We start from the raw sequence: 72,089 nt of genomic DNA, 5'->3' as shown, positions 1-72,089 counted from the left end.
GTGTTGATGGACGTTGCAATGATATGCTAAAGTTAATGATGCTTTGAAATCAATTTGAATGTTCATTGAAACTACTATGGAATATGGTTGGTTTATTGATTTTGAATGTTGATTCTTGTAATATAAAAAATGAAAGTGATGAGGTAATTAAAGTTGGTATATTGGCGTATCGGATACGTTATTGAAGTTTATATTAACATTGGTTATGTATAGGTTTTTGAAGTTTAAAATGAATTGAACTTTATAATTGTTAGGATATTCAAAGATACTACCTTAGTTATGTATTTTCGTCTGGATTAATTGTTTACTTTAATAAGTAGGAAAACCATGGATAAAACATGGATCTGTGTCGATCGAATGACCAAAGAGTACGAGAGTGGGGTTGCGGAATTCGTTAAGTATGCTGTTCAACACGCTGAAAACCCCAGACGAATGCATTGTCCTTGCTTGCGTTGTTGTTATATTGGTAAGGTTGACGCACATGGATTGAAATCGCATTTGCTGAGGCATGGAATTGATCAAAGTTATCAGTGTTGGATATTTCATGGTGAGAAAATTAACGAGAATGTTGAATCGAGTGGAAAAAGTAATACGACCTATGCTTCATACGACAAAGACACGGAAACATACGATTGTGATCGAGTTGAAGAGATTGTAGAAGCACTGGAAGAAGATCTTCATGATTGTCCTGAAATGTTTGAGAGGATGGTAAGCGATGCAGAGAAACCGTTGTACAAAGGTTGCACTAAATTCTCAAGACTTTCTGCGGTATTAAAGTTGTACAACTTAAAGGCGGGCAATGGATGGTCGGATAAAAGTTTCACAGAGTTGTTGGCCCTTATGAGAGAAATGCTACCGGATGATAATGTTCTTCCTAATCGAACCTATGAGGCAAAAAAAATGTTGTGCTCTATTGGCATGAGCTATGATAAGTGATCGCTCGACTGGGTGAGTCGAGAATGGGATACAAACTGCAAGTGCACAGTTCTATCGCGTAGTTTTAAAAGATATCGATCCCACAGGGACTTATGAATCGATGTACCGTTATCTAAAGTTACTACGTAAATCTAAGGTGAAAATGTTTGATTGTTTGGGGAAAAACTAAGAGCTAAACTAATATCTAGATTAAATATCAATAAAACGGATATCGGTATGTAGTTCGTCAAAACTAGGGAATCAATTCCTTGTCGGTCTCTCTGTTTTAAAATAAATCGTTTCGATTAACTTTATTGGTTAAAGGTTTTATCTCAAACTCTCGCTCTGTTGAAGAAACCATGATCTTATATTAATGTAGCTGTCACTTATAATTAAGTCAAAAATCATATTTTGAAAACAATAAAGTTGCAGAAACTCTTTTTAAGAAAATACTGACCGTTTTAAACACCCTTATCTCAAACTCTCGCTCTGTTGACTTAGGTTATACAATTAAATCTAAATGCTTAACTCTCGTCCTCACATTCAATCTTTAAAAATACTTTTTGGAAAAAGGTCAGAATTTAATTAATTCTAAAACTTGCTCTCGCCCTGAGATAGACTTAATGACTAACTTACACTGTCCAGTTAAAACCTCAAACTCTCGCTCCGTTGGTTTCAACTTCTTTATGTCTTTTACTTTTGTAAAAAAATCTTGTTATTAAACCTGTAAGTTAAGACCATAAAAAGATTGATTCTAATTTTAAGTTTGAATAGACCGACTCAGTCTTGACCCCTTTTTCTGCTTACTTTACATACCGATACCTAGGCGAATTAGCCAGACATGCTAACTAAATAATAATTATTATCATGCATACACAGACTCATTTCAGGCAGGCAATGTAAATAAACAATAGATTAAAACATTAAATATTAAATAACAATTAGAGAACCTGAATGCGTAATACAAAGGTCTTGAACACTCCTCCACAAGCCGGTAGGATTTGTTCTTCGATTCTTCAATTAAACAGTAAATTAAATCAAGGAAATAGAAAAGACTCGAATATAACGTAAGGTTAAATCCGGTATAAAGTTGCACAGTAGTTTCCGGTGTAGAAACTACTACGCGAAAAATATCTAAAAATTAAAAACGGGAAAGGTAAATTTGCAAGGGAAAAAGAAAGTAAAACTTGCAAAATAAACAAATAAAATAAACAATATTAATTCTGCTGGAAAAAGAAAAATAAGCAAAAGCTTGAACAGAAAATCGGCAGAGCTTCGGTGTGTGTAAACGGCAAAGAGAGGAGAGCAAACGAGAGGGATTAGGGTAGCTATTTATAGTAGTGCTACTGACTGCCTTTTTCTTCTTTTCCACGAGTCTTCAGCGTGCTAAATTCACGGCTTGGGAATAGGACACGAAGTCCTCAACGTTACTTCCATTCCTCTGAGAGCGTAACTTGCGCCAAAAAGCTAGTGGACTGGTGTGACGCTCGTCACACCATGTGTGACGTCCGTCACAAGGCTACTTCGCGTGACGCTCGTCACGCGTCCTGTGACGTCCGTCACAGGCACAGCATTGGTGACTTGTGCGCTTTGGGCTGGGCTTTGGCCTTTGGTTCCTTTTCTCTCCTTTTTGTTCCTTTTTACACCTCCTTTTCTTCCCTTTTTCACTTTTGCTTCAAAATGGGTACCTGATATAAATAGAAGAGGAATACTGCATAATATCTGATAAAATGAGATGAACTAGCGTAAATGATAAAATAATTTAATTGAATTAAGTCTTAAAAAGCGATATAATTTCGTGTTATCAAACTCCCCCATACTTAAATCTTTGCTTGTCCTCAAGCAAAATTCAGTATAGAACTTGTTAAAAGTTTTAGCCTGATGAAATTTTAAAGCACACATCAATTCGTACTAGGTCGCCAATGGATTTTTGTTTAGGAGGATTTTTTGAGTTTAATCTTGACATCAACAACTACCGTTACAACTTAGATAACCCTACCTTATGCCAATCAGTTCAAGTACCCTATGATAGCTATCCTGGTTCCTTTAGTCTTATTTTACCCGTTTTCATTCTAGCGAAATCACATTAAGCCCTTTATCTTTTCGCGCACATAGTGGAGTAACCGGTTAGTGATTATGATCCGCATTTAGCTAGAAGTTCTGGTACATAAGTCGGATAACTTCATTATTCAGTCCATTGCAAATTGCGGGGGATCGAACCGTAGTCCGCCCTACCAAGTTCAGTACCAGATTCCTACTGAACCAATTCATAATGGATCTTTCGTATTGTGCTTTTACATGATCTGCAACCTTTAGATTAAATGATCCGGTAAGGATCACCTAATTTGATTAGTGCATTTCTTGATATATTTATGTATCTCAGGTTACTTTGGGGATCATTCACTTATATTCATCGGCTCTCCACGTAGTTTGCTATTAAGATGGTGCTGACTTCTGTATAAACTACTTGGGGTTACCATAGAACTAAAAGTTCAAGGAGTTCGGTATAATAGGTACTTATCCTGATCTAACATATTGAGGTTCTCAGAGCGTTGTTATGGTAATGATTTTGTTTTGATTTCACTCAAATTTTATAAAGTAAGCAACCTTTATACTTATTGGGTGTGTTAAAATTTTTTTGTTATGGCTCAAGAAAGTTGAGGGAAATAGATAATAGAAAATTTTTCACATTCAGGACTTAACTTAAAAAAATATTTTTTTTTTTTTTTTTTTATAGGGAAATAACAATGAAAAGGGAGAGTACATACTTGAAACAAATATGAGAATGGAAAGAATAATTTCCCCCCCATACTTGAACTAAACATTGTCCTCGATGTTTTAAGGGAAAGAAATACAAGATGGAAAGGAAAAAGAAAATAACAACTAAGGCTGCCTTCCACCTCTGGTTCTTGGTCCTGGTGATCTTTGATGTATGTCTAAGCTGTCGAATCTGCTAAACAACTCAGTAAACCGCTGGTCGGTTATGGCATTCCGAGCATCCTGTTGCTGTTGCATTTGACGCATCATCTGCATCATCTCTGTATTCTGTGCCTGCATTCCATCGATAGCATCCATAATGTCATCGTTGGTCGCAGGCCTTCGTCGTCGACGACGTTGGGAGGATGGGCCGGCTGCATTACTGGAAGGGTTTAGCGGGACTGATTGTTGTGTTGGCGGATGATCACCTTGTTCCATTTCTGCAAACTCATCTGTTTGCTGGTTTGTTTGTGAAGGCTCGGTGGTTTCAGGAGCGCTAAGATCGTAGAGGTGGCGGTCCGGGTTTGTGACATCCGTTAGGGTGGTATTGGGTAGCACAACACTTGGGACAGCTTGGTTGTTCACCATAAGATAATAGCCTCCGCCTACTCTGTTTTTAATCAGGCGGCTGGAGCGACAATAGCTGATATCCATAGACAGGGGAGGTAGGGATTCTAAAGTTTGGAGTTTATCCCCTAGGTTCAGGCCAAGTGCTATGGAGGTTATTAATCCACCAATTATGAATGGTTGCCGGCCTCTAGCACATAAGGTGCGGATATGATGAAAGAGAAAAGAGGCGGCGTTTACCTTAGTATCCGATTCGAAAACGCACTGGAGGAAAAAGAGTTCTTTTGAGTTGACCTTACTGTTGTTTGGTCTTCCAAAGAGTGTGTTTTGCAGGATACGGAGAAAATAACGGATGGTGGGGTTATGGATGTGGGAGAGAAGGAGTTCTTCCCAGTTGTAGGTATTTATACCGGAAATTTTCTTAAAAAGGTCGAAAACTAGAACTGTGTTCCAGTTTGAGGTTGGAGGGATTCTGGCATGGAGCAGACCTTCTGTGGGAAAATGTAGCATGGCACTCAATTGGCGTTGGGTTAGAGAGTACTCGGTGTTAAACATACGGAAGGTTGCCGTACCGGTTAGAAATTCACCTTCACCGGCGGGAGTGGTGTAGTCGTAAGAACTTAGGAATTCTAAGGTTAGGGAAGGATAGGTGGGTTGGTTATGGGTGCAAAGGAAGGTTAAATCGGCTTTACGGAGCATCCACTCGATACCTTGGAGTAAGCCCAATTGTTGTAAACAAGTTAAATCGGGGTACCTGGTGGAAGCGACGCCTCGCTGTTGGAAGCGCTCGAATTGCTCCTGCTGATAGTTGTCATCTCCGGATCGGAAGATGATATTTCCGAAATTTTGATTTCCCGCCATTGTGATGAATTTTTGAAGTGATGATTTGGAAAGGAAAAGAAGTGTGTTTGATATGAGAGATTTGTTTTGTGGTGAATGAAGGGAGTTTTGGTAGGTATTTATAGGAGAAGGATTGGAAGGTAGAAAGAAAAAGTGGTTGAAAAGTAATTAAGTGTGGTAAATGAAAAATGAATGGGGAATGTAAAAAGGTAGGGGTGTAACGTTCGTCTCCAACGGCTCCCTAACGTTCACATGTCTGAGAGGCGTTACGCTCGTCACAAGGCTGTGACGCTCGTAACACTTCCTTTTTGGAAAGGCTTAGTAGCGCTTCACAGAATCACTTTGGTAGCGTATTTTAATGTTTCATTTAGCTTATGGTTATTTTTAGTCTGCAATTTTAATGCACTGTGCACGTTACTTGCTTTGTATAATAATAATAGGTAACAACAGTAGAACGTAACAGGCATTTGCATAATAAAATTAACTAAACAGCTTCAATAAAAAGGAGATCATAATGTATTACAGGAAGGGAAAATAATGAAATGAAATAGAAATAATCATGAATTCAAACAACATTAATGAAAAAATCTAGCCTAAAACTAAATAACTTAGAAAGGAAAAATAACTAAATTCCATCTATCTTCGGATCTCTGGCCGGAGGAGTAAAAGAGTTAACATGATGCCGTAACATACGTAACTGACTTGCCGTGCTGCTCATGTGTTCTAGGACTGCAAGTCTCAAGCTGTGGAAATCTTCCCTGAGGGCGTTTTGTTCTGACATCAAAGCTTCAATGACGGTTTTAATATCTGTTCCTGGCATATGATGTCGGAGATCAGGCATGGCTGATTCTTCGGTCAGGACAGGCTGAGGAGGAGGATCAATATCATGGTAGCCGGATGGAGTCTGAGGGTCAGATTCAGCAAGAGAGATATGGTCAACATAGTGCTCATAGTCATCACAAATCTCATAATCCTGGATGGATTCAGTGGATCCATCAGGAGTTGGGGTTTCATTCAGGTTATAGAGCCAGTTCCTTTGGTTATGAACACTAGTCCTAGGATCGGGCATGGTGAATAGGCAGAGAACCTGGTTATCAATAACAAGCTCAAACTCATCAGACCCTATGTTTGCTATAAACATAGTGTTGAAGAGGAAAGGTATACTCATAGTGGTAATGCCACAAAAAGGGTTCAGGTCAAGCATAGGCTGACGTAATCCAATAGCATTACCTATCATAGTTATCAGGCCGCCTATTCTAATGGGTGCTCTCTCATCCTGGATAAGGTGGTCCAAATTAGCTAACATAAAAGTAGCACCGTTTACTGGACGGTTCTGGGAAGCACAAAATATGATGAAGAGTTCATCACGTGAAACTGAAGTACTATTTGGCTTCTTCCCAAATAAAGTGTGGGTCAGGATCTTATGGAAATAGCGAAAAGCCGGGTTATGTATGTTTCCAGAGAGAAACTCATGTTCTTCGGGCTCATCATTTCCAGTCAGCTTACCCCAAAAGTGTTCAAGCTCTCTATATTCAAAAAGTTCTTCCTGGCTTATAGTGAATGTATCAAAGGAGGTAGGAAAACTCAAAAGGTTGGTGAAGTCTCTAATATTAAATTGGTACTCCATATTGAACATTCTGAACTGGATAAAACCTCTGGTAATTCCTTTTCCATGGCTGGGTAGATAGATTAATGAACTAAGGAATTCTAGTGTGAGCCTCCGGTAGGTGGTGAAATGTCTCAGGATAGGGGAGGTCTCCCATCCTATCTGATTCAGCAAAAACAGGACACTCTGTCTCAGTCCAAGGGCAGTCATAGCCCAATCATCAGCATATAAACTAGGTAGCATCTCTCTAGTGGCTAGTTCTTCAAACCTTCGTTTCTGAGCCATTCCTCTGAACTTGATACCCATACGGTCAAAATGTCCCATCTGGTTAGTGTTAACTAGAGAAAAGAAAACATGAGTTTAAGTCAGGATTTGGCCAAATGCCGAAAGAAGAAAAGAATTATTATTATTATATGGATATATATATATTTTTTTTCTTTTTGAATAAATCAATAATGAATACTAAATAGAAATTAAAAGAATAATTAAGAGAAAAATAGAGAAATGATAATAATAATAGAATAATAAAATAACAGATTAATTTGTGGGTTGTCTCCCACTAAGCGCTTTGTTTAAATGTCGCAAGCTCGACAAAGAAATTGTTAAATATTGTCTATGAGTCCTGGGGGCGTTTCGTCTAAGTGTAGAATTTGCGAATCCACGTTGGTTTCCGCATAGTGATAATGTTTCAGACGCTGCCCGTTTACGGTGAACGGTTCTGTAGATTGTCCTTTTATTTCTACCGCTCCACTGGGAAAGATTTTAGTGATGTGAAAAGGTCCTGACCATCTGGATCGTAGTTTTCCCGGGAATAATTTTAGTCTGGAGTTAAATAAGAGTACTGCGTCGCCTTGCTTGAAGATTTTCCTTGATATACGCTTATCATGCCATTGTTTTGTTCTTTCTTTATAGATTTTGGCATTTTCATAGGCGTCTCTTCTGAGTTCCTCTAATTCGTTTATGTCAAGGATTCTCTTTTCACCGGCGGCTTTATAATTCAAATTTAAATTTCTAATAGCCCAATAGGCTTTGTGTTCTAATTCTACCGGGAGGTGACAGGATTTTCCATAAATGAGCTTAAATGGGGTCGTCCCTATGGGAGTTTTATAAGCAGTTCGGTATGCCCATAAAGCTTCTGGTAATTTCAATGACCAATCTTTCCTTGAAGTGGCGACCGTTTTTTCTAGTATTTGCTTGATTTCTCTGTTAGATACTTCCACTTGTCCACTGGTTTGAGGGTGGTAAGGTGTTGCTATCCTATGTCTCACTCCATATTTAAGTAGTAGTTTTTCGAGTACCTTGGATATAAAGTGCGATCCACCATCACTGACTACTATCCTTGGGATGCCAAATCTCGGAAATATTATATTTTTAAAGAGTCTAGTTACTACTCGGGTGTCATTAGTTGGGGAAGCTATAGCTTCGATCCACTTTGATACGTAGTCAACCGCCACGAGTATGTATTTGTTACCGAAAGAGGATGGAAACGGTCCCATGAAGTCTATTCCCCACACGTCAAAAATCTCTACTTCCAAAATACCATTTTGTGGCATCTCGTCACGTCTAGATATGTTTCCCGTGCGTTGACATCTGTCACACTCCTTAATAGCCGCATGTACGTCCTTCCATATAGTTGGCCAATAAAAGCCAGCTTGTAGGATTTTAGAGCAGGTCTTGGATGTACTTGTGTGTCCACCATAAGGCGCGGAGTGACAGTGTTGGATTATATTTTCTACCTCTTCTTCGGGTACACATCGACGGAAAATACCATCGGGACCTCTTTTGAAAAGTAAGGGATCATCCCAGTAATAGTGTTTTATGTCGTGGAAGAATCTTTTCTTCTGCTGGTAAGATAAAGTAGGTGGAACTATTCCGGCAGCTAAATAATTGACTAGATCAGCGTACCATGGTATGACAGATATAGCTAAGGTGGTTTCTATTTGCATGTCGGAGTTGTTCTCTTCCAAAGTAGCTATGAGTTTGTCATACGAGAAATCATCATTAATGGATGTTCTTTCTGGTTCAAGGTTCTCAAGTCTAGAGAGGTGGTCTGCTACTACGTTCTCAGTTCCTTTCTTGTCCTTGATTTCTAAGTCGAATTCTTGTAGTAACAAGATCCACCTTAGGAGTCTAGGTTTAGCATCCTTTTTTGTTAGAAGGTACCTGATAGCAGCGTGATCAGTGTAAACTATTATTTTGGCTCCTACCAAGTAAGAACGAAATTTATCTAGCGCAAATACCACTGCTAGGAGTTCTTTCTCGGTTGTGGCATAATTCATCTGTGCTTCATCCAGGGTTCTGCTAGCGTAATATATAACATGAAGCTTTTTATCCTTTCTTTGTCCTAAAACAGCACCTACAGCATAATCACTGGCATCGCACATTATTTCGAATGGTTCATTCCAGTCTGGTGTCTGCATAATGGGTGCGGAGATCAATGCTTGTTTAAGAGTTCGAAATGCTTTTAAACAGTTATCGTCGAATATGAATTCGGCATCTTTCATCAACAGTCCGGTTAAGGGTTTAGTTATCTTAGAGAAGTCTTTGATGAATCGTCGGTAGAAACCGGCGTGTCCTAAGAAGCTTCGTACTTCTCTCACGGTTCTTGGGGGTTGAAGATTTTCGATTACCTCTATTTTGGCTTTGTCTACTTCAATTCCTCTGTTCGAGATGATGTGTCCTAAAACAATGCCTTCTTGTACCATAAAGTGGCACTTTTCCCAATTAAGTACTAAGTTTACTTTTACACATCGTTCAAGAACTCTTTCCAGGTTTTCAAGGCATTCTTCGAAACTTTGTCCGTATACAGAAAAGTCATCCATGAATACTTCCATGATGTTTTCGAGAAAGTCGGCGAAAATTGCCATCATGCATCTTTGAAAAGTGGCAGGGGCATTACACAGACCAAACGGCATTCGTCTATACGCGAAGGTACCAAAAGGGCATGTGAATGTTGTCTTTTCTTGGTCATCAGGGTGAATTGGTATTTGAAAGAAGCCTGAATAACCGTCTAAATAACAGAAATGTGAATGTTTTGCTAATCGTTCTAACATTTGGTCAATGAATGGTAAAGGGAAATGATCTTTTCGGGTTGCTTTGTTTAGTTTCCTATAATCAATGCACATTCTCCATCCCGATTCGATTCGTTTAGTTATAGTTTCTCCTTTTTCGTTTTCAATAACGGTTATGCCTCCTTTCTTTGGTACAACGTGTACAGGACTAACCCATTTGCTATCAGATATAGGATATATAATACCTGCTTCTAATAACTTGGTTATTTCTTTCTTTACTACCTCACTTAGGATCGGATTTAGTCTTCTCTGGTGTTCCCTAGAGGTTTTACCGTCTTCTTCTAACATGATGCGGTGCATACAAATAGAAGGGCTTATTCCTTTAAGATCGGTTATGTGGTATCCTAGTGCGGTTGGATATTTTCTTAAGATATGTAGGAGTTTTTCTGTTTCGAGTCTTCCTAGATCTGCATTGACTATCACAGGTCGTTCAAGTTCTAAGTCTAGGAATTCATATCTCAGATTTTTGGGAAGTGTTTTCAAATCAGGGGTTGGTTTGTTAAGACACTGCGTAGGATCTGGTGTTACTGCTAAGCATTGTTTAGATTTGTCTTCTAAAAGATAGTCTGATGATTTGTCTTCTCCTGACTCTGCTTCTTTTATGCATTCATCGATGATATCCATGAAGTAACATGTATCTTCTATTGCAGGTGCTTTCAAGAATTGGGAAAGAATGAATTCAATTTTCTCTTCACCTACTTCGAAGGTGAGTCTTCCTCGTTTTACGTCTATGATTGCACCGGCAGTTGCTAAGAATGGTCTTCCTAGTATAATAGGTGTAGTATCATCTTCTCTAATGTCCATAATTGTGAAGTCAGTGGGAATGTAAAACTGACCTATGCGTACGGGAACGTTTTCAAGGATTCCTACAGGATATTTGATGGAACGATCCGCTAGTTGTACAGACATCTTGGTCGGTCTTAATTCTCCCATTTCCAGTCTCTTACATATGGATAAAGGCATAACGCTAATTCCGGCTCCTAAATCGCATAAGGCTTTGTCGATGACAAATTTTCCTATGTGACAGGGTATAGAGAAGCTACCTGGATCCTTGAGTTTAGGAGGCATGTTTTGGATTATAGCGCTACATTCGGCAGGGAGTGTAACAGTTTCGCTATCCTCAAGTTTCCTCTTATTAGAAAGAATTTCTTTTAAGAATTTAGCATATGAGGGCATCTGCGTAATAGCTTCGGTAAACGGAATTGTAACGTTTAATTGTTTAAGGAGATCAACAAATTTTCTAAATTGACCTACATCTTTGGTTTTAACAAGCCTTTGAGGGTAAGGTATAGGTGGTTTGTAAGGTGGTGGAGGTACATAAGGTTCCTTCTTTTCTAGGGTTTCCTTATTACTCTCTTCCTTTTCCTTAGGTTCACTTTCCTCAGTGGATTTCTCAGGGTTTTGGTTTTCTATCCTTGGATCAGACGGTCCTTCTACTTCCGTTCCACTTCTTAATATAATTGCATGAGCTTGGCTTCTCGGATTAGGTTGGGGCTGTCCAGGGAATGTACCAGTTGGTGCAGCAGTAGGTGCTTGTTGTTGAGCTACTTGAGATATTTGTGTTTCTAACATTTTGTTATGGGTAGCCAAGGCATCTACTTTGCTTGCGAGTTGTTTAAGTTGTTCGCCAGTGTGTATGTTCTGGTTTAAGAAATCTTTATTGGTTTGTTGTTGGGAAGCTATAAAGTTTTCCATCATGATTTCCAAGTTGGATTTTCTAGGGGTATTGTTGTTAGGATTTGGTTTCTGATATCCCGGAGGTATAGATGGGGTTTGATTCGGAGACTGTCCGGGTGCGTATAAAGCATTATTACTCTTATATGAAAAGTTTGGATGGTTCTTCCAATTTGGGTTATAGGTATTCGAATAGGGGCTTCCTTGAGCATAGTTTACCTGCTCTGTTTGGATTCCAGTCAAGAGTTGACATTCCGCAGGAGTGTGGCCTTGGATTCCACAGACCTCGCAATTCTGAGTTATAGCAACCACGGCGGTTGGTGGTGATACGTTTAAACTTTCAATTTTCTGGACCAAAGCATCCACTTTTGCATTAACGTGATCAAGGTTACTTATCTCGTACATGCCAGTTTTCGGTTGAGGTTTTTCCACTGTTGTTCGTTCGGTTCCCCACTGATAGTGGTTTTGGGCCATGCTCTCGATAAGCTGGTAAGCGTCAGCATAAGGTTTGTTCATTAGTGCACCACCTGCAGCGGCGTCTATTGTTAACCTTGTATTGTATAAGAGACCATTATAAAATGTGTGAATTACTAACCAGTCTTCCAAACCATGGTGTGGGCAAAGTCTCATCATGTCTTTGTATCTTTCCCATGCTTCGAAAAGAGACTCGTTGTCTTTCTGTTTAAATCCGTTTATCTGGGCCCTTAACATAGCTGTTTTGCTTGGCGGAAAATATCGGGCAAGAAAAACTTTCTTCAACTCGTTCCATGTGGTGACTGAGTTGGAAGGGAGAGATTGAAGCCATCTTCTAGCGCTATCTCTTAATGAGAAAGGAAAAAGACGAAGTCGAATTGCCTCTGAAGTGACACCATTAGCTTTAACAGTATCAGCATATTGAACAAATACGGATAAATGAAGGTTTGGATCCTCGGTAAGATTTCCAGAGAATTGGTTCTGTTGCACAGCCTGCAACAGCGAAGGTTTAAGTTCAAAGTTGTTTGCTTCGATTGCGGGCGGAGCAATACTTGAATGCGGTTCATCTTGCGATGGAGCGGCGTAATCTCTAAGAGCACGAGCTGGTTCTGCCATCTCGGTTAAAGAAGGAAAAATGTTTTTGATATCAGGAAGGTTTATAGGAGGGAGATTGTTTTCAGCACGATATTCCCGAATTCGTCGTAAGACTCGGAGATATAGTTCGATATCGTTGATTCGTAAATAGAGCGGTTCGCCTTGAGAGCGAGTGCGTGGCATACAAATCAACGAAAGAAAGAATAGAAGGAAAAAGAAACCTTAGTCTCTACAGCGTAACGGAAGAGTTACGATATCGATTGAATAAAAATCCCCGGCAACGGCGCCAAAAACTTGATCGCTCGACTGGGTGAGTCGAGAATGGGATACAAACTGCAAGTGCACAGTTCTATCGCGTAGTTTTAAAAGATATCGATCCCACAGGGACTTATGAATCGATGTACCGTTATCTAAAGTTACTACGTAAATCTAAGGTGAAAATGTTTGATTGTTTGGGGAAAAACTAAGAGCTAAACTAATATCTAGATTAAATATCAATAAAACGGATATCGGTATGTAGTTCGTCAAAACTAGGGAATCAATTCCTTGTCGGTCTCTCTGTTTTAAAATAAATCGTTTCGATTAACTTTATTGGTTAAAGGTTTTATCTCAAACTCTCGCTCTGTTGAAGAAACCATGATCTTATATTAATGTAGCTGTCACTTATAATTAAGTCAAAAATCATATTTTGAAAACAATAAAGTTGCAGAAACTCTTTTTAAGAAAATACTGACCGTTTTAAACACCCTTATCTCAAACTCTCGCTCTGTTGACTTAGGTTATACAATTAAATCTAAATGCTTAACTCTCGTCCTCACATTCAATCTTTAAAAATACTTTTTGGAAAAAGGTCAGAATTTAATTAATTCTAAAACTTGCTCTCGCCCTGAGATAGACTTAATGACTAACTTACACTGTCCAGTTAAAACCTCAAACTCCCGCTCCGTTGGTTTCAACTTCTTTATGTCTTTTACTTTTGTAAAAAATCTTGTTATTAAACCTGTAAGTTAAGACCATAAAAAGATTGATTCTAATTTTAAGTTTGAATAGACCGACTCAGTCTTGACCCCTTTTTCTGCTTACTTTACATACCGATACCTAGGCGAATTAGCCAGACATGCTAACTAAATAATAATTATTATCATGCATACACAGACTCATTTCAGGCAGGCAATGTAAATAAACAATAGATTAAAACATTAAATATTAAATAACAATTAGAGAACCTGAATGCGTAATACAAAGGTCTTGAACACTCCTCCACAAGCCGGTAGGATTTGTTCTTCGATTCTTCAATTAAACAGTAAATTAAATCAAGGAAATAGAAAAGACTCGAATATAACGTAAGGTTAAATCCGGTATAAAGTTGCACAGTAGTTTCCGGTGTAGAAACTACTACGCGAAAAATATCTAAAAATTAAAAACGGGAAAGGTAAATTTGCAAGGGAAAAAGAAAGTAAAACTTGCAAAATAAACAAATAAAATAAACAATATTAATTCTGCTGGAAAAAGAAAAATAAGCAAAAGCTTGAACAGAAAATCGGCAGAGCTTCGGTGTGTGTAAACGGCAAAGAGAGGAGAGCAAACGAGAGGGATTAGGGTAGCTATTTATAGTAGTGCTACTGACTGCCTTTTTCTTCTTTTCCACGAGTCTTCAGCGTGCTAAATTCACGGCTTGGGAATAGGACACGAAGTCCTCAACGTTACTTCCATTCCTCTGAGAGCGTAACTTGCGCCAAAAAGCTAGTGGACTGGTGTGACGCTCGTCACACCATGTGTGACGTCCGTCACAAGGCTACTTCGCGTGACGCTCGTCACGCGTCCTGTGACGTCCGTCACAGGCACAGCATTGGTGACTTGTGCGCTTTGGGCTGGGCTTTGGCCTTTGGTTCCTTTTCTCTCCTTTTTGTTCCTTTTTACACCTCCTTTTCTTCCCTTTTTCACTTTTGCTTCAAAATGGGTACCTGATATAAATAGAAGAGGAATACTGCATAATATCTGATAAAATGAGATGAACTAGCGTAAATGATAAAATAATTTAATTGAATTAAGTCTTAAAAAGCGATATAATTTCGTGTTATCAATAAGATACATGCTTGTCCTAACGATTGCATTTTGTTTCGTAACGAATATGCAATGTTAACTGAGTGCCCTAAATGCGGTTTGTCTCGATATAAGAAAAGATTATCTCCCGCAAAAGTCTTATGGTATTTTCCGATAATTCCGAGATTTAGGCGCATGTTTCGTAGTGAAACCGATGCAAGACATCTTACTTGGCATGCAGATGAAAGAATTATTGATGGAAAGTATCGGCATCCGGCTGATTCACCACAGTGGTCGAAGATTGATAATGATTATCCTGAGTTTGGATCAGAAGCAAGAAACCTTCGATTGGCATTATCTACTGATGGAATGAACCCACATGGTCTTCAAAGTATCTCACATACCACATGGCCTGTGATTCTTATGATTTATAACCTACCTCCGTGGCTATGTATGAAGCGTAAGTACATGATGTTATCTATGTTAATCTCTGGGCCTAAACAACCAGGGAATGACATAGACGTATACTTGACACCTCTGATCGAAGATTTAAAGATTTTGTGGGAGAACGGTGTGGAGGTTTATGATGGATATAGGAAAGAAAGTTTCAATTTGAGGGCGATGTTGTTTGGCACAATTAATGATTTTCCAGCATACGGGAATCTATCTGGGTATAGCATTAAAGGTCAACGTGCGTGTCCTGTTTGTGAAGACGGAACCGATACGATTCGATTGGAACTTTGCCAGAAGAATGTGTTTCTCGGTCATCGTAGATTCTTACATTCTAAACATCACTACCGTGGGTGGAGAAAAGCATTCAATGGAGACACCGAACATCGTAGAGCTCCACCCGCATTGTTAGGTGAACAAGTTTTTGAAAAGGTGAAAGATGTGCGTACTGAGTTTGGCAAGCCTTTTGCATATAAGATTGTGAAAGGTGGGTGGAAGAAAAGGTCGATATTTTTTGAATTGCCATATTGGAAGTCTTTGTACGTGAGACATTTTCTCGATGTTATGCATATTGAAAAAAACGTATTTGAAAGTGTTATCGGTACATTACTCAATATAAAAGGCAAGTCTAAGGATGGCCTTAAAGCAAGGGAGGACATGTTAAAAATGGGAATGAGAACTGAATTAGCACCCATGAAAAAAGGAAGACGAACATATCTACCACCTGCTGCTTTTACTTTATCTAGAAAGGAGAAAAAAAAATTGTGTAAGTCTCTGAGTGAAGTTAAGGTTCCAGAAGGATACTCATCTGATATCAGAAGACTTGTTTCTATGAAAGACCTCAAGTTGAAGAATTTGAAGACACATGATTGCCATGTTATAATGGAACATTTTCTACCGATAGGTATACGTTCTATTTTGCCAGAAAAAGTAAGAAGTGCCATAACTAAATTGTGTTTTTTCTTTAGGTCAATTTGTAGTAAGGTGATCGATCCCGAGATCTTACCAACACTACAAAAAGAGATTGTAATTACCTTGTGTGAGCTTGAAATGTATTTTCCTCCGTCTTTTTTTGACATAATGGTTCATTTAGTTGTTCATCTTGTGAAAGAGACACAGTTGTGTGGACCAGCTTATATGAGATGGATGTACCCTGCTGAACGGTATATGAAAATATTAAAAGGGTACGTGAAATCCCGAAGTCGACCAGAGGGTTGTATTGTTGAACGATACATTGTTGAAGAAGCTGTTGAGTTTTGTACTGAATATTTGTCTAACGTTCAATCGGTTGGACTCCCCAGAGCTCAGATTTTCGACAAAATGGAAGGTAAAAAATTAATTGGGAATAAAATTGTGACAATATCAAGGGATGAACGGGATCAAGTTCATTTGTATGTTTTGCACAATAATAATGAGGTTGAGCCATATGTTGAAATGCACAAGGATGTACTCCGAAGGTTAAATCCGAACAGAAATGAAAATTGGATAGTTATAGAGCACAATCAAAGTTTCATACAATGGTTGAAGGATCATATTTATTTGAAGCGCTCTTCAGATCCTTCTTCGGTAACAGAAAGGTTGAGATGTTTGGCATATGGTCCAAGTTTGCATGTGTTTTCTCATAGCGCATATTCAATTAATGGATACACATTTTATACCAAAGAACAAGATGATAAGAGTACTATGCAAAATAGTGGTGTCACCGTGCTAGCTGAAGCAATGCATATATCAAGTATGAAGGACTTAAACCCCAAATATGCAAATTTGTCATATTTTGGAGTCATTGAGCACATTTGGGTGTTTGATTACGAGAAGTTTCAGATTCCCATCTTTGGTTGCAAGTGGGTGAATAGTAGTGGCATACGAATGGATAAGTCCGGATTTTTGCAAGTTGATCTTACTAGGGTGGGGTACAAAGATGAACCTTTTATTCTAGCATCTCAAGCTAAACAAGTGTTCTATGTGAATGACCCGAAGAGTACAAAATGGTCTATAGTGCTTTTCTCTAACAAAGTGACTGATGATAGCGGTGTCGATCAATGTGATATTGATGTTGAGAATGAGTCATGCATTAGACGGAATGAGTTGAATAGAAATGATGAAGTTGAGGATCTTATACCGGATGAGTCATATATAAGAAACGATCATAATGAGGGAATTTGGATCAATTCATCCGTACGCATTGCTAAGAAACAAGTGATTAATATTCCAACAAAGAAAAGAAAGAGATGTTAGTGACTTAGGTAAATTATCCATGGTTTCTTTATTTATTTTTTTCAATTGTTTTGATTATAAGTTATATGTGATAATGCATGATTTCATTATATTTTTGTTTTCAATTGCTTTGATTATAAGTTATATCTGATAATGCATGATTTCTTTATTTTTTTGTTTTCAATTGCTTTGATTATAAGTTATATTTGATATTTGATGGTTTCCTTGGTTTATTACAGGTTAGACATGGCTGATGACCAACATGAGGAAGTTAGTAAAAAAGTATCCGCGGAAGAAGAAATTCGAAGAGGCATCACAGTAATGAGAAGGGTGGTCCAAGGAAGATCTCGAGGCATCATACTAGATGTCTATTGGAACAACCAGGAACAGCTTATAGAACCTAATGGGCATACCTTAACTAGTTTTATCGGTGCACTAGTAAGGAATGAAATTCCCATTACATGTGATGATTGGAGAAAAAAAAGAGCTGAATGAGTCCAAAGAAAAAATTTGGAGTGAGATAAAGGTACAATCATTTGGCCCTTAATTATACGGTATCAATTATGTTTTTTCAATTACCGATACTAACTATCAATCTGTATGTTTTTCTTAGCGATGTTTTAACATCGAAGAAGAAAGAAGAGGTTTTTGTATGAAATTGGCCGGAAAGCTTCTAAGAGGGTTTCGGACATTTTTATCATCCAAGTTCCTTAAGGATGCGGATGGTAATTTTGTGGATGCGGAGCTTCCTAAAAAATATGAAAGTTTGATATCGGCTGAAGAATGGGAAGCTTTCAAATCCAAAAGACAAGACCCGGTTTTTCAAAGAATAAGTGCTACAAATCGGGAAAGAGCATCAAGTCCCGCATATCCGTACCGAAAAGGACGTGTCGGATATGGACGCTTAGAACAATCCATGGTAAGTATTTATAAATTGCGATAACAAATTTGTTCATCATATATTAGTTTTATCTGATCAAATTGTATGACTTAATGTGTAGCTGCAGAAGGAGGAAAGTTCAGAAACATCTCTTCTTGCACATCTTTTGTGGAAGGAAGCCCGTGTGGGCAAATCTGGAGTTCCTCAAGAAGAAGTTTTACACGTATACCAGAAATGTGTATGTATAACATTTTTTCATTAATTGAATAACATTTTTATACACAAATATTTCACAAGTATACGGTATTCATCTGATTTTTCAGGAGGAGCTATCTCAGTCTTTATCTCCCGATGATACTAAGGGCATACTTAGTCGGGCATTAGATGTCCCTGAGTATTCTGGTCGGGTGAGGGGTAAGGGATTTGGAGTCACTCCGACCTCCCTGAGTATTAAAAAAGGAAAGGCTCCTAGTAATCGGGAGCTTCATGCAAGATTGGAAGCCATGCAAGCTGAGCTTGATGCATTGAGGAGAGAAACAGAGGCTAGCGCCTCAACAGTATACAGAGATGCTTCGGACAAAAACAGTATCAACTGTACCTTTCAGCCGAACATTCCAGAGGTAATTACATATAATTGTCTTAAATTGAACTATTTGCTTAAATTATGTATTTGACATATATACACATTAACGATTTCTTGTTATTATTGGTTTTAGGGCATTTCCCATTGTCAGCTGTATTTGTCGTCACCATATGTCGCACCTCGAAAAAATGGGGATACGACTTCAAAGCGAAGCGCGATCGCACGCTCGCAATGATGGACTGAACAGAGTCGCCACCGAACTTTATTTATTCCTAAGAAGGAAAGGGGAAATATCGATAAAACCCAAGACAAAAGAAAGGATAAGATATGGTCATCGCAACCAATATCCGGGTTCGGGAGTCGATTACGCAAGGGGAAGGTATTAGCACCCCTCACGTCCGTTGTACTCAACGGGAACCATTAGGTCAGTTGTGTGCGTTAACGTTTGTTTGAAATGTTAGGCTTTTCAATTTATTAGATGGGAAAGAAAGAATAGAAGAGAGGAGAATGTTTTTGGATTTTTTAACGAAGGACTAAACCTAAGTTTTTTATTAGTGGGCCTGACAAGATTTACAAATCCTGCTCCTACGTATCTCAAAAGAGAAATCAAGGCTTACGTAGTTCTGGGTAGAAAAATGTTTGTTTGTTGGTCGATTTTAGCGAAAGCTATATTGTACTAATCGACAAAAACATCGTTTTTCCCAAAACAGATGAGGAGTGGACGCATACCACACATCGAACGGATTTATAAATCTACATTCGGAAAAGCGTCATTATCTCTACTCAACAATCGTGGCCGAAACATTGTTTTGTATCACTTAAAACAATATATCTTTCATTTATGAAAAAGGTTTTTGATTAATCGCACGGCGGCGAGAAAAGGGTTTGATTGGTTGGATGTATTTTGAGTGATGGCGAGAACTTGGATGAGCGAGATATACATCTCGAATCCTAGCCTCAGGAGTGCATGATATACATCATGTTCCATTTCCATCTTTATTGAAAAAAAGTTAAGATAGGAATTAAGTATTTTGGAATTTGATTGAGAAAGGGTTTGAAGAAACCGCATTGACAATTTTAGATGATGGCGAGAGTTGAGATTGGCGAGGCATACGTCTCGAATCTTAACCTCAGGAGTGCATGGTATACACCATGTTCCATTTCCACCTTTATTGAAAGAGTCTTAAATAAGATTTAAGTATCTTAGATTTGATTGAGAAAAAGGTTTGACGAAACCACATTGACGATTTTAGATGATGGCGAGAGTTAAGATTGGCGAGGCATACGTCTCGAATCTTAACCTCAGGAGTGCATGGTATACACCATGTTCCATTTCCACCTTATTGAAAGAGTCTTAAATAAGATTTAAGTATCTTAGATTTGATTGAAAAAGGGTTTGACGAAACCACATTGACAATTTTAGACGATGGCGAGAGTTAAGATTGGCGAGGCATACGTCTCGAATCTTAACCTCAGGAGTGCATGGTATACACCATGTTCCATTTCCACCTTTAAAAAAGTGTTTAAGTAAGAATTAGTTATTTTGAGTTTTTTGTTGTGAAAATGACTTGACCTTAGATCAAGTGTCGATGGACGTTTAAGAAAGATTTGGCTGAGTGTTTGAAGAAACAAAGTGGATAAATTTGGATGATGGCGAGAGTTAAGATTGGCGAGGCATACGTCTCGAATCCTAACCTCAGGAGTGCGCGGTATACACCACGTTCCATTTCCATCTTTATTGAAAAGGTCTTGAATATGAATTAATATTTTTGAGTTTTTATTATGAAAATGGCTTGACGTTGAATCAAGCATTTGATGAAAGTTTGAAAAAGATGGGATGGAATGGGATGGAGAAATGAGTTGATTTGTTTATTGAGAAAATGCTCGACGTTGGATCGAGTCTTTATTTTTTGTATTTTTGAAATTTGTTGATTTTATTCTTGTGTTAGTAGCTAATTAAACAACCAAACAAATAAAGAAATAAAAAGTACAAAAATATTACACATTGGGGGAGTGGGATACATTTGTCAAATGGGGATTACACAATCATGAAATAAATAAAATCGGGCCCAAACAAATAATGCATGAGTGTAGGTGCAAGAGAACCGGCTCATTGTAAGAAAGCCCAAGAGTAAGCTATGTGAGGTTGATGGCGATGCTTAAAAAGCAATCGACTTACAAGGGTGTGAAAAAGGGCTCGATATTAAATCGAGAAAAGTATGATTTTTCTTAATGGTTTTGCATGCATGATGGATTTAATAAAAAAACATAGACATAAAAAAAACTATTTAAAGAAACAAAATGCTAAAAGATAATAAAATACTAAAAAATGAAATGCTAAAAAAGAAATGAAATACTAAAAATGCTATCTACGAGTATTGAACCAACCCCTCTTGAGACTACAGCACTACCCTCTCTCCACTAGGCTATTTAATAACTAACCGTTATCTTAACACTAAACTTAAATATATAAATTAAGGTAAATTAAAAAAGGATTAAAATAAAAATTAAAATAAAAAAGAAGACTATTGGTCTACTGGTAGTTAAACCCAGCCGCATGGCTGTTGGGTTTTAGATGCTGATTGATTGGGAATAGTAAAAAGAAAAATCATTACTATATACCCAAAGTTAATGACCACTTGGAACACTAAAGAGTCACTTAAATCTTCTTAACAGGATTCTTAAAATACTCTTAAAGTAAATAAAAAAAAGAATGAATCGGTGACGCGACAAATCAAAAGGATAACTCTTCCTCACGAAGACATAACTCTTCCTCTCTCAATCTCTCATTCGCCGTTCCCAATCTTCTCCCTCTCAATCGCTCCTCTCCACCTGCGTTTCACTCTCTCTCCGCTTCAAACTCTCTCAATACCTCACCTCTCATCGCGTCCCAGCAAGGTCTCTCAACCTCGTTTCCAATCGCCCATGTCTTTCTCAATCGTGTAAGAAATCAAATGGCTGAAACAAAAAAACTCACCTTCGGCGGTGACTACAGCAATGGTGGAGCTTTCAGTTTGTCTTTGATTTGGTGATTTGGGTTTTTCTGTGATGTTTGGTCCGCCTCCCTCTCAAAAATTTCGTTTTGAAATTTAGGGTTTTTTGCTAAGCTTCTGCCGTTAGCTCTCAAAAATTTTTCGTCCCCCTTCTACTGATCTCTACTTTTCTATTTATTCTTGCACATTAGGGTTTCGAAAGATGCTCAAAGGTCCAATGGAGAAAGTTCCAGGATGGCTTTTGAATGCTCAGAATTGGAGTTTAGCCTGTTTGATGATAGATTCGGAAAGGTAATCTGAGCTCTTGCTTTTTCAATCGCTTTTTGTCCCAATTCCAATTTGGGAACTTTTGAAAATTAGCTATTTTTACTAATTAATTGGTGTTTTTTACTGCAGTGAAGATGATACTTGGTTTCGGTTTTCTCACAGCCTTGTTGGAATTGTTTTCGTTGCTTAGCTTCTGAAGAGAATAAAGCAGGATGCAATTCTCATGGCAGCAGCTTGCACTGGATTTTGATCTCCATTCGGGTTATGCACCATCATTTGCTGTTGCTGCTGCTGTAATTTGTGTATTCTGACACCGTTGCGCCGAAGGGTACCGAATATGTCACAACATTTGCCATTGCATTCTGAAGCTCAACCTCGTCGGTTTCATCTGCATCAATGCTCAATACAATGCTTTCTGCATACAAAGTTGAAATGTGGTGCTTTGTTCTTGAATCCATCTACCTTCAGCACATCACCAACTCTATAACGGTATAGTCCGGCATAAGTAGTGACAACAAGTTCATGCTCTTGACCAAGTTTGACATCAACAGGTTCAACAAGCTCTTTCTGTTTTTTCTCTTTGAATAGGTAACTCGTCTGTTGCTTGAGTTTTCAATCCTCTTGATCTCAATCTTACCCCTTCCCATCTTCTTGTTGTGAAACTGGTGTTTGGTTTTTTCTTGCAGGCTATGGTTGATTTGTTGATCCGTCATGAAACTTTTGCAGGTTTGAGATTTTGGCCAGGTGACATGGTGGTTTTGGTGCAGAGCAGCTCATCACTTTGGTAGAATTTATTTTGAAATTCAACCCAATGAAGACGCAGGGCATGAAGAAAAGCACTCAGAGTCTCCATCATAAGTAGTATAAAAGCAGTTGCAAAGGCAAAAACAACTAGCCCCACTAACCGAATGATAAGATTGTCATACCCCCAAGCTAGTAGTAGGACTTTCTCATAAAAAAACAGTTGAAAGTTCTGAGTGAGCCAAGCTTAATGCCCAAAGTCGGAGATTTGATGCCGTATTTGAAACAGAACCCAGAACAAACTCAATGGAATGAATCAATTGGTGAACAATAACCTTACTGAAATTAAATTCCTCACGATGTTGCCTGGCAGAATCCGGCTCTGCCTCAAGATCCACCTCAGAGGTATTAAGAACACCGTAATTGCGTCCTTGAAGTCTCTCATTATGAAGTTTCTTTAATATAAAAGGCTTTGGAAAGAGCATCCATGGAACTGCAATTAGAGCCAAAACCAATAACAAAACTTGCAGTGGCCTTTGACTCCTGAACAATTCATTCTCACCAAGATTGTCAAGAGGGCTTAAAAACATGTAAATCATTATATGATAAAGGTCTGCCTGAGAGCCAGAACACCACTTGACAACAATGAGAAGGGAAAGATACCCAAATAGACTGTTGAGGAAAATCATCTGCGGCACAAACCGATACCTTATATCCAGCGAACTGCCAAAGAAACGAGCATTGAAATAACTTAACATAATTCCTAAGTTCATATGCAACACCAAATAGAATGGACATCTTCATCTTGAGAGAGTTCAAAAAGGGCAATTCTGAACGACTTCCACGCCAGCGGGGATCCACACAAATGGGTATGGTTCTCTGTATTTTACTAAGCCAGTAGTATGTGCATCCCATATAGCATCTCCATAAAGCTTCCCATTCGCTGATTGCTGAGTTTGCTTTCATGTGCTATAAGAACCAATGCTCCAAGCAGCAGGCATATTCCATGGCCCCAGTCCCCAAACATCACCGCAAAAAGAAATGGGAAAATAATATTTGTGTAAACAGCGGGGTTTGCTTCTTGATATCTTGCAACACCATATGCATCTACAATTTCTTGATAAGGATTGGTGAAACTGTTGGTCCTAAAATATGTAGGTGGCGATTCCAGTGCATCCATTGAATGAAAGATTACACCCACTTGAGAATTACTGTCAAAAGTTGCCCGTTGGAGTGCCTCTTGAATCTGTGTTCTCGCAAATATTGGGCACCAGACCTCTGCAACAAGACATTTTTTTTGACATCAAAATTTAACATGTTCAGTGTATCATACACAGCCTTCAAAACCATTCAAAAAAATTTTAATTTGCTTCTTCTGCTTGTTGATCCTCCATTGTCAAATTATCCCATGTAATCAATATTTTCTTGCTGATTCACTGTGTTATCACCTGTGTGTTCTTTGGCAGAATAGAAGTACTCTTCACACCCATCATTGAAGGCAGGTGTAGGAAAAGAAAGATTCGTCTTCACCGAGGAAGGATGGCTTTGGTCTACATCAACAAACCGCACCTTTTTATCCCTTTCCAAAGAATTAGGCGGATGATAGTTTTGGTTCAGACATGATGTTGGTGTCATTGAATTCTTTTGTTTTTGTTGGATAATTGTTTTGGGTTAATGAACTTTGGGTTAATTGGTTAATTGTTATGATTGAATGGATTTCGGATATGAAATGGTTTAAATTGGTTCCAAATGGATAATGAAAATGGATATGGGTTTTGGATATGGAATTAAAAAAAAATAGAGTTGGGTTATTGGATATTTGATTATAAAATGGATATGGATTTTTTTAGGAATAATCCAAGACTTGTCTAAATATCAATTTAAATAATAATAACAAATCAGCAAAAACCAATTTAAAAATCAAATTAATCTATAATTCATTAAAATTACTTTGATATCAACTCTAACATTCATTTGGAAATTAAAATCAATTAGAGTTTGAATCATTAGTAGAATAAATAATTAAGATTAAATTGAAATTTGGGAATTAAACTTAATTTGAAATTAAAATCAAAAATTGAAAAAATTACAAAAGTCAAATGATTAAAATCCATTTTATAGTCAAAAGCACCATGATCAAAAAGGCATAGACAATGATCAATGTGTAACAAAAATATGGAGTTGGGAATGAATGTATGCAAATGAATTTCAAGCCAAGTGCCAAATAAAAATGAAAAAATGAGAAAAAAAAAAAATTCAGGGTCAAAATCGGGGTATGACAGTTGCCCCTATTTAAGTATCTTCAACTAGAGAATATGAAGCAGGACACTCTTCATATGATCATAGTGGGAGATGATTAAATACTAAGAAAACCCGGATTTTGATCCTGAATCCCCATGACATGATGTGATATGATATGATATGCCATGATATGCATGGATATGCATGGATGCATGATTTTTTTGTAATTTTATCTGCTAGGGATATGATGGACCCTTGACAGGAGATGCTATTAGGCCGACCAAAACTGTGGGGAATGCTGATGATCCACAGGGAGACAGACAAATGGTAAGAAACAACTTGCTGGGAAAACAGTCCTGCTGGAGACTCAGACACACACTGGGGAGTATTCAAAGTGAGATTTGATAAACGGCACTTAGAATACAACCGAACAAAGAAAAAGATGCTATGACAGGTTCATATAAGACCTGACAACGCTGGGGAATAATCAAGGAGAAAACTCTTCAGAACAGGTTCATGTATGACCTGACACCGGAATAAGGGTTCAACAACAGGTTCATACATGACCTGAATGGTATTGAACAAACAGAGAAAAAACTTCAGTATAGGTTCAAGTATGACCGGACCCCGGAATAGAAGGTTCAATGACAGGTTCGTACATGACCTGAATAGGATTGAACAAAGAATCTTCAGAGTAGGTTCAAGCATGACCGGACCCCGGAATAAAAAGGTTCAATGACAGGTTCGTATAAGACCCGAATAGGATTGAACAAAGAATCTTCAGAGTAGGTTCAAGCATGACCGGACCCCGGAATAAAAAGGTTCAATGACAGGTTCGTATAAGACCTGAATAGGATTGAACAAAGAATCTTCAGAATAGGTTCAAGCATGACCGGACCCCGGAATAAAAAGGTTCAATGACAGGTTCGTATAAGACCTGAATAGGATTGAACAAAGAATCTTCAGAGTAGGTTCAAGCATGACCGGACCCCGGAATAAAAAGGTTCAATGACAGGTTCGTATAAGACCTGAATAGGATTGAACAAAGAATCTTCAGAGTAGGTTCAAGCATGACCGGACCCCGGAATAAAAAGGTTCAATGACAGGTTCGTATAAGACCTGAATAGGATTGAACAAAGAATCTTCAGAGTAGGTTCAAGCATGACCGGACCCCGGAATAAAAAGGTTCAATGACAGGTTCGTATAAGACCTGAATAGGATTGAACAAAGAATCTTCAGAGTAGGTTCAAGCATGACCGGACCCCGGAATAAAAAGGTTCAATGACAGGTTCGTATAAGACCTGAATAGGATTGAACAAAGAATCTTCAGAGTAGGTTCAAGCATGACCGGACCCCGGAATAAAAAGGTTCAATGACAGGTTCGTATAAGACCCGAATAGGATTGAACAAAGAATCTTCAGAGTAGGTTCAAGCATGACCGGACCCCGGAATAAAAAGGTTCAATGACAGGTTCGTATAAGACCTGAATAGGATTGAACAAAGAATCTTCAGAGTAGGTTCAAGCATGACCGGACCCCGGAATAAAAAGGTTCAATGACAGGTTCGTATAAGACCTGAATAGGATTGAACAAAGAATCTTCAGAGTAGGTTCAAGCATGACCGGACCCCGGAATAAAAACAATTGGACTCTGACCGTAAGCAATGGACTACAACCAGCTTTTAACGGATTTTGCCAACAACAATTGGACTTTGAAATGAGTTCTAGTAGCAACTGAGCTTGGAATAAGCCTAGCAACAACTGATCTTTAGGAGACACCAATGAGTCTTGAAACAATTCCAGGGAATGACACAGGGGTTCTGGAACTTCGTCAGAATAAAAGTGACATGTCTGAGAATTCATCAGAGAGTAAAAGAAACAAATTCTGGAAATGCATCGGAATTACAAGTGATATTCCGGAAATACAACAGAATACAGACACATCCGGTAATACATCAAGGAAATTCTGGAAATACATCAGAATATAGACACATCAGAGAACACCTCAGATAGATGGTGAAACATCTGGAAATACATCAGACAAGTTGTGGAAATTCATCAATAAACCAAGGAGTAATCCGGAAATTCATCGGATAATCCAAAAAGAAAATGAACCTAAATGGAAAATTTTCTAATAGGTGCCGACTGGGTTGGATTTGAAAATGACTACAAAAACCGGATGATGGTTTAAGGGCACCAAAGACAAACTGGAATTAGAGGTCAAAGGATATAGGATCAACAACAAGACCTGGGTCAATGCAAAATGAGCACGAAGTACATTTCGGCTATGCATGATTTGAATTCTTTTATGCATGATATATGAATGATCATGCTATGAGAATGCTGACACCTGAGTGGACTGGGAGTTGGTAAAGGCTTTTTATGGAAGCTCATGATTCCTCAACACCGAGAACTCAACCAAATATTTTATGATAGATATTGTCAAAGGAGGATTCTATCCAGTTTGATGGCCACAGCTTAGCCAATGGATCCTTTTGGAGGATTAATGAATCGTGCTAGTATAATTTTCGGGCACTCGTCTTAAACTCAATAGTTGTTGACGTATGGCAGAATTTGTTTGAGCAGTTTGAAAGCACGAAGAAAGAGGTTCTGCCCCTCTGTGGCTCACCTTGCCCCAGTTTATTGGGTCTTTGGAAATGTTCACCTTGAAAGTGAGTTTGGAAACAAATTGCCATGAGACTACCTCGAGATGGCTTGCCCCAAGTGTTTGAAACTTGCAGTGGTCCGAACTTGACTAACCAAATGTTGGAATGGTAGACTCTTGATTGATTGTCCTTTGGATAGTTGGACTTACCGAGCTCTGAGGTGGCTTGCCCCAGCCTAAGTCTTAAAGCAAAATACTCTTGGCTAACTGAACCTTGGAGTGATTGGACTTACTGAACTCTGAGGTGGCTTGCCCCAGTCTGATTCTTGAAACAGATTACTCTTGGCTAGATGACCCTTAGGGTGACTAGCTCGAATTAACTGATGCTCAAAGTGATTTTCCCCTGACTAAACTTCTTTCACTCCATCAAGTTCCTCAACTGTATTTGGCATTTCTTTGATGCTAAGTGTTGACTTGCAAATAAGATTGTTCATTCAAAAATGGTAATTTTAATGCAGTGTTTATGCAAAAATTTGAAATCAAAGTTTATTGATATGAACGGGTGAAATACAGTGAACGGGTCAATGATAAGAATACAATGGTGATCAAGTCATTCACAGTATGCAAGTTGGTGCTATCAAATGATTCACAAAAATCGTTTGGAGTCAAGTTAACACAAACTTGTTATAGTATGCTTTCAAGATAAACCCTGCCTCAATTAGGTCTTTGAAGGGTTGTAACGTGGTCTGGTTCACGGTTTTTTGAAACAAAAGGATATAAGGCTCAAAATTTATTTTTACCCACCCCTTCTTCTTGATGATCTCCAGTTCCTACGTTCAGTTAATTCCATACACGCATTCGACTTCCAAGAGGGTTCGAAGGTGTGATGAGGATTCAAGACGAATTTTTCTTGAAAAGGCAGTCACCTTATTTTTTTGTTTTGTTGAGGGTTTTGGTGACCTCTTTTTGTTTTTCTTTGTCCCTTATTTTTTTGTTTTGTTGAGGGTTTTGGTGACCTCTTTTTGTTTTTCTTTGTCCCTTATTTTGCCTGGACCGCTTCTTTGAAGCTTTCGGTCCATCGGGATGCCCTGACTTTTGCCTAAGTCATTTTTGTGGTGTTTGACTTAGCGGACCTTTATTTTTTATTTTTCAAAGGTATTGACTGCCACATTATTGGTGGATAAGGATCAACCAACACTAATTTTAGCTTTTCTTAACTTCTTCAACACTTCAACATGTGTGCGAAGGATAACACGTGGTTGAACCTAATTGGAGGGTGTTCATATGGACGATTTTTGAAAGATCGAATACATGATCAAAATATCTGAACACAACTACCCTGCCCCAGGTTAAGATTAAGGGTTTTAGATCCAAAATAAACACCAACTTCTAGGCTCAAAGTGGTTGACTAGGGATTAACTCCTTATAACTTCAGTGTTTGGGGATTTGAAACAATGCCTTACATCATCGGCAAGGTTTTACTTAAAAGCATACCACAACAATTTCAGGTGTTTCGTTTTCATCATCCTCCCTCCAATCTTTGTTAGCACAACGGTTTGATAAACAAAAGTGAATGAGAGGAGTATTTTTGTTTTTAACATAAATGAGAAACGAGTGAATACGAATGGATCAATTCAAAATATGCATAAACATTTCATTAATCTTACCAATTCAAAGAAAACAACAATGCTTAAAAGCAATTAACAATCAACATGCAAGGAAACTACAAAAGAAATGCTGAAATAGCCAAATGATTGCCGGCTCTAGGGAATTGACTTCTTCAAACTTGAAGGTTTGGATCAACAAGCTTTTTGACATGATGATCTTCAAATTCTTTTCTTTCAATCTCATCGTTGAACGCAACCTTCTTGGATCCACTACTCACTTCTCCTTTACTTTCATTGGTATGGGTCGTGACATTGGAAATCCAAGGCGGTATCTCAATGCTCTTACCAGGAAATAATGATAGCTCCTTAGCCACATCCCTGACATCTTCCTTGTGGAACAAAATCTTGAGGGGTGTCAAGGGTCCTTTCCCTTTCTCATTACCTGGCTCAGAAATCAAGGCATATGTACCTGAGCCTTCCTCCTTGAGTGTTGGTGACCTTATGTCAATCAATCCTTGCAGTTTGAGCTTAAAACTCTTACATTCCTCGATGGAGTGCCCCATTGTTCCAGTATGGTATCCGCACTTGATCTTCGGGTGATCTTCTTCAAAGACTAAACTCTTCTTGTTAATCAGTCCTCGTACCAAGGCTTTTAGCGCACAGCAAGAATCTAGGTCATGTCCCAATGCCCCTTTATGGAATTCACATGTTGCATTTGGATTGTACCATGGCAGGTATGGAGACACAGGCGTGAGAGCTCGAGGTGTCACCAAAGCATTTTGGATCAGTTGCGGGTAGAGCTTGCTATATGGCACCGGAATCGAGTCATTGTGATCCTTGTTCCTCTTGTTCTGATTCTGATTTTTGTTCTGAACCTGACTTTGGTGACTTTGAGGAGAAATAGCCAGAGGATGTTGCTGATGACGCCTTGAGGGAGGTCCACATACTGGTAAATGAGGAGTTGCCACATAGAATTTCCCTTGACCTGGGGTAACACCAGATGGATGTGGCGTAGTAGCTCTCTTTGTTGCAGCAGCGTATATTGGGTGACCCTCTCTTCCCAACAAGACTTGCACCGTTTCCAAGACTCATCTCATTTGGCTCTTCAAAAGATTGAGTTCCCCCTTCAGTGCTTCTTGGCCTTTCCTTAGCTCGTCCATCATCTCCTGGGACATGGTTCTTTGTTCTAAACGCGTGTTGAGAATCACTTTGCTTCACGGACAAAAGATGGATGAGTTTTTTTTTGTTTTTTTTTGGTAATTTGTCTGGAGAATGACATGCATTATGATGCGATGCAAATGCAATGAATGAATGCAATGCAAGCCATGCATATTTGTGTTTTTTCTTTAATACACGGGTTCAAAAGTCCGAGGTACTGATAAATCTGATTGTTTTCCAAGAATAGGTTCTCACCGGGTAAGATCTAAGGTTTTGTTACAAAGGATCCCCAGAGTCATTGATTCACAAGACTGTTTGACGCTTACGGGAAATACTTCCCGGTCGTCAACTCCATCAAGGGAATCTATTCTGGGTGAGGTTTTCGTACCGACTCTTACGAAGTATTCACCTCGGGAGTCCGTACTACGCAACCATCGACTGGGTTCTAGACAGGATACTCAGAGTCATGGATTCAAAAGACTGTTTGACGCTTACGGAAAATACTTTCCGGTCATCAACTCCATCTGGAGAATCTATTCTGAGCGAGGTTCTCGTATCGATCCTTACGAGGTATCCACCTCGGGAATCCATACTACGCAACCATCATTTCTAGTTGGCCAAAGGTTTAATGTTCTAAAAGGTCCTTAGAGTCATGGGCCCCTTTGAAACATCGGCGCTTACGAGGTATACACCTCGGGCGACAATATTTGCAAAAGGATCTACTCTAAGTGAGGTTCTCGTACCGACCCTTACGAAGTATTCACCTCGGGAGTCCGTACTACTCAACCATCGTCCTATCTTAGGTGTTTTTTCACTCTAGACTCGGGTGTAGAGTCTTTCCCACATGGTTTGCAATCAAGATCCAAGTACCAACAATCACAATAGAACCAATATTCAACATATATAACAATAAAGATAGTAAAAACAATAAAGAAAAGCCACACAATTAAACAAACAAAGGCACACAGACGTCCTAACTAGGCTTGACTCGCTTAGGATTTGTCTTCCCCAGCAGAGTCGCCATCTGTCGCACCTCGAAAAAATGGGGATACGACTTCAAAGCGAAGCGCGATCGCACGCTCGCAATGATGGACTGAACAGAGTCGCCACCGAACTTTATTTATTCCTAAGAAGGAAAGGGGAAATATCGATAAAACCCAAGACAAAAGAAAGGATAAGATATGGTCATCGCAACCAATATCCGGGTTCGGGAGTCGATTACGCAAGGGGAAGGTATTAGCACCCCTCACGTCCGTTGTACTCAACGGGAACCATTAGGTCAGTTGTGTGCGTTAACGTTTGTTTGAAATGTTAGGCTTTTCAATTTATTAGATGGGAAAGAAAGAATAGAAGAGAGGAGAATGTTTTTGGATTTTTTAACGAAGGACTAAACCTAAGTTTTTTATTAGTGGGCCTGACAAGATTTACAAATCATGCTCCTACGTATCTCAAAAGAGAAATCAAGGCTTACGTAGTTCTGGGTAGAAAAATGTTTGTTTGTTGGTCGATTTTAGCGAAAGCTATATTGTACTAATCGACAAAAACATCGTTTTTCCCAAAACAGATGAGGAGTGGACGCATACCACACATCGAACGGATTTATAAATCTACATTCGGAAAAGCGTCATTATCTCTACTCAACAATCGTGGCCGAAACATTGTTTTGTATCACTTAAAACAATATATCTTTCATTTATGAAAAAGGTTTTTGATTAATCGCACGGCGGCGAGAAAAGGGTTTGATTGGTTGGATGTATTTTGAGTGATGGCGAGAACTTGGATGAGCGAGATATACATCTCGAATCCTAGCCTCAGGAGTGCATGATATACATCATGTTCCATTTCCATCTTTATTGAAAAAAAGTTAAGATAGGAATTAAGTATTTTGGAATTTGATTGAGAAAGGGTTTGAAGAAACCGCATTGACAATTTTAGATGATGGCGAGAGTTGAGATTGGCGAGGCATACGTCTCGAATCTTAACCTCAGGAGTGCATGGTATACACCATGTTCCATTTCCACCTTTATTGAAAGAGTCTTAAATAAGATTTAAGTATCTTAGATTTGATTGAGAAAAAGGTTTGACGAAACCACATTGACGATTTTAGATGATGGCGAGAGTTAAGATTGGCGAGGCATACGTCTCGAATCTTAACCTCAGGAGTGCATGGTATACACCATGTTCCATTTCCACCTTATTGAAAGAGTCTTAAATAAGATTTAAGTATCTTAGATTTGATTGAAAAAGGGTTTGACGAAACCACATTGACAATTTTAGACGATGGCGAGAGTTAAGATTGGCGAGGCATACGTCTCGAATCTTAACCTCAGGAGTGCATGGTATACACCATGTTCCATTTCCACCTTTAAAAAAGTGTTTAAGTAAGAATTAGTTATTTTGAGTTTTTTGTTGTGAAAATGACTTGACCTTAGATCAAGTGTCGATGGACGTTTAAGAAAGATTTGGCTGAGTGTTTGAAGAAACAAAGTGGATAAATTTGGATGATGGCGAGAGTTAAGATTGGCGAGGCATACGTCTCGAATCCTAACCTCAGGAGTGCGCGGTATACACCACGTTCCATTTCCATCTTTATTGAAAAGGTCTTGAATATGAATTAATATTTTTGAGTTTTTATTATGAAAATGGCTTGACGTTGAATCAAGCATTTGATGAAAGTTTGAAAAAGATGGGATGGAATGGGATGGAGAAATGAGTTGATTTGTTTATTGAGAAAATGCTCGACGTTGGATCGAGTCTTTATTTTTTGTATTTTTGAAATTTGTTGATTTTATTCTTGTGTTAGTAGCTAATTAAACAACCAAACAAATAAAGAAATAAAAAGTACAAAAATATTACACATTGGGGGAGTGGGATACATTTGTCAAATGGGGATTACACAATCATGAAATAAATAAAATCGGGCCCAAACAAATAATGCATGAGTGTAGGTGCAAGAGAACCGGCTCATTGTAAGAAAGCCCAAGAGTAAGCTATGTGAGGTTGATGGCGATGCTTAAAAAGCAATCGACTTACAAGGGTGTGAAAAAGGGCTCGATATTAAATCGAGAAAAGTATGATTTTTCTTAATGGTTTTGCATGCATGATGGATTTAATAAAAAAACATAGACATAAAAAAACTATTTAAAGAAACAAAATGCTAAAAGATAATAAAATACTAAAAAATGAAATGCTAAAAAAGAAATGAAATACTAAAAATGCTATCTACGAGTATTGAACCAACCCCTCTTGAGACTACAGCACTACCCTCTCTCCACTAGGCTATTTAATAACTAACCGTTATCTTAACACTAAACTTAAATATATAAATTAAGGTAAATTAAAAAAGGATTAAAATAAAAATTAAAATAAAAAAGAAGACTATTGGTCTACTGGTAGTTAAACCCAGCCGCATGGCTGTTGGGTTTTAGATGCTGATTGATTGGGAATAGTAAAAAGAAAAATCATTACTATATACCCAAAGTTAATGACCACTTGGAACACTAAAGAGTCACTTAAATCTTCTTAACAGGATTCTTAAAATACTCTTAAAGTAAATAAAAAAAAGAATGAATCGGTGACGCGACAAATCAAAAGGATAACTCTTCCTCACGAAGACATAACTCTTCCTCTCTCAATCTCTCATTCGCCGTTCCCAATCTTCTCCCTCTCAATCGCTCCTCTCCACCTGCGTTTCACTCTCTCTCCGCTTCAAACTCTCTCAATACCTCACCTCTCATCGCGTCCCAGCAAGGTCTCTCAACCTCGTTTCCAATCGCCCATGTCTTTCTCAATCGTGTAAGAAATCAAATGGCTGAAACAAAAAAACTCACCTTCGGCGGTGACTACAGCAATGGTGGAGCTTTCAGGTTTGTCTTTGATTTGGTGATTTGGGTTTTTCTGTGATGTTTGGTCCGCCTCCCTCTCAAAAATTTCGTTTTGAAATTTAGGGTTTTTTGCTAAGCTTCTGCCGTTAGCTCTCAAAAAATTTTCGTCCCCCTTCTACTGATCTCTACTTTTCTATTTATTCTTGCACATTAGGGTTTCGAAAGATGCTCAAAGGTCCAATGGAGAAAGTTCCAGGATGGCTTTTGAATGCTCAGAATTGGAGTTTAGCCTGTTTGATGATAGATTCGGAAAGGTAATCTGAGCTCTTGCTTTTTCAATCGCTTTTTGTCCCAATTCCAATTTGGGAACTTTTGAAAATTAGCTATTTTTACTAATTAATTGGTGTTTTTTACTGCAGTGAAGATGATACTTGGTTTCGGTTTTCTCACAGCCTTGTTGGAATTGTTTTCGTTGCTTAGCTTCTGAAGAGAATAAAGCAGGATGCAATTCTCATGGCAGCAGCTTGCACTGGATTTTGATCTCCATTCGGGTTATGCACCATCATTTGCTGTTGCTGCTGCTGTAATTTGTGTATTCTGACACCGTTGCGCCGAAGGGTACCGAATATGTCACAACATTTGCCATTGCATTCTGAAGCTCAACCTCGTCGGTTTCATCTGCATCAATGCTCAATACAATGCTTTCTGCATACAAAGTTGAAATGTGGTGCTTTGTTCTTGAATCCATCTACCTTCAGCACATCACCAACTCTATAACGGTATAGTCCGGCATAAGTAGTGACAACAAGTTCATGCTCTTGACCAAGTTTGACATCAACAGGTTCAACAAGCTCTTTCTGTTTTTTCTCTTTGAATAGGTAACTCGTCTGTTGCTTGAGTTTTCAATCCTCTTGATCTCAATCTTACCCCTTCCCATCTTCTTGTTGTGAAACTGGTGTTTGGTTTTTTCTTGCAGGCTATGGTTGATTTGTTGATCCGTCATGAAACTTTTGCAGGTTTGAGATTTTGGCCAGGTGACATGGTGGTTTTGGTGCAGAGCAGCTCATCACTTTGGTAGAATTTATTTTGAAATTCAACCCAATGAAGACGCAGGGCATGAAGAAAAGCACTCAGAGTCTCCATCATAAGTAGTATAAAAGCAGTTGCAAAGGCAAAAACAACTAGCCCCACTAACCGAATGATAAGATTGTCATACCCCCAAGCTAGTAGTAGGACTTTCTCATAAAAAAACAGTTGAAAGTTCTGAGTGAGCCAAGCTTAATGCCCAAAGTCGGAGATTTGATGCCGTATTTGAAACAGAACCCAGAACAAACTCAATGGAATGAATCAATTGGTGAACAATAACCTTACTGAAATTAAATTCCTCACGATGTTGCCTGGCAGAATCCGGCTCTGCCTCAAGATCCACCTCAGAGGTATTAAGAACACCGTAATTGCGTCCTTGAAGTCTCTCATTATGAAGTTTCTTTAATATAAAAGGCTTTGGAAAGAGCATCCATGGAACTGCAATTAGAGCCAAAACCAATAACAAAACTTGCAGTGGCCTTTGACTCCTGAACAATTCATTCTCACCAAGATTGTCAAGAGGGCTTAAAAACATGTAAATCATTATATGATAAAGGTCTGCCTGAGAGCCAGAACACCACTTGACAACAATGAGAAGGGAAAGATACCCAAATAGACTGTTGAGGAAAATCATCTGCGGCACAAACCGATACCTTATATCCAGCGAACTGCCAAAGAAACGAGCATTGAAATAACTTAACATAATTCCTAAGTTCATATGCAACACCAAATAGAATGGACATCTTCATCTTGAGAGAGTTCAAAAAGGGCAATTCTGAACGACTTCCACGCCAGCGGGGATCCACACCAAATGGGTATGGTTCTCTGTATTTTACTAAGCCAGTAGTATGTGCATCCCATATAGCATCTCCATAAAGCTTCCCATTCGCTGATTGCTGAGTTTGCTTTCATGTGCTATAAGAACCAATGCTCCAAGCAGCAGGCATATTCCATGGCCCCAGTCCCCAAACATCACCGCAAAAAGAAATGGGAAAATAATATTTGTGTAAACAGCGGGGTTTGCTTCTTGATATCTTGCAACACCATATGCATCTACAATTTCTTGATAAGGATTGGTGAAACTGTTGGTCCTAAAATATGTAGGTGGCGATTCCAGTGCATCCATTGAATGAAAGATTACACCCACTTGAGAATTACTGTCAAAAGTTGCCCGTTGGAGTGCCTCTTGAATCTGTGTTCTCGCAAATATTGGGCACCATCCCTCTGCAACAAGACATTTTTTTTGACATCAAAATTTAACATGTTCAGTGTATCATACACAGCCTTCAAAACCATTCAAAAAAATTTTAATTTGCTTCTTCTGCTTGTTGATCCTCCATTGTCAAATTATCCCATGTAATCAATATTTTCTTGCTGATTCACTGTGTTATCACCTGTGTGTTCTTTGGCAGAATAGAAGTACTCTTCACACCCATCATTGAAGGCAGGTGTAGGAAAAGAAAGATTCGTCTTCACCGAGGAAGGATGGCTTTGGTCTACATCAACAAACCGCACCTTTTTATCCCTTTCCAAAGAATTAGGCGGATGATAGTTTTGGTTCAGACATGATGTTGGTGTCATTGAATTCTTTTGTTTTTGTTGGATAATTGTTTTGGGTTAATGAACTTTGGGTTAATTGGTTAATTGTTATGATTGAATGGATTTCGGATATGAAATGGTTTAAATTGGTTCCAAATGGATAATGAAAATGGATATGGGTTTTGGATATGGAATTAAAAAAAATAGAGTTGGGTTATTGGATATTTGATTATAAAATGGATATGGATTTTTTTAGGAATAATCCAAGACTTGTCTAAATATCAATTTAAATAATAATAACAAATCAGCAAAAACCAATTTAAAAATCAAATTAATCTATAATTCATTAAAATTACTTTGATATCAACTCTAACATTCATTTGGAAATTAAAATCAATTAGAGTTTGAATCATTAGTAGAATAAATAATTAAGATTAAATTGAAATTTGGGAATTAAACTTAATTTGAAATTAAAATCAAAAATTGAAAAAATTACAAAAGTCAAATGATTAAAATCCATTTTATAGTCAAAAGCACCATGATCAAAAAGGCATAGACAATGATCAATGTGTAACAAAAATATGGAGTTGGGAATGAATGTATGCAAATGAATTTCAAGCCAAGTGCCAAATAAAAATGAAAAAATGAGAAAAAAAAAAATTCAGGGTCAAAATCGGGGTATGACACCATACTATCGGATGGTTGGCAAGGGAAAAGTGCATAACGTTAGCGGAGTATTACTCCACACTAGAGAGCTCCCTGCTGGATGTTTGAAGGTATCAGTTGATATTGCAGTTGAGCCGAATGCAGCATTACCATATCCTAGCGATGATTCGGATGCAACAACGGTGCACGAAGCAGTAGGTTCGTTTGTTGCATGGCCGACAAACCTCATATGCGTAGGATATGAGGTATGCTTAAAACTTATGTTAACTTTAATGTGTATATTCAAAGTTTAAAATTTATGCTTAAAATTTTACTTACATATTTTCCTTGGTTATGTTAAATAGACTCCCACAAAATCCAAATCAAAAGATAATGCGATTCCACGGCATACCGAGTCCACGGTTTCAAGAAAAGAGGTAATATACAATTATATGACATATATTCATGGAAGTTGTTACATTCTTAATTTGATCTAACTATTTATATGACATGTAGCTTCAAGAAAATGAGGTTAGCAATGCCTCCGCACAATAAAAAAAGGAGGTTAGCAACGCCTCCGCACGGGTAAAAAGTTCTGGTGCTAAGAAGACCGTAGCTAGGAAAAAAACTACCACCAAGTATAGGTCGTGCCTCAGGACATTTCTAGAGATGACCGATATACCGACCGGAGGTGTTCGGACCCTACATATGGAGGTAGGGATTTTCGGCTTTGATTACAACCAAATGATTGGTAATGAAGACTTCATGCAAGTTTTTAGTCATGAAGAAATCGGCGTCAACGTTGTCAATACATATATTAGGTAAATCCGGTCTACTTTGTTTTATTAATTAAACAACTTATGTTAATGATGTTTACTTTATGTTAATCCGGTTTACTTTATGTTTCAAAAGAGGTGTTAATGATGTTTTTATATTAGGTTTTTGTATGACAAATTGATGCGCCCCAATGGTTTGGACGTGTCATTCGGATTCTTAGCACCCGCGACCGTCAACTTAGTTTTAATCTTAAATAGACCGGATACCGTGACGGAGTACGTTCTTCGGATCCTCATGGACAATAAAGATGCGGAGAAGTTGTTTTTTATACCGTTTAATACCGGGTTAGCATTTCATTCTAAATTCATCTATTATAATTATTTTCCAAGTTACCATCTAACATTTGCCTAATCATTACAGTGGACATTGGTTGTTGCTCGCAATCAATTCTATCCGAGAAATTGTGTATTATCTTGACTTGTTAGGAAATGATTGGACAACATACCCGGATATGAAGGTCCTAATTGACACGTAAGTGAGAATGTTCAAAATTTTTCTTAGTTTATGTGAATTGTTCTAATTGTTTCATTTTTATTTTATTAGCGTCCTACAAGCTTTTCGGGCCCAACGAGTTATCCAAACCTCAAGGAGGGGCGCCAACTCCATTACATGGATTAAAGTGGCGGTATATTTTTAATTACCACATTTTTTATTATATTAGTGATGACACTTGATAAAACTTAGGATTTATAATCCATATTTTTTTTTCATATGTAGTGTCCTCAACAACGTAATCAAATAGATTGCGGGTATTTCATGTTGAGGTTTATGCGAGATACTCTTGCTTTGGGCCAATTAAAGATTCCCACCGATGTATGTATTTCTAACTTATGAGTTATTTTTATATTTACACATATCTCATATAATTAAATAGTTGGAATTAATTCAAAATATGTTATATTATTATGTAGTACTTTGAGGAATTCAAGTGTGCATTTTATACAAAGGATCAAGTGGACGAAATCAAAGAGGAGTGGTGTCAATTCATGTTAGAGCTCAATGTTTGTTCATAAATTTGTGTAATTAATGTGTACATTTGTAGTATATGTAATGACTTGTAAATGTGTACATAAATTTGTATATATTTTGATACATTTAAGGCAAAATTGGTTTGAATTGGTATATATATATATATTTGTTAGCCAAAAATTGGTAGAAAAAAGGCCAAAATGGCATATATAAAATGTGATAATTGTCTGTCAAAATCTGGTTGAAAACAGGTAGAAATTCTGGTTTATAAACCTGGAAAAAATGTGGTTTAAAACAAAAGCTTCAAAAAATTTCGTATACCTTAGACAGCGCTTTTGTAAAAAGCGCTGTCTAAGGGGGGGATTAGAAAGCGCTTTAGGCAAAAGCGCTGTCTAAGGGGGGGGCTTAGACAGCGCTTTTTGAAAAGCGCTGTCTAAGGTATACCTAAAAAATTAAAATAGGAGGGTCTTAGAAAGCGCTTTTGGCCAAAGCGCTGTCTAAGGGGTGGGGCTTAGACAGCGCTTTTCAAAAGTGCTGTCTAAGGTATACCTAAAAAATTTAAAATAAGAGGGTCTTATAAAGCGCTTTTGGCCAAAGCGCTGTCTAAGGGGGGGGCTTAGACAGCGCTTTTAAGATTTAAAAAAGCGTTGTCTAAACCTTTAGCAGCGGAGGTTTAGACAGCGCTTTAAAGCGCTGTCTAAGGCTAAAAAAAGCGTTGTCTAAGGTCTTGTTTGTTGTAGTGATCATTGTTCAAAGCAGAAAGTTAAAGAAGAAAAACTTTGTTTTTCTCTCTTACAAAAAGCTCTCAATATCAATGTGTGAATGATAATAATCTCTTGTCTCAATGCCCTAGAATAATGTATTTGTTTCTAACAAAAAAGGTTGACATTTCCCTAATTGGTCATTGTCATCTAAAGCAGAAAAGCAATTCCCAGGCAGACATCAAAATGGCAATAAACTTTTCCTGCAAAACAGCACTTTTGACCCTCAGTCAGCTTACTGGATTCGCAGCCTTCGCGGCGCGAAGGCAGTTCGCCGCGCGAACTGTTGCTTCTCCAGCTTCCTTGTTTGGCAAGCTTCCTCCAAGATGTGGTGTTGCAATCCAAGGCCTTTCTTATCCCAAAATTCTACAAAACTAACAAAAAGGTGAAATAACTATTCAAAACAAAATAAATTAAACCTAATTGCATTTATACAAAATAGTGAGAATAAAAGTGTGTAATTACATCAAAACTTGGTAAAAGGGACCAATAAAATGATATAAAAAGTAGTACTAATTGGTCCCTAACAACTCTCCCCAACTTAGCATTTTGTTTGTCCCTAAACAAAAGTTTCCACCCTTACAACCAAAGCAATGACACAAAAGATTTAAACAAGAATTTATCAAGGACATTCAAATGGTTCAAAAGTGTTTGGCATTTTCTCAATTCACCTATCTCAACTCTAGACAAAACATGAATAAGGGAAATGGTAGAGTGCAAAAATCATTCCAAGGAATTCGAAGCCATATATGTCAAAATTGAATCAAACTTACACACACATCAAAATATTGATGAATAACAATGAAGGGTTACTTTCACTCATCCAAGCAATTAAATCAACAACAACTCAAATCATGCGGTTATCACAACAAGTACCAAATCATGTGAAAAATGAGAATCAAGAGGTCTTTCAAAGGTTGTAATGTGGCTTAGGTTACAAGAAAGGATATGATTAAGAGAATTCAACCAAATTGCCTATCCTAAGGGAGCATTCCCAAATATTCAACTCTACACACTTTCCCTTTCTTTGATCCCTATCTTTTTCTTGCTCTTTTTTCTTTCCACATCCACACAACCATGAGCAAAATTTATTTTTTATTTTTATTTTTATCTAATGATCAATCAAATGAATCCTAAAATAAGCTCAAAGGGGTTTAACTAAGGATTATTCCTCACACGGTTAGTTGATTCAAACTTTTTTGGTCAAGTGGTTTTTCTCACAAAAAATGCCTCTATCATTTTCAAAATTTTCACACAAAAATGAATTGATGCATGATTTATCATGATAAGAATGAGTTAAAACAATGCTCGGTTTCCCGCTTTTTAGTGTACAATGGAAAGTCTCCTCACAAATGGTTAAGTCCTATTTTGATTCAAAACTGACATATACTTCAATGAAATTATGACTTGAAATTTGCATACACCATCAAACTACTCATGTTAAGTCTAGAAAGCGATAAAGTGTACCTTGAAATGCCGACACTAATTCTTATCATCACCACTCGAAGTGTCCTATACTTCTTTCTTTGCGATCATTTCTCGGTTGCTTAAAGCTTGACTTAAGAATAAGAACAATTAAACAAAAATGTTGGTAAACCAAAATTTGATTAAAACACACTTAAATCTCAACTAGCATTCATGCAATTGTCAAAATACTAACAAAAATAAAGTGCCAAAATAAAGTTATGGTGAACTAGAGCCACCCAAAAGTACGTCACAAATTCCCAAAAACAAAAACAGAAATAGTACAAAGAAACTCAGAAATACAACAACTCTCAAATCTCCACATTCTCAATCCTCCTCCTCTTCATCACCACCTACATTTCCAAGAACATCCTCCATCTCCTCATTTGGGTAAGCACTGCCTCCTACACCCCCCATAAAATTTGGCCTGCCCTCAGGCCAATTTGCATAAGCTGCATAGTCCGCTTGCGAAGGAAAAGTACGTGCCTCTGGTGCCAGAAACGTGTTCTGGAACTGCTGCTGCATGGCATCGAAAAGAAATGATTGAGACCTCCTGGAGGCCTCAAAGCTCTCGCAACAGTAGTTGGCAAACGCCATCTGATCAAAGCCTAGGGTAGTGTGAGGTTGAGGTTGAGGTTGAGGTCGAGGTCTGGCTCGGGCTCTGGATGAAGAAGTCCCAGGTGCATCAGTCTTATCATTTGGGTTTTGCAGAAACCTGTTCAGATATGAGTCATTGATCACACTGGTGATCGAGAAGTGTATTTCCTCAGGGATGGGAACATTTGCCTTACGGCACAGTCCCATGATAAGTCCTGGATAAGCGAGTATACCAGCTTTGCCACCGAAATTGGTTCCGCTTAAAACTATCTTTCTCAGTTCGCCTGCAATGAGGGCTGCGACATCCACAGACTTCCCGACCATGATGCAGTACAATAGACACCCTACGTCCATAGGAATTGTGGTGGTGTGGCTTCTTGGTCGGATATTAGTCAACAGTAGCACCAGAAAAGCCCTAGCTCCCAAATTAAAATTTTCTCTTTTCCACAATTTCGGATGTCCTTGATCATTTAGTTCGTAAGATTTTCCGCTGAGACATAGGGTAGCATTGACCGCTTCCAGATTCCACCTGTTAGCTGCCTCCATGGTACTGTACTCACAACACTCACCCTCTCCGAGAGTTAAGGGATTACCCAGATAAGAATTAATGTCATCCCTTCCAAAGGAAACGATCTTGCCCCTTACCCTGGATCGGTAAATGAAAGTCGTACCCTCCTCGCGATGCATAGCATTTGCATAAAATTCTCGAACAATATCGTAGTTGATTGCTGCTTCTAGTTCGCATAACTTCATCCACTTTCGTTGTTCAAAAGCCGCAACCACGCTATGATACACCCCGGTTGGAGCTAGCCAGATAAACCTCTCAGGCAAAATGGTTCTCTTGATGAGGCTCTCGAATCGTGCCTCGTGTTCATCACTAATGAACTTCCTGAATGAACGTGCTTGAGGAGGTGTCGTGGTTTTAGTTCTTTTGGACATCTGCAATCAACACCATAACAACCACAGAACAAATATGAACAGGATTAGCAAACAGTCAACACAAAAACATGGTGCTGGAATTCACAGTTCGCGGCGCGAAGGCCAGTTCGCGGCGCGAACTCTGCGAATCCAGGAAATTTCCCAGAGCTTCCTAGGGTTCCTCAAGTGGGAAGCAATTCACTCCCAATCAATCAAAATTCTCAACTCTACCCTAATCCTACTCTAAATCAAACATGCATAGTGATTTCAAAAGGTAATCTACAGAAAAATTTGATTTCTAACCAACCCTAAATGAAAAACCCCAAAAAGGATTGGAAAAGAGAAATTGAAGAGTACATACCTTTTGAATCACTAAATCTTGCTAACAATTGATGATTTGAACAATGGGAATTGAAGAATTTTAAGATTTGGTGGGATTTTGAGAGTGGGGTGAAAGCGCGGCAAAGTTGGTTTGAAATGAGAAATGTTTGAAATGAGAAAAGAAATGACCTAAACAGAATTTAAGTGACTCTGTCACGCAGTGTTCGCGGCGCGAACAGGGGGTCGCGGCGCGAACTGCACAAAATAGAACCCACTCAAAAATTTTCATTCAGTTCGCGGCGGGAACAGGGGGTCGCGGCGCGAACAGCAAAAAACAGAACTTTACAATTCTAAAACTTTAACAGAGATAAAAAATCACACAACTGAGAAAAATAAAATTCAAACTTACAACGTTGGGTTGCCTCCCAACAAGCGCTTTATTTAACGTCGTTAAGAGCTCGACGGTACCTCGATTAGCCTGGTCCAGATAAGGAAATGACACACACATCACGGTTTATGTCACCGCTACGATAGACTTTCAGTATTTGACCATTGACAGTCCAGCTCTCTTGTGACTTTGGATCCTCTATCACAATGGCTCCATAATTCCGTACTTCCTTGACAACAAATGGTCATGACCACTTCGACTTCAACTTACCAGGAAATAACTTCAACCTTGAGTTAAAAAGCAATACCATTTGTCCAACATGAAACTCCTTATGGCGGACCTTTCCATCATGGTATGCCTTTACCTTTTCCTTGTACAGCTTATTAGAATGGTATGCATCGTTCCTTAGTTCCTCCAATTCATGGAGTTGACCTTTCCTTCTTTCTCCAGCTAGAGTGGAGTCGAAATTCAAGAACTTAAGAGCCCATAATGCTCTATGCTCCATTTCCACTGGAAGATGACAAGTCTTCCCATACACCATTTGAAACGGAGTCAGCCCAATAGGTGCTTTGTAGGCAGTGCGATACGCCCACAAAGCTTCATCCAGTTTTAAGGACCAATCTTTTCTTGAATTCGAGACTGTTTTCTCAAGGATCCGTTTGACTTCCCGGTTTGAAACCTCAGTTTGACCGTTCGCTTGTGGGTGGTAGGGAGTGGTTACCTTGTGCTTTACACCATAATGTTGCAGAACTTTTTCTAAGGGTGTATTGCAAAAGTGTGAGCCTCCATCACTTACCAACACTCTAGGCACACCAAAACGTGAAAATATGTTCTTCTTTAAAAATTTAATCACAGTTTTGGCATCGGCCTTAGGTGAGGCAATTGCTTCCACCCACTTCGAAACATAATCAACAGCTACTAGTATGTACTCATTTGAGAAAGAAGAGGGGAATGGGCCAACGAAGTCAATACCCCAACAATCAAAAACTTCCACTTCTAGCATGTTGGTTAGAGGCATTTCATCCCGTTTTCCTATTCCTCCACTCCGTTGGCAAGTATCACAACTCTTCGCATGTTCGTGCGCATCTTTGAATAAAGAAGGCCAATAAAAACCCGATTGGAGTACTTTAGTGGTTGTTCTCAAACCACTATAGTGACCTCCATACGGAGAGTTGTGACAGTGCCAAAGAATGACTCTTGACTCCTCAATTGTTACACACCTTCTCAAAATATTGTCTGCTCCTACTTTAAACAGATAAGGATCATCCCAAACATAATATTTTGCATCTGCCAAGAATTTCCTTCTTTGATTGCAAGTGAGGTCTTCCGGTGTTAAACCAGTTGCTTTGTAGTTAGCAAAATCAACAAACCAAGGCCTCACTTGAATCGCATAAAGTTTTTCATCTGGAAATTCTTCTCTCACCTCCTCTTCTTTGTTTGTAATGTCTACATTGACCAACCGAGACAAATGATCCGCCACCAAGTTTTCAGAACCTTTTTTATCCCGAATTTCTAGATCAAACTCTTGTAATAAAAGGATCCAACGAATAAGCCTTTGTTTTGAATCCGGCTTGGTAAGCAGATATTTTATCGTTGAGTGGTCAGTGTAGATTACAACTTTTGAACCAATCAAATAAGCTCTAAATTTTTCCAATGCATATACTATGGCTAGTAATTCCTTTTCAGTTGTTGCGTAATTAACTTGTGCTTCATTAAGCACCTTACTAGCATAGTGTATGGCATGGAAAACTTTATCGCTTCTTTGTCCTAACACCGCACCAACTGCATAATCGCTAGCATCACACATGAGTTCAAAATCAAGGTTCCAGTTTGGTGTTACGATTATTGGTGCGGTGACCAACTTTTCTTTCAAATCTAAGAAAGCTTTAAGACATGACTTATCAAAAAGAAAAGGCGTACCTTTGTTGAGCAAATTGCTCAATGGCTTTGCGATCTTTGAAAAATCTTGTATGAATCTCCGGTAGAAACCGGCATGTCCTAGAAAGATTCTTATCCCTTTAATGTTAGTTGGAGGTGGCAGTTTCTCAATAACCTCCACCTTAGCCTTGTCCACCTCTAGCCCTTCAGAAGAAATCTTGTGACCAAGTACTATACCCTCAGTGACCATGAAATTGCATTTTTCCCAGTTGAGCACTAGGTTGGTCTCCACGCATCTCCCCAAAACTACATCAAGGTGTTTTAAACACAATTCAAAAGATGATCCATAAACAGAAAAATCATCCATGAACACCTCAATGCATTCTTCTATCAAGTCCGAAAATATAGCTTGCATACACCGTTGAAATGTGGCCGGTGCGTTACATAACCCAAAAGGCATTCTTCGGTAAGCAAAGATGCCAAAAGGACACGTAAATGCTGTCTTCTCATGATCTGCCGGATTTACTGAAATTTGGTTATACCCTGAATATCCGTCCAAGAAACAGTAGAAGTTTTTGCCGGCGAGCCTCTCCAACATTTGGTCCATGAAGGGTAGTGGGAAATGATCTTTCCTTGTGGCTTGGTTCAACCTTCTATAGTCGATACACATCCTCCACCCGGTCACTGTTCTTGTCGGAATCAACTCATTTTTATCATTTTTTATCACCGTCATTCCGCCTTTCTTGGGGACCACTTGTACCGGACTCACCCATGCACTATCAGATATAGGATAAATCATTCCGGCTTCCAATAGTTTGACAACTTCTTTTCGGACCACCTCTTTCATTGATGGATTCAGACGCCCCTGAGGTTGCGCAACTGGTTTGAAATTTTCCTCCATCATGATTTTATGCATGCAATAGGCCGGACTAATACCCTTCAAGTCGGATAACACCCACCCTATTGCACCTTTGTTCTTTTTCAATACTTGAATCAACTTGTCTTCCTCTTGCGTGGACAATGTGTTGCTTATAATCACTGGTTTAGTACACTCATCTCCAAGAAACACATATTTCAAGTGTGACGGAAGCATTTTCAACTCTAACTTTTGCTCTTCCGTTTTCTTCTTTGCATCCAAGTCTTCCGTTAATTCTTCCTGATAGGCCAGCTCACCACAAGATTCTAGCTCGTGCAACATTGCTTCGATCTCTCGTTCCTCATTGTCGGTTAACACGTTGTATGCTCCGATAAGGGATCTTTCTAGAGGATTAGAAATATGAATTTGGTTCGCGACCTCCACTACTTCCTCTTCAATTGCATCGATTCGGAAAGAATCATGCTTGTCGGTTGGATGCTTCATTGCTTCGAAAAGATTAAAAGTCACCTCTTCATCTTGCACTCTCACCTTCATTAGCCCATCATCTATGTCGATCATCATCCGAGCTGTCTTCATAAAAGGTCTTCCAAGAATTAGGGGTACATCACGGTCCTCATCCATCTCTACTATTACAAAATCCACCGGAAACAAAAATTTGTCCACTTTCACAAGCATGTCTTGGGCGATTCCGTATGGTGAGGTGGTAGACTTGTCGGCTAGTTGTAGAGTCATTCTCGTCGATTTAATCTCAACATTCCCCAATCTTTTGACAATGGAGAGGGGGATTAAATTTATACTAGAGCCCAAGTCAATCAACCCATTTCCAACGTATGTGCTTCCAATGGTTACTGGTAGAACAACTCGGCCCGGATCGGACTCCTTCCTTGGGAGAGTCTTTTGGATGATGGCGCTACACCGTGCATCAAGCAATATGGTCTCATCTTCCACGTGTCGCCTTTTCTTGGTAAGAATGTCCTTCATGAATTTAGCATACCGTGGCATTTTTTCTAATGCATCAGCAAATGGAATGTTGATTTGGAGTTGCTTGAAGATGTCTATGAACCGTGCATAATGCCTAGCATTGTCCTTCCTTGATGGAGCATGTGGATAGGGTAGATGTTGAGTTGGAATGACACTCACCCCTTTCTCAGATTTCTTCTTCTTCTTTGATTCAGCATCTTTTTTCCCTTCCAGATCAATCTGCTGCTCAGTTGGCAAAACCTGCTGTTTTCGCGGCGCGAACTGAGCATTTCCAGTAGCATTTTCCCTTTCACCAACTATGTCTTTTTCTTCCAGGATCCCATCAGTGATGTTCTCTTCTACAATCTCTTCACCTTTTTCACTTACCAACTCTTTACCACTCCTTGTGACAATTGCTTTGCAATGCTCCTTTGGATTCGGTTGAGTGTTAGCAGAGAAAGAAGGCCCTGCGTTTTGTTCCGACAGTTGCTTCGCGAGTTGGCCTACTTGATTTTCCAGATTTTTAATTGCTGCTTCGTTACTCTTCTGATTTGCCATGGAAGCTTGCATGAATTGTTGAAGAGTGTCTTCTAGCTTGGAATTTCCTCCTTGCGACTGCTGTCCTTGAGAGTTTGGATGTTGGTAAGGACTTTGCTGCTGAAAATTCTGATTGTTGAACCTTGACGGTTGATAGCCTTGATTGTTTCTTGGTTGGTAGCCTTGATTATTAGGTTGTTGTCTTTGATAGCCCTGATTTTGATTGTTCATATAACTCACTTCTTCTTGGGGTGGAGGACAAAAACCAGTAGGGTGATCCCCTTGACATAATTCGCAACATGCTACTTGATGCTGAACTTGAAACCCTTGAATCTATTTTATTTGCTGTGGAAGCTTGGCCATTTGTTAAGTGAGAAGCTCCACTTGTTGAGAGAGTAGCTTGTTTTGAGCAAGGATGGCATCATTGGTATTTAACTCAAGAACTCCCGGCTTACGTTGTGAAGGGCTACGATCATGTTGACCTTGATGATCATTGAGGGTCATCCGTTCAATAATGACTTTAGCTTCTTCCGCAGTTTTTGACATAAGCGAGCCACCCGCGGTGGCGTCCAGAAGTGTCTTGTGAGTTGATTGGAGCCCATTTAAAAAAATATGGATTTGAGTGAGCTCATCAAAACCATGTCCCTTACATTTTCTCAACATTGATTTGAATCTTTCCCAAGCTTCATTTAGAGACTCGTTGCCCCCTTGAGTGAATACCGCAATAGCCGTTTTGGCTTCCATGAATCGGGATTGAGGGAAGTATCTTTCTAAGAACTTTTCTTCTAACAAATTCCAATCCGTCATTACTCTTGCCGCTTGATCAAGGTACCACTCTTTTGCCTTCCCCACTAAGGAGTGTGGAAACATCCTTTTGAATAGTGCTTCTTCACCCGTTTCATCAATTCCCATAGAACCCGCAATCTCATAAAATTTGATGAGATGGGTATACGGATCTTCATGATCCATTCCGGTGAATGGATTTGCGTAGAGAAGTTGGAGGATTCCGGTCTTCATCTCCGTATTTCTTCCTCCACGGGCAAATTGAGCATTTCTTCTTGGACTATTAGCGGATATTTCGGTACGATTGTCATCCGCCATATTTCCGTCACAAGCCTCTACAACCACTTCTTCGATTGGAACAAGTGCGGAAGTAGATGCTTCTTCTCTCCGGTTCCTCTCTTCGGCTAGTTTCCTTCTTCTTCGTGTTTTGCTATTGAGCTTCCGAAGTGTTCTTTCAATTTCAGGATCGAATTGAAGTTGCTCCTCGGTTGCTTTTCCTCGCATGCACTAGAATCTACAAAACTAACAAACCAAGTGAAACAAAAGAGGGATAATAATAATAATTGTAACACAACTTAAAACAAAGAATTATTGCAATGCTTGTAATATCGACACCAATCCCCGGCAACGGCGCCAATTTGTTGAAAAGTATATCTTCGGCAAATATTTTTATATCGTATCCACAGAGATTGGTTGATATTACCGCCGTTCTATAATCCGATTTGTTATAAGTTTAGAAAGTAACAAGGTTGTTTTGGTTGGAAAGTTATCTTGTGAGTAAATGTCACTAAAAACAGTAAAATGGTTTTAATCTGATGTAAAAGCTTGGCAAGATTGGAGTTCACTATTTCAAATGCTTATGATTCCTTATGATAAATAAATCGATTCAAGATTATTGATGATGTTCAAGTATCCTCTCAAAGTCATTTATGTCTAAATGATATTGTGATAATCACTATATTGATCCTTAGACGATCTCTCCACCTAACTATCAATATAGCAATCTTTAATGCTTAATACCAAAGAAGAGTAATGAATAAATCTATCTCTACAACTTATTCACTACTTGAAAATTTGTTTTATGTCAAGACTCAAATAATCTCTCTCGACAACTACTCAAATCTGGTTTTCAACTTAGGGCAAAAACAGTATTCAATACATCAACAATCTTTATCATATATATAAATCAAATGGAATACATAAACATATGAGAATAGCTACTACCTCCAATCTTGACAAAAGGGAGTTTAGCTCCTCATCATCATTGTTCAAAGCAGAAAGTTAAAGAAGAAAAACTCTGTTTTTCTCTCTTACAAAAAGCTCTCAATATCAATGTGTGAATGATAATAATCTCTTGTCTCAATGCCCTAGAATAATGTATTTGTTTCTAACAAAAAAGGTTGACATTTCCCTAATTGGTCATTGTCATCTAAAGCAGAAAAGCAATTCCCAGGCAGACATCAAAATGGCAATAAACTTTTCCTGCAAAACAGCACTTTTGACCCTCAGTCAGCTTGCTGGATTCGCAGCCTTCGCGGCGCGAAGGCAGTTCGCGGCGCGAACTGTTGCTTCTCCAGCTTCCTTGTTTGGCAAGCTTCCTCCAAGATGTGGTGTTGCAATCCAAGGCCTTTCTTATCCCAAAATTCTACAAAACTAACAAAAAGGTGAAATAACTATTCAAAACAAAATAAATTAAACCTAATTGCATTTATACAAAATAGTGAGAATAAAAGTGTGTAATTACATCAAAACTTGGTAAAAGGGACCAATAAAATGATATAAAAAGTAGTACTAATTGGTCCCTAACACAGAGACAGTAGGGTGTCTAGGAATGGTCTGAGTGTAGCCGAATTGTCGCATGATACGCTCGGGCAGATGAGGAGTAGTGAGACGCGATCTGCAGGCCAATCATCCAGAGTATAGAATTATCTCGTCAAATGGTTGTGTCTCATGATGATCAACATAGTTGTTGAAGTGCATGTCCTCAGTAACCAAATGATCAAGATAAACTTTGTAAGGCTCGGTCGTCTGGCTCCCTCTGAGCGGAATAAAAGCAGTGGCACACGGCATATCCTCAATGTAATAAGGTACAATCAACCAGCCAGAGATGCGCGGGAAGTGCTGGAGGATCCAAGCCTGTAATGAAAAGTTTGGAATACACGAATCATCAGTAATGGCTTTGCAAAGATGAAATGAAAATGACAAAGAAACATTCAAAGATCAATAATTATTATCATCAGTAGTGTGACGTTACCTAAGACATGTTTCGTCTTCCACATACAACCATCTCTCTTCTTCGAATACAGGTAGACCAAACAAGTTTCCCCTAATTGTACTCATGAATCCGCTCGAAATCCACGAAGTAACGTAGGTAGACGATGTATGTATATGTGGCACTCTTGTCCATAAAAATCGTAGTGTCAACCAAATAAAGCAGGTATGCTCTCAATGCATACGGTATGTGGATCACCACTTGCTCATCATCACCATCAACATGTTGTGCACTCAGGATCGCATCCTCATATACCTTCTTCAGGTATACAAATTTAGCATGGGCACCATTGGTCTTACCCAACTCCTTCATTGCCTCCCATGGATCAGCCCTCAGATACTATACCATCATCTTGAGTGTCTCATATTTGGTCATCCTCCCATGATCTAGGAATCTCCCCCTGATCGGAAGATGTCGCAAACATGAGACATCGTTAAGTGTGATAGACATCTCACCATACGGGAGAGAAACGATGAGGTCTCCGAGTGCCATCTCTTCACGGATGCATTAAGCATCCCGTGGTTGACCGTAGTATAACGGTCATGCATAAGTCCTTCAGGCCAGATAAGGACAAAAATGGTTGAAACAATTCCTCATTCGACTGAGGCAATGCAACAATCTTCCTTCCGTGGTTAAGAAACTTATGTGGATCACGCTCCTGAAATTTGTCAGAAATAATCAATGTCAGAAATTTGTCCATTAAAATTAACGTAAAAAAATAATGAATTCAACTAAGGCTACCTCTTCGATTCAGATATGTCTGCCAGTATGGTCTGGATACAGAGGCAGTAATGACAAATCAATTGGGACAGAGGCTCAGCACAGGCAGCAACCTCACTCTCCGGAAGTGGCACTAGATTAGCTGCATCAACAGTAGGAGGTGAAATTGAATCAGCAACATCTACAGTATGAGGTGGCATTGGATCAGCAGCATCTACAATAGGACGTGGCACTGATGAAACCTGACGCCTACGGGAAGATGGAGTGGCATGAGAAAAAGCACGAGCCCTAGAAGTAGATGGCTCTGCATGACTAGAGGGACTAGGAGCCTCCGGAACCTGCTGAGTCTTCTCTCGCCTCATGGGTGCATGTTGAACAACCCTTTTGTGCCTCAATTTATCCTTTCTATCAGCCATTATACATGTAAGTTAAAGTGAGACCGATCATTAGTGCAGGCAACCAACACAAGCAAGAAAATCAAACCAAAAAAATAATACAAAAATTCCGGAGATGCATATCTAATAAAACGCTGAAAAATTCCGGAGATGCATATCCGATAAAACGTTAAAAAATTCCGGAGATGCATCTCTGAAATTTCCTTTAAACCTTAATTATTAAGTTTTGAGTTGATATAGAGAAAATTTTGATGAAGAGTTTGTTGCAATTTAATCTTCAAAACAATTCCAAAAATACATCTTCAAAATTTTTTATACATTAAAAAATTGCCTAAGTTTTGAACAAACTTTGTATAATAATGCCTCTCTTTTGATTTTGTAGTGTTTTCTATTAGAATTGTTTTTAGGCTATGTATGGAGTATGTACCATTTCAATTGTCTTATGATATTTGTATTTCTTGCTGGTTTGCTATTAATACTGGGTTTTGCTATAAAAAATATTACAGAAATCAATTATAAACCATATCGAGGCAAAGCCGCCAATTGAAAAACTGCCACAGGGCATTTTCTATTGCAAATATACTACTGTACAACATATAAACAGGATATTTAAAAAAATATTCAAACCCCTGTACCACTCAATTATATTCTGAAATAACTCCTAATCTAAAACGTATTACAACATTTTAACCAAATCCAAATCCCTCGCTTGCTTCGTGAATCGCTAGCAGTAATCTCTCTTCCAAATGTTGTTTAGATGGATACTCTGGCAAATCCAATTGATTGAAACTGCGCCAAGAAAATTCCGTGTTTAATTAATTTCAAATCAAACAGCAATAAACAATAACGGTGGTGGCAATGATGGTGAATGATGAAGTGATAACATAGTATATCAGCTATAATCATCCAAACAGAAAGCAAATATGTATATATAGTGAATAAATTGAAAAGGATAAAAAGATATACCAAGTATGAGCAGAAGGCAAGTGATCAGGACTTCCATATGCTTTATGTATCTGAAACTTCTGGGAGCCTGAAATTCCTTGAAGTGCACTAAAACCTTCCAAAGGCACCTGAAACATCAATGTTGAAAATCAGAACCCCAAATTGCACGGCTCTAATAAGTGTCAATGACATTCATTTTAAATCAAGTAGGATATAGAACACTAGGTTCTGTTTAGTTTGGACAATTTTCTCTTGACTAAAATGCCTCGCAAATAAATTAATAGCTCAAAAAATGGGCTAGTTGAAAGTAGCTGCCGCATAAGGGAATCAATCCTGTGTTTTTAGCAGTATACCTTGGATGTGCCGGTCACAAATTGCAAAAGCCGAGCCTTGTCTTCTTTGCTTAAATCTTGGACAACCTCCCAAAACCATTGAATAACTGGCGATGCGGCACTATATCCAGAATATTCTGTATTTGCTCTCAAGTCATCCACTGAAACAAAATGCACAACTGTTAAACCTTCTGTTTCATGGGATTTAAATACTTGACAGCGGGAAGAAGAGCAAATAAACATAAATGACATCAAAAAAAGGAATGGACAGCTACGAAAGTCTTACAATCAATATCAGGAAGCCCACTGATCAATAACTCCAGCTCTTTGTCATTGAATATGGATATCAACTCTCTGGGAATTAATTCACTGAACCCTTCCAAGAAAGCATTTATTTGAGGTCGAATAGCAGTTGTCAACCGATGCTCAGCAACCAAATCAACATACTGATGCTTGTTCTCTTCAGTAACTTTGATATTCCGTCCACCAGGAATCAACTCATAATCAGTCACCTAACAATGTTTTTTCAAGATTAGAATAAAAATGCACTGTCCAATAAAAAATATCAAATAAGTTTAAGGGCATAGCCAATACTTCTGTCCGTTCATATAAGATTAATTTTTCCTCATCTGCATCAATGCTAAAAGTAAGATCCAGAATATCGCTAATATCATTCTGCAATTGTACCAGAAACAAGATATTATCATCGCATTAACCAGTTAACAAAATGTGGGGACAATATAAAATGAGGGGGGCTATAGAAATACACTTGCCTCAAGCATCCATTTCAAATTTTTGAAATAGTCAGGATCAATGGCTTCAATATCATGGTATGTAACTTTGACCCCAAGTATGTGCTTGTAGAACGAGCGCGTAAAATGGACATCCAAAAGTTGACCGTCAAATAGTGCTTTACTAACCTGAATAATGTAGAAAGGGGTGAGAAAAAATCATATATTACCAACAGCAAGCATTAAGAGCAGTTGAAAACAGACTCACCACTCTACCAACAAACTTGAAATAAGATAAATGTTCTGTTTGATAAACAGAGTTAGGATTTGGTTGAAATGTTGACTCATTGCCGACTGTAGTAAAAAGCAGTGCTCCCTTGTCAAAAATAACTCTGGATAACAATTGATACCACTCCCTTGTAAGTCCTCCTGCATCAATACCTTCCTCCCCTTGAAAGTGAACAGTCAACCTTCCCTTCAATTCTTGAGTTGGTCTCATGCGAAGCTGATTATAAGAATCTTCTAGAACATATGCCCTTCTTACGGATATTCTTAAGGGGCTATGGTGATGGTCGTGCTGATGCTTAATTTTTGATCGGAAGTGGGCCCGTTTGTTATCAAAATCAATAAATCTTGGAACCTTCAGCATGAGGGAGAAAGATTTCTCAAGCAAACCAGGATTTTGTCTTATAAAAGCATTTAGAAGCTTTCTATGCTTCTCTGAGAACCTAACAAAAGCCATATTTTTCTCATCTACTTTCACACCAAGTCCGGATACTTTCTGCTGAGATGTGGATGTACTGGCATTCTCAACGTCAGAAATAACAGGAATACTTGAGTCATGACTAACACCTGGCTGTGTGGGGTGCAATTTCTCACAAACCACAAAGAAAGATTCTATGTATGGCAAGATATTTTGAGAGCCAGCTGGAAGTGGAGGCATGGCACCAGTTGGTTGAGAAGCAGATGATGTAGATGGGGTGAAGAGCTCAGATGTAGATTCGGAGTAGGACTCTATCTTGCTTATGCAACAGCTCAGTTCATGCCACAATGGTTCTAATGCTGAATTGATTTGCCAAACCTCTGAAAGAGCAGCAGGAGTAACTCTATCACCGTGATCCTCAGTTAGTGATGCGACAAGGGAACTCAAGGCTTGCAAAACTCTCAAAATTGCAGCTCCATCAGTAGATGTAGTACTAAGAAGAGCTTTCATAGCTTCACCAAAGACATGTAACTCGGCCATTGCAGAAGATGTCAAATTTTTAACTGCTTCAGCCAGCTCAGTGACAAAAAGCTGACAATGAGTTGGAGCAATGGCCACCAATTTCTTCACTACCTCCCCAACAAGAGTATAAGCATTATCTGACAAACTGGGAGGAATACACAAAAAATCAGGTCAACTCCAGCATCACTAAAGGATTAACATAGTCAATACGTCACTACTCACTACAACAATAATAGCCAGAACAATCTGGTCTGGTGATGAATGATACCATTTGTGGAGAAACAAAAGTAAGTAAATGTCAAGTAAATGTGGATCGATAACAAAACTAGTATAACAGATTGTAAATTATTTAGGAGCTCCTAAATGATTATTTTTTAGCATCCCTACCCTCGCCCAGAACCAGGAACTCCTAGTCAGGGTAAATAAATAAACGAAAACTGGGCATATTGGCAAAAATAGAGACAAATGATCAGCACAAATTTACAAACAAAGGCCTGTAAGCATACCCTTCATGTGCAAGCAGTGAACACAGGAGCCGGAGCTCAGATTGTGGCAAATTACTCAATACTCTCTGAGACTCAGATTCCACATTATTATCAACGGGTGTGGGTTTGGATGAATCATTAACTGTAGTAGATGCATCAGCCTTAGAAGTCAAAATGTCAGAACCTGTATTTGTTTCTGCCTCGACAGCAGAAACTTGAGGACCCGGCGGTGACTGTGAAGTCGAAATCAATGGTTTATCAGATGGAGTGGACTTGCTTCCAGCACTATCAACTATTACATCCAGTAAATTTAGCAGCTGAAAAAACAAGCACATGTACAAGGTATATCATGTCAGCATTCAGTAAGCACATAAAATTGAAATAGCATATAGGCGCGAATAAAACCAACCAAATCATCACCTGCTCAAGATGGGCTATGCTCCTCAAATAAAGTGGTTGGTTTAAAAGACCCAAAAGCACTGCAATGGAAATGTACCCTTCATTACTTTCACCTATATTGACTTCGTCTTCAACAACCATCACAGCTTTGCCACGTGCATCACTAGCATTATTTTGTTCTCTAATCTCAGGATGCGGAAGCCTAGACTGAAGCAAATTATTTGCCACATATAAATGATTACGAGCAAGATAAGTGAGGGTTTCCAGTACTCGCCGAGACAGCAGTGGGGGTACCCCTGTGTAACCAAGCAAGATAAAAGAAATTCATTAACTAAATTATCATTTAATTAGGAAACAAAGCACTCCAGACAATAAGACTAGTCAATTTAGACATAAAAAAAACACCAGAATACGGAAAGCTGCTTTGGAGATTGATTATTTGAGAAAATTCAAGACTGCAAGCACCAACTAAGAAATTACGTTTATATAATTAAGTATTCTTACCATCAAAAGACTGAGGACGTGAATACATTACATTGCTCTGACAGCCATATAATCTATACAGTGGCTCAACAGTACCAAAAGAACTGACAGGCTTTCTCACATCAAGCATTAGCAAGTCCATCAGAATTTTCACCAAAGATACTCTTGTTTCACTATGAGCACAAAGATTTAAAAGAAGCCTCTGCAGTTGGCCTTTATAGAGTGGCTGCAAAAATGTAAAATGCATTATAGATGATTTAGGAATCATTTAGAAGGGCTTTTTCGTATTACAAATTACTACCTGCACCATGCGAAATAACCGAACCATGCCATGCAAGGCTTCCGTGTCAACTAGTGGAGCTCCATCAGCTTCAACAACCTTAGCTCCACTAGACCGGCGTGAAGAATTTGGTCCCCCTACTGCATCTAAGCCAGAACCAGTGCCATCACCGCGTCTTGAAGTCTCACCTCTACGACTTCTTGGATACATACCAAAGAGGGTACGACTGTAACGGTGTGCATACCTCTCACGCAACATATTTGCCTCAGCAACAAGGGCAGGTGTAAGATTGGCAAGGATATTATCAGATGAAGTTAACAGAACCTGAAGAAAATAAGAAAAGACAAAATATCAGATACAATCATACTTTTAGAAAAATAGCAGTCAGTTGATTAACTCACCTCTTCTCGTAAATCTGAAGGAAACGTTGCAATTATTGAAACTGTATCCATTTCTACAGGTTGACCTTCCAACTCCTGAGACTGATTTGACCTCTGTGCTTGCTGTTGAGCCAGAACTTCTGCTCGAATATCTGCAGGGAGGGCAGCAAGGAACTCTGGGTCAATATCACCAGAATTCTGAGACTCGACATTTGGTGGCTGAGCCACTTGACCTTGCTGAGCTGAGAGGACTTCAGCACGCAGTTCCTCAGGAAGAGCATCTAGAAAAGCAGGATCAATTGCTCCTGATCCAGCATCACTATTCACTTGCTGCTCTGCTGCTGGACTTGCTTGATCTGCATCACGGCTTGAATTCTCAGATACTTCGGCAACACTGTGAAGAGGTGTATCTCTTCCAACAACAGGGGGAAAATGACCCAGAGGCATATTTGCTCTTCTTGTGCGTGCAGCCTGTGAATCACCAGCTATTCTGTCTGCAGAAACCGGCCTTTCCCCTCCATCATCATGGCCATCAGCACTTCCAATCTCAACATCTAGGCTCCGGAGGCTTTCCCCAAAAGTTGCTCCACTACCACTACTCTCTTGGCTCACAGCTTCAACATCCCTCCCAGCACCATCATTATGCTCGAATTGTATCTCAACAGCCAGTGAGCGAGTGTTTGATACATTTGTTTGCTCTCTTGTCCCTGCAGGTCTGATATCAGCTTCATTACTGTTATCAATTATTGAAGGAGTCGTTGTACTAACTCCTTGAATAGCATTACTTTCAACAGGGATGTCTGGCCTTGCACCACCTGAATCTTGTGCCTGACTGGTTTCAACATTACCATGAGAACCCGCTTCTGCTACATCTTGATTAGGCGAACTTTCAGGGGTTTGTTGCCTTAATTGAGAGACAAGCAACTCCTCAAGTCCTTGTGGTACAACACTAGTGTTTGATCCACCACTCTGCTGGTTATTATCAGTCCACAAGTTCAAACGATTTCCATGGCGTCCACTTCTCAGTGATCGAAATATATTATCCAAACCTGATGGATTGTTCTCGAGAAAACTATCTGGAAAATTTTGTTAAGATGCCAAAAACAAGTCATTAAAACTACACATCCAACAAATAACAATTAGTAGATTCAGGAAAAAAAAAACTCATTAGTGGAATAATATATCAGTTGCAATAAATTCAAGAAGGAACTAGCCTGATTGTCCCATAGAGGGGGGGAATGAGGAAGAAGGATCAACCAAGAGTGGATGACGGGAAGGTATAGCAGTATCACCAGTTCTTCCCAAAAGACTATATATAGATGTTGTCCGCCCTGGACGTCTGGATCCAAAAACTTCAACCGGCATTACATGAAAAGCTTCATTTGGAAAAGTATTATCTCTGCCAAGAACCTCAATGTGGTCAAGAACATTAATTCCATTAATGCCCTCCTCAAGTCGGAGTATAACACCATCCTCATCTTCCTCATCTTCCTCGTCATCTTCATCCATCACTTCATCATCAAAATCATCATCATCAATCTCATGGTCATCTTGATCTGTGTCAGGATGTGGCAAGTGATGGACTTCATGCTCCAAGTCATTATGCTCCTCATCATCCTCCTCGTCTTCATCTACATCTTCGCCTTCATCTCCAGACATATCATCATCCTCATCGTCATCCTCATCAAGATTTTCTTGGCCATGAGGCTGGATTTCCAATTGCAGACCCACACTTTCCATTCCATTTTCAACATCTCTTGCATCCTCAGAATTTTCATGCATGTAATCATCCTCATTGGCAGGAGGAAAGTTCCCATTAAGATCTTGATCATGTTCCATATCATCTGTAACAGCTTCAGACCCACCATATGTCTGACCTGTGTAAGGCCCCACTTGGTCAGCTTGACGAGAACCGTGATTGGCTTGAGAAGACATATCTATGGACTGAGACATATCACTAATATTATCTATTCTTCCGGGTTGTTGTAGATCAGAAGGTTTTGCTTTCCCTCCATTGGAATCAGCAGAATGGACATGCTCCTTGCTAACCAACTCAAGAGCTTTAATAATACCAGTTGCAACTTTAGATGAATCAGTATGATCCAGGTCCAAAATTTGGAGGGTACGAGTAAATGATTTAACCAAGCCAGCATCAATAAATGTGGCAGAGGCCTCAGCTGAGATGCATGCGCCAGTAGGTGTGCGAGCAGCCAAAACATCATTAATCAGATCAATAAAAACCAGAATTTCATTGCCCGGAGGCTTAACACCATGACTTGAATCAACATATTCATTGACGATAGAACTAATCTCGCTAAAAATCCTTTTCCTTGCCTCTGTGGAACGGACACAAGCAGCCACCATAAACTGGTTAGCCCTGGTTGCTAGTTTCTGCCTCCAATCGCCATCAACTTTCTTGTCCCTTTTGGAGTTTCGAGAATGTGGAAGAAAATTATGAAGAATATGGTAGAACATTCCACCCATGCTTAAACCAACAGGACTCTTCTGATAAGTGACCCTACTGCTGCTCAATTCAGCATCTCGTCGAAGTAGAACGTGAACTGATGATGAATACATCAATAATATCTCTGTCAAAAGCTTCAAAATAAAGACAGTCTTTGCAAGTGATGCAGAAGCCTCTTGACTATTGGTTTCGTTACTGTCAGACATGGTTGCAACTGCTTTTCCTTTTCCTTTATTCATAGAAACATCAATGTCCATGTCACTTGATGTTGTGGTGCCAGGAAGTACGTTTGAGGCATTGTCATCCTTCAAGGGAGGAATAAAAGTGCATATAGATTCAAGCAGCAGTTCAATCACATCAATAAAACTTTGACTAGGTTTTCTATGACCTTTGATACTCTTGGCATTTGAATCATGAGTTTTGCCATGGCCATTGCCAGTGCCAGGAGCTTCTGTGTTTGTAGGCCCAACACCAACCTTACCATCACTATTCTGTACTTTTTCTTTCTCCAATGATTTACACTTCTCCTTTTCCTTCTCTTTCACTTTGTCTTTGTCTTTAAGCAAGACAATGTAAGGTCTCTCGCCTACCATTTCAACTTGGCACACAGATTGTGCAGCTTGCATAAAAACTGCTGGATCCCGAGAAATCACAGAAGCTAAATTTAATAGAAAATTGCGAGGATTGACCCTTCCATTTGGATGCCGGTTGGGCACAGCTAAAAGATTTTGTTTTATCTCGGATTCCATTGCTTGCCGAAGTGTTTGCGGATCTTCAAGAATATGACGAACAATACTAGCAGCAACATTGTCAAACCCAGAGAAGAGGCTACTTGTTGGCAAAGAAATAAGTAGACTTAAACCACCAGCATCCAAAAAAGCAAGGGCAACAGAATGATTCCTTGTAAGATTGGAACATAGCAGCAGAACAGCGTGCATTGTGTCGGAGGGAAGTTGATTCTTCATACAACTACATGCAATCTCAACAAGTCTCTTCTGCTCATGTATATCCGCATACTTCATAGAGAGTCCCAATGCAGACTGTAACTTGCTTTGCCTATCTTCATCGATAGTAATTGATGCCTTCTGGCTATTCACAACTTCCTTCTTCAGCTGCTCTGTGATTTCAGAATTTAGTTTTTGATCCACCTGCAACAACCTGTCTAAGGCAAGAAAAGCAGCTGTGACCCATTTTGGCACCTGCGGTTTCTCCTTGCTATCAAGACTAGAATCCCACTGGTTGAGTAGATCAGAGGCAATTCTGATCAATCCACTCTTGGAAGCAGCTTCTCTTGCCACGGGATCCTCATTAAGAATTAAAGCAAGAACATGAAAAAGAGTAGCCAGCATGATGTAATTTTCATTGCTAGAAACTATACCACATTCTTTGATCCGGTCGACAATAAATGTGACAACACTAGATCTATGTTTACCATCATCCTGGGAGCATATCATCACAAGCAAGTCGCGGACAGGAAATGCAAGAGGTTCTTTCATCAGAAGTTTTGTGCAAGTAGACAACAATTCATCAACAGAAGGAAATTGGACTATCTCTTCTTCAAGCTGCTGAGCAGTTGTATTTGCATTTGAATTTGGAACTTCATCCTTGGTGTCAGATTCAGAGCTTCCAAGGGACATTGCAAGTGCTCGGGCAAGTTCATCATCTTCTGGTACTTCCTCTGGATGTGAGAACAACCACTCCATTGCCAACTCTACACTATTTGACCCAACATGCCTCAAAGCTTCCTCTGCTCTAGACCGCGAAAAACCCATCTCTACAATGGTAGAAATAGTTGTTTCATTAGGAGGCGGTCCAGTAATACGAGAACCACCACTGCCATTTACATTTTTTACTTCAACCCCTGAATAAACATGCCTAATGATAGAGATAACTGCAGAAATAAATTCGTAACTGCAGTCACCAAACTGGGCATGAGTCCAAACAGGAAGCACGGTCTTCAACACTATAGATTGGAGGACTTTCATAAAAGTCTCGGGGTCCCTTGGGAAAGGTGTGTCACCATTTGTAAGGGGCTGTGCAAGCAAATGCTTAGTGAATGATGATAATATAAAAGATGATGTTACAAGATGGTCCATCAATTTCCCATAACTAGCCAAAGAGCCATAAATCCATGAGTTATTAGTATCCTCCTTGTCTTCTTGCTTTGCATTTGCATCATCAGTATCCATAGGCGAGGCAGGAACCCGATTAACTGCAAAGAGCAGCTGACTAGTAGCTTCAAAGGTGGTCAATACAGATTGAATAACTCCACGTCCATACAAGCAATTCAACAGAACAGGATTGCATGAATCTGGCCTCTCCATTAGCATACTATCTGTGAAATCAATCACTTTCCCAAAATACCGACACTTTGTTGATATTGATTCTTCTGTTCCCGAGAGATTTACATGGCCCCCATAATTCATGTGATCTAGAGCAATTGATGCCAAAGTAGAAGCTACTGATTTTGAAGCAGGACTTACATTCACAATATCATCACGTCGACGGGATGGTAGCAACATCACTTTTCCTAACTCTTGGAACAAATGGGTAATGTGAAATGAAAGTGATCGGACCATGTCACAACAAGAGGTATAATACGACCTATGCTTGTCAGATTCCTTCTTATTAACAATCTCAGCATTATCATCAGACCCAGAATGATGCAACTGATTACTGGAACTTGACCGCATATTTGGCCCGGCAGAAATAGATCGATGTTGAGAAGCAGTGGAACGGCCCAAATCTCGATATAAGTTTATAAGGTCAAAAAACTGAGATTCGATGTTCCATCCCGATGTCCTCCTTCTCAATAATGGATCAAGTAACTGCCTGAAAGAATTGATCCTTTGCTCCTCGGACTCGCCTGCATCCCGTTCAGCCTGTTGTGAATCAGAAGAACAAGAACCATCTTCCTCAATCCCTTGCTTCTTATTTTCAAGTAGAGCAATTTGCCATAGAACTTCACGGTGGACACGCCCAATGTCTTCAAGAACATCCTTACTGCCATTCCCGAATTCGGTAAGCAACGCACTCACCCAACGGTTGTCTTTTGCTGCAGCAAGAAAGAGTAGGAACTCAACAAGGAAAAGTGAAGAAAATATTCCACCATCATTTGTCATCCTAGGATCCAGCAACAAAGGTTCTGAAGCTTCACTAAACCCAGTTAATGTTTTCTTCAAGTGCTCTCTAAGAGAGGAACAGAAGGCGTGTGCCAGAGGAGTGGAGTGATGTTGAGCAAACCCCTTAAACACCATGGTGCTGTGTAAAGCAATGGACATGCCATCTGATGATTGAGCAATAGTGGGTCGTAACAACAACTTTAACAAAGCTTCAATTCCTGATTTTTCCACAAATAGCCGACATGTTTCAGAATTTTCCATAGTCCTATGAATCAATACCATCAAATGAAAGACACATAGCTGAATAAACTGTTCATCACTTATGCCTTCTGCAGCCGAACATGATGGGCCTACAAGGCAACCATGGCCTTCATTCTCTTTGACTTCAGAATCTGTTTCCATTGCAGTACCCTCATTAGCTTTTCCAGAAACTCCCGTACCATTTTCATCACCAAGGGATGCAATCTTATGGATGATTTCAATGATAATATCAACACCAGTACTTCTCAATGAAGACACATGCCGTAGAAGTTCCTCAACAGCATTTGCCAAAGGAACAATAGCCTCATTCATGGCTAAGACATACCTTTTGCTAGTGAAAATATCAACAAGGAACCGCAGTGATGAAGATTCTTTAACAGCCTCTAAACCTTTGGCATTGAGACAAATGGCCCCAAGACCATTTGGAATGCATGTCAAAGCCTTTGATGAAGGAAGTAGTTCAGATCCAACTGACGACAAAAATGCATCAGGAAGACCCATATCGTGCAGAATAGAAAAACATGTAGGATCTTTATGGATTATTTCACTCATAACAGTAACAGCTGAGTAATAAACATCGCCTCCAAACTTATCTACATTCTGGAATATTAAGCTTAGAGTAACAGGCAATGAATTGTCATTAGAATATTGAGATCTTGCGGTGTTTGCAGGCGCATATGTTGCAGAACCAAGTGCCTTGAGGGAGACCTTTATGAGCCTCTTCTGGGAGTACAACTGATCAGTACTATGCCTTGAGCTTTCGCCAGTGAGAAACATGTTATCATTTTCTCCAACTAACTCAATGACCCTTTGTACTTCTTTCCATAATCTCTGAGCCAAAAGTTCAATGCCTCCTAACTCTTTAAACAAAGATACAGCTGAGCTACTATAATCCATCAGCTTCTGAAGGGTTTTTACAGCAAAACAGACTAAATGAACATGTGCAGGATCAGAATCTTCCAGAAGCGGCAAGAATGTAGGTACCATGCCAGAACCTCTAATACTACTACCAGAAGTTGACGTTGAAACCACATGAAGCAGATAGAACTGAAGAAGTGCCTCAACAAAGGCAAGAGTAGATGGATCGCTAGAATTTTTTAATGACAAAATAGCCCTCTGCAGTACATTCAGGAGTATCATACGGTTCCCACCAGCAAAACTTGAACTAGATCCACTAAGTATCCGTGCCCGTTCATGTGATGAAGTATACGCTGCCAACTGGGCTCCTAATGCAAGCATTGCAAGTGTTCTGATAGATCCAGATATGGTTTCTTCAGATCGCACAACTCTAATTAATTCATTTGTATATTCCGGTTCATTAGCAAAAAAGGACACAAGTTCGTCATGAGCATCGCCAGATTGGACCAGAACAATGAAAGAAAGTAGGCATATCCTGCTGTAAAGCCTGCATATTCTAGGAGACCGAAATGCGTGAGCATATCTAATTCTAGAGAGCAACGAAAATCTGAGCTCGGAAGGAATGTTATATTGTTCAATGCATTGCTTTAACAATGACAAATCATCTTCTTTGCGGAGATGCAAATCTGGCATATGTATGACTGTCAAGCCACGGGAACTCTGATCTGCACCGAGTTCTTCACTTTGAGCACTGGGTCCATGCAATTCAAAATAAAGAGTAGTACCTATGCGATAATTAGATTGATCACAGCCAACCTCTACATCGGAAGGAAACAAGCTTAGTGCGTCATTTTGAGCTTTCTCATTTGCCATTACACAAGAGTACAATCCCAGGCCCTCCTCCTTGCTTCCCCATCCCTGTGCTAGGGATAAGAGAGAGCTGTTCACTGAACCACAGCCAACCATCTTTACATTTCCATGAAGCTTAGAGGGATTAATTTTTACAAGTGCAGAAAGTGTTTCTAATGCCGCAATAAGAATCTCAGGATCGGTAGATGCTAGCAAAAGTTTGAAATGCTGAGGAAACAGGGAGAAGGTATTAAAATATAGTATCAAGATTAAAATATATATATATATATATATATATATATATATATATATATATAAACCATTGGATTAAAATAAATTAGAATTAAGACCAAACTTATCAAGAAACAATTTCTGTCCAACTAACCTCTATGCCATCAAAGGTGCTCTTGTTTGGACAGTTCTCCAAAATTATTTGCATCACTCGTAATATTTGCAGAACTGCATGTTTAGGTAATGGGCTGTCATCTTCTAGATTATCTAACAAAGTCAGGTCGTTTCTACACGACAAATAAGTCTTGAAGTATGTATTAAAATGAAGTAGCAATGGTCTCCAGTGATGAAAATTCCCCTGATGTGAAAAACAATGCATAAGGCACCTTGAAAATAGAAAAAAATGACTTGATACAGCAAGACTATTACATTAATATTACCTTGTCATACTCCCACCGAAAGCCAGATAGTGGTATAGCAATATCTTGTAATGGACACTGGATGACCTTCTCAATAAAGGCTTTGACTTTAGGAGGCTGGAACCAAATAATCGTCAAATTTAGATGACAATATATGGATAGAAGAGGGAAAACATATGGGAATACATGTGATAGATATGATTACATATGTATCCACAAATATGAAAGTACATACAAATAAATCTTACAAGTACAAAATTATGGAATGCGGATGAAGAAAATACTTAATTGATTTCATGAATTGCCTGTGATAATCAATTATGGCTGAGGAATAATCATATTACTTAATCAAACTTATAGAAAAAGAAAAATCACCATCATCAAACAATAATTCTAACAGAAGGAGTAAAAGAAGTTAACTGAACATCCTAAGGAACTTGTCATTCGATTCAAAAAAGTGCATGTGTAAAAGAAGTACCAAATCCTAAAAACTAGCAATTTGGAACACCACAATAACGCATCCATGAGGCTTGAGAGAAAGTATTGTTAATTGAAGGGATGGATTTAGTCCCACATTGCTTAGAGATATGACATGTGTTGTGTTTATAAATGGGGGCAATCCTCACCTTACAAGCCAAATTCTGAGATTAATTAATTATATTTAGGTATATCACTTCGCTTTATGTGAAACACATGTTGGGCATTCGAACATTGATCAAATAAGTACTAGCAAATAACTATTAACTAATGAAATTAGCAATTAGAATATGCCAGTGATAGAATGTATCCTAATCAAATATATAGGTAATGTTATCTTAACCATATTATTTGTCGAGTAAGACAATAGCTTTTTAAATAATTAAGAGACCAGAGTAACTAAGTCTTAGTTCTCGGTTATTTTAGTAAATAAATATATCATGGGCATATATATGTTATAATGGAAGAAAGCAACACCTTCAAATTATTAAATATACAGACCCTAAAACAAAAATCAGAAGAAAAATGAAGTGAGTTGCTTATAGTGTTCAATCTTACTTTATAACTTTCATAGTTATATCATTAAATGGTTTATAGAAACATCTCTATTCAGTCAATCTAAGACCGAACTTAAATAACCCATTTTTTCATTCAAACCAAATAATCCACCGTTAAAAAAATACAAAATACAAAACCAGTAATCCAACAATCAGCCAATTCTGCACCAAAGATTATTGATTTGATTACATGCAATATTAGTTTCCCTGACTATGTATCACATCTCGAGCAAGACCCAGTAACTCATTTTTCTATTTAAATAAGCCACCTCAGATTAAAAAATAATCGGATAAGATATTTTGGGTAACTACACTGCTCCAGTTTATAGAACTTCTGCAATAAACTTCCAGCTAGCCGCCGGTGAAGGTTAGTTTAAGTATGTTGTGAACAACAGTACTAAAAAAAGTAAGCACAGATACACACTTAACAAATGGTTAACATGGTAGTATCAGAATTCTTTGATTACAGTTTGTCTCAAAGAGAACTGCAAATTTGCAGAAAAAACTGCGCATAAATCAAATGACAAAAACCACGTAATCAACCATGTTATATACCAAACTACAGGCACATGAACAATGTGATTAACTTCCTATAACTTGCCCAAAAATAGGCTATAGAGCCGACACCTCTGGAAAAAGGTGTGTCTGTGTCAGTGACCGAAACTTGTGATTTTGTTTATATATGCCTTATAGCTTCTGAGGCTTCCAGTAAACAAATATCAACCAAAAGCACAATTTGTTTTCCTATCTATATCAACTAATAAATGGTTAAATGCACACAATATTCAAAAATACCAATGATGCTGCATATTGCCTTAACTTCCCTCATGCAACAAAAGCATTCCAAAAAAAATTGAATAATTCAACACTGATTCAATCAGTTAAATATCAATCCCATTAAACCATATTCACGAACATCACGACACAAAAAACAAGTGAGAGAAAACACACTCACAGGCTCAGAATCCAGCTTGATTGAAGGACCAATGGCACCTTCACTGGACAGAAGTTGCCGCAACCTTGAAGGCCAATTCGATCTTAGGGTTGTCATTTCACATAAACTTCTCTACTCTCAAAACTCTCAAAACACTGCCTGAAAAAAAATATATATATATATTTAAAAAATAAAAAAATACAGTTTGATTTTTTAATAATAATTATAATTATACTAATAATCAGATTAAGAACAAATACAAAATTACAAACGGTGATTAGAGTAAACGGAATCGAAAAACACGAAAAGATGATAAAGAAGAAAACGAAATCAGCAATTGAGTAGATCAATTTCGTAACAACAACAAAGAATAAAGATAGATATAGTTATATTTAGGTAAAGAGAAACCTGAGAGATGAGAGAGAAAGGGGTTAGGTTGATACACATCCGAAGTGGAAATGAAAATGGAGGAGAAAGTGAGAGGGAAAGAGCGAAGCGAAACGGAAACCCCAAAAGAGAGAGAGAGAGAGTAAATTGTTTACTATGAACACGAAATAGGGTACTTGTGAAGAGAGATGAGAATATATATTGTGATGAAGTAGTGTGGAATAGTTACTTAACTTGTTGCTTCTAGAGCGGGGTTTTCTCAACACGAGTTATTTTCTTTTTCTCCAATCCATTTTTTTATTATATGCTTCTAACTCAACTTTTATTTATTTTTTGAAACTTGCCACCCATATTTTTGGCTCATTAAGACACTAAGAATTTTACCTTACACTTTTTTTATTAGGTGTTAAATGTTCATTCTCTTCGTTTAGGTTTATTCCGTAAAAATTCGTAAAAAATCGGATGGAATAGAGTGGATATTGGATAAAATACAGATTCAAAATTTTGACTTGTCTTATAATTATACGAGAACAGACGAGACGGGATGGGTATATTGGAGGGTATAAGTCTAAAATATTGACTCATCTTGCAAAATAAGACAGACAAAATGGGTGTGTTCAACGGGTCATCAGTAGTATTGAATCTTTCACTTCCACATCAATAGTATTTTTATCATAATACCCTCGTACTAGAAAAGAGGGGAAGAAAAGTACAGAAGTACCGACGATATCCATTTTTAAGATCAATACTTTAGGAAAACTCTCCAAGAACAAGATTGATTTGTTTAATCTCTAATATTTTTCTTCGTCGTGATTTAGATGAAGGTTCTCCGTCGTGATTGAGACGACCTCCCTTTTTATCTCGTAGGTTTTCTTTAGTCTTTAATCACTTTCCCTATCTTCTTTAAGATTTTTGCATATTGTTCTTTGATCTTCTTTCTCTATGTATATCTCCATTTGTTGTGTGTTCTCTTATATAGGTGTTTCTCTCTTTTTGGATCTAGCTATGTTGGTCTTTGTTTATCGGTCTACCATTGGTTTACTTGGCATCGTCCTCTTCCCCTCCCACATTCCCCTTGAGGTAGTTGTCTCGTACATATCATTATGTTTCTTTTTTTCCTACGCATGTTTCCTTTTTTCTATTCGTGTTGATTATGGAACATATCAAAACAAGTATTGATATTGTCAGACGCCTTGTCCCTATGAAGAAAAAACATGTAATAATAAGGGAAATGATTCATAACAAAACATCAACAATAAAATACAATAACAACACATTATCCAAAACTAGGATTTCGCGCATCAACACCTTAACATCCCCTTGTGTAAAAGAAGAATCTGTCAATCTTAGCTACTTCTTCGGAGACTAATGACACGCCTATAAATCCTACTGACAAGGGCTCTAAATTGAATCTTCTAAAGAGGTTGAGTTATTCTTGTATGAAGATGATGAAATCACGGAACTCAATGAAACCTCAAGAATCGGCATTTTGGGGAAACTAGTGACGGAAAAACCTATCCATCGAGGGTCAATGCAAACGGCCTTAGCCAATATAGTGCAACCCTAAAAACGTAGCCATCAAAGAAGTGGATACAGCTATAGTCAACATAACTATGGACAAAATTGAAGATCACAGTCGAATTTTAAAGGGAAGCCTTTGGCTTTTCCAAAACTATTGGTTAATTCTCCAAGAATGGGATGGAAAAGCAGCGATAAGCACACTATAATTCTCAAAAGCCCTTGTTTAGGTTCAGATTTGGGGTCTTCTCATTAATGGCAAAACGACCCAAATGGGGTAAAAGTTTGGCGCTCAACTTGGGGAATTGGTCGAGGCTGACATTTTTTATATGGCGTCTAGAACAAATATTATCAAAGTTATAATTAATATTAGCACTAAGAACCCTATAAGGCCTAGCATGTATATCAAAAGTAAGATCAATGAGGTTAATTGGGTTGAGTTCCGCTACGAGAAATTACCCTTATTTTGTTTCTATTATGGATGTATGAGTCATAGCAAGGATTACTGCAAAAAAGACGAGGCTCTGAGTCATGGAATAACTAAATTAATCCTTTGGTTCCTTGGTTGAAAGCAAATCAAACTGGAAGGCCCCAAACCCCCCAAGCGGATAGGAAATTCGACAGCAACCCAACTAACAAGCCTAGTGTGAGCTTGCATAGACCTATTCTTAAGGTCGTGATGGAAAATGGTGTTATTATCCATGAATGAAGTTAGAGGAAGTACAACAAACAAAGACATTTCTCCTATGGTGTAAAGTAAAAAAAACGAATTTTGAAGATGGGATATAGGAATAATTATAAACAAGACTCTTCAACCATGACCATAGATAGTCTTTTGGATAAGACAGTCACTATAAGATGAAGTTTCCTGAAATTGTAGGGGGTTGGGAAACCCCTAAACCATCGGGAAGATAACTTATTTAACCATCATGTGCATTATTGACTACTTGAGTTATCTTTAGCAGTTGCTTAACTTCAACTGTTGTCATCATCAAAACTAAATAGCTATTAGTTGTTTTGCATTTTTTTTATCCATAAGCTTCACCGTCTTGGGTAACTTCTTAACTATATCTACAAGCATATAAATATGCATTCTCCCTTTTTTTATTATGACAACACATTTGTAAGTAGATATCGCACCTAAGAATGGGGGTGAATTAGGTACTTTGATTGATTCTCGGTTTATTAAAATTTTACTTTTAACTTTCTGGATTGGTGATAATTTAGAAAGCAGTCAAGTGTGGAAATGTAAAGAACACAGCGATGTATCCTGGTTCCCCTCACAATCCGAGAGTACATCCAGTCCCCTTACACAGAGGTTCCTATGGAAGATGCTACCAAACTTAGCAAAGATGGTCATTTAGAACGCAAAGAGGAATCAATCCAACAATAGCCAAATCAAAAGGATTTTCCTCAAGAATGAAGTATTGGTGTAAGCACTAGAGGCCAATACTTTTGGTGCTTGTATCGAATTATTTATTAATAATAAAAGGATTTTTCTTTATTACGTTTGTTTAATAAAGTCCCTAGGATAGCTAGTCCGTTAAATGTATCAAGTGTGACTTGATCATGAGATCACATTAAACATAAGAACACTATTCTTAAAGTATTAGTAGTTGAGCTTTATTGTGAAGTGGGATAACATTAAAGCATTAAGACTATTATGTATATAGACTGATGATCACATCTCATGGATCATGGATAAGGAGTTATCAAGTCTTAAACATAGGTATGAATATTAAGAGTAATATTTATACCGGATTGACCCGCTATGAGAATACTGTATAAAAAGTTATGCAAAGTGTCATAAGTTATTCTCATGGTGATAATGGTGTATACCACCCCTCGACCTGAAACCACTATGGACCCTAGATGTAGAGTCGAGTGCTTTATTGCTGATCAAACATTGTCAGTAACTGGATAACCATAAAGACAGTTGATGGGTACTCCACGAAACATGCTAAGGAACATGAGTGACCTAGATGGAATTTGTCCATCCTATATAACAGGATAAATGTCTATCGGCCCAATATTGAACTGGACAAGGATGACACGGTTTGTGTCTTGTGTTCAATATAGACATAAGGGCAAAAGGGTAATTATACGCATAAGTATTATCACAGAAGAAGTTGTCAGATCACATGACATTTTCGTGTCTTGGGTAGCAGTGATGTGTTGCTAGATACCGCTCACTGTTTATTATGTTAAATACGTGATTTAATATAATTGCCAATGCCGCGAAAACCTACAGGGTCACACGCAAAGGACGGATTGATGAGAGATAGAGTAACTAAGGAACACTGTAAGGTACGATGTACTTAAGTGAATTATAGAACATCGTAAGGTACGGTGTGTAACACCTCAAAATTTGCCCTCCTCTCTTGGGACTAGCTTAGCATATATTGCATATCATTTTAGGTCATTAGGCATTGCATATTGCATATCATGTGGTTACATTGTGCAAGTCATCCTCCCAAGTCTTGATCAGAAGATGAGGAAGTCAAAGTGCAAGCTAGGGTTTTATTGACTGATCATTGGCCATCTGAGGATTGGGCTATGAATTAGGGTTTTGTGATTCTCAAAGGATATTGGTCTTCATCTTGTTTGGAATGATTCATCATCATCATCATGGTTTGATTTCATCAAGTGTTGAAGCACATTCCTTGAGATTAGGGTTTTGACCACTGGTCAACCCTAATCAGT

At 38.6% G+C, this 72,089-nt stretch overlaps 1 protein-coding gene and 3 pseudogenes across 2 annotated transcripts; 1 reads left to right on the top strand and 3 right to left on the bottom strand.

Annotated features, from left to right (window-relative positions):
• Positions 1-12,034: 12,034 nt before the first annotated feature.
• Positions 12,035-12,134, top strand: LOC127124267 (uncharacterized; annotated as a pseudogene).
• Positions 12,135-22,637: 10,503 nt separating this feature from the next.
• Positions 22,638-24,019, bottom strand: LOC127122401 (V-type proton ATPase subunit a1-like; annotated as a pseudogene).
• An 11,082-nt stretch (positions 24,020-35,101) lies between these two features.
• On the bottom strand, positions 35,102-36,466 carry LOC127122400 (V-type proton ATPase subunit a1-like; annotated as a pseudogene).
• A 16,126-nt stretch (positions 36,467-52,592) lies between these two features.
• LOC127118656 (E3 ubiquitin-protein ligase UPL1) lies at positions 52,593-68,100 on the bottom strand. 2 transcript variants are annotated; one of them, XM_051048891.1, is made up of 17 exons: positions 67,890-68,100; positions 67,503-67,640; positions 65,535-65,630; positions 65,249-65,452; positions 58,524-65,091; positions 57,331-58,385; positions 56,951-57,253; positions 56,671-56,875; positions 56,188-56,462; positions 55,789-56,084; positions 54,326-55,427; positions 54,100-54,246; positions 53,921-54,001; positions 53,613-53,838; positions 53,348-53,487; positions 53,016-53,122; positions 52,593-52,838 (listed from the first exon to the last, which is right to left on the bottom strand). In XM_051048891.1, exons 2-17 carry the CDS (start codon positions 67,596-67,598, stop codon positions 52,736-52,738), a joined length of 11,004 nt encoding a protein of 3,667 aa, XP_050904848.1. In that variant the 5' UTR covers positions 67,599-67,640; positions 67,890-68,100; the 3' UTR covers positions 52,593-52,735. The 2 variants fall into 2 exon arrangements, with proteins under 2 accessions (XP_050904848.1, XP_050904849.1); XM_051048892.1 differs by having other exon boundaries at positions 67,503-67,636; positions 67,890-68,084.
• Positions 68,101-72,089: the final 3,989 nt, after the last annotated feature.

Source organism: Lathyrus oleraceus, chromosome 2 (genome assembly GCF_024323335.1).
Source record: "Lathyrus oleraceus cultivar Zhongwan6 chromosome 2, CAAS_Psat_ZW6_1.0, whole genome shotgun sequence".
Lineage (NCBI taxonomy): Eukaryota > Viridiplantae > Streptophyta > Magnoliopsida > Fabales > Fabaceae > Lathyrus > Lathyrus oleraceus.
The sequence above is the reverse complement of the archived record's forward strand: the minus strand, read 5'-3'. Positions and strand labels throughout refer to the sequence as shown.

What these genes read in the sequence shown, in the direction of transcription:
- LOC127118656 (XM_051048891.1), bottom strand. Translation starts at nt 67,598, where the DNA reads ATGACAACCCTAAGATCGAATTGGCCTTCAAGGTTGCGGCAACTTCTG. An exon ending in ACGTCCTCAGTCTTTTGATG is followed by an intron (nt 56,463 to 56,670) that starts GTAAGAATACTT and finishes TTGGTTACACAG; the next exon opens with GGGTACCCCCACTGCTGTCT. An exon ending in TCAAGTTTGTTGGTAGAGTG is followed by an intron (nt 54,247 to 54,325) that starts GTGAGTCTGTTT and finishes TACATTATTCAG; the next exon opens with GTTAGTAAAGCACTATTTGA.